Source organism: Pinus tabuliformis, chromosome 8, assembly GCF_031772625.1.
Source record: "Pinus tabuliformis cultivar Carrire ecotype Pingquan chromosome 8, CPIR1, whole genome shotgun sequence".
NCBI lineage: Eukaryota > Viridiplantae > Streptophyta > Pinopsida > Pinales > Pinaceae > Pinus > Pinus tabuliformis.
Window position 1 is genome coordinate 877,063,626 of NC_142294.1, and position 72,089 is coordinate 877,135,714.

The window sequence follows — 72,089 nt, forward strand, 5'->3', positions numbered from 1 at the left end:
GTCACAAATTGAAACTGGAGAAGAACCTAGTAATTTGGAGGAAGGGCTGCCAGATGCGCAACTCTTTGTGGTGCGCATAGTGGATGACCATTTTGTAGACATTATTGAGTTCTTAACTACGGGGATGGCGCTAGAAGGATACACAAGTCAACAAAGGAAGGAATTAGTAGTGTGTGTGACAGAATTTTCAGTCATTGCGGGGCATTTGTATAAAATGGGTGCCGATGAAATATTATGAAGATATGTGTCGGACTTTGAGCATGATAGCATTCTCACTAAAGCTCATGGGGGAGCTATGGGAGGCCATTATGCAGGCAAAGAAACTGCGTATAATATTTTGCGCACAGGTCTATGGTGGCCAACATTGCATAAGGATTCCAAGGCATACTGTAAGGTGTGTGATGCATGTCAAAGAATCGGCAGGCCATCGCAAAGAGATGAGAGACCACTACATCCTCAGGTATCTTTGTAGGCATTTGAGAAGTGGGTGATTGATTTTAGTGGGCCAATTCAACCCCCTGGAAGAAAATGGGTGCATGTTATATTATCACTGCGACATAATATCTAACTAGATGGGTGGAAGCACAGCACGTCAAGGATTGTACAGGGGCTGTGGCTACAAAATTCTTGTTTGAGTATGTCTTAACAAGGTTTGGATGCCAAAAAGTGTTGATGAGTGACAGGGGTATGCACTTTCTGAATGAAATGATAAGTGTGTTGACTGAGGAGTTCCAGGTCTACCATCAGAGGAGTACACCATATCACTCGAAGGAAAATGGAACTGTCGAATCTTTTAATAAGATTTTGGAGAACATGCTGACAAATGTCTGCAACACGTAGCACAATGACTGGGATGTACGTGTACTTGCAGTGCTATGGGATTATAGGACTACTTGTAAGAAGCTGATAGGATAAACATCATTCAGATTGGTATATGGAGTTGAAGCCGTAATGCCGATGGAATACATTGTGCCTAGTCTACACATAACAACTCTGACAGATATGGCAGATCGTGAAGCCTTGGAATAATGGCTCACATAGGTCATGGAGATCGAAGAAGACCGATTTTTGGTAGGATTACATCAACAAGTACAGAAGGAATGTGAAAAACCATGGCATGATCGCCATATCAAGCTTCACACATTCAAGGTAAACGATATTGTCCTGTTATATGATAGTACATTCACTAAATTTTCAGGTAAATTCTAAATGCATTGGTTAGGGCCATATATTATCAAAGAAATTACAAATGGCAATGTAGTTTAGCTCGCAAAGTTGAATGGGGAACCCTTCCCGGGAAGAGTGAATGGAAGCAGGTTGAAGTTGTATACAGGGGATCCTGCGTAATGACTATATGGAAGTAGGATAGTCTTAGGGCTCCAGGAAATTGCAAGGGAGTGCGAGACTATAAACTACACTTCCTGGATTGAAGGAAAAGGTAGCGAGCAGGTTGCGTGGAGAGTGACAAAGATACAACAAATGAAGTTGTGCTCAAGAGTCTCTGCCATGGGGAAAGATATCATGCAGCTCGACTAGAATATGACCGTTAGAGTTACTATTCATGATGGGATGACCCGAGAGCAGTTAGGAGGAGCAGGGTGGTGGAAATTAAGGCAAAAATATTTGAAGATCTGGTGCCAAAACAACATTTATTATCAGAAATCAGGGGGAACGGTCAGATTTGAATTCAAAACCCCTTACAAATTACGTGTGCCGGTCTAGCAGAGAACACTTTGCGCTCTACGACTTGTTGGTGAATTTTTCTGTGTGTCGCATATGAGCCGAGAGTTCTAGGAAGAATTTTTGTCACTAGAACGCTGTTCTCCCATAACTCGAGAGTTATTTATGGATAGAATGACTAACACTAAACCCGCCAAAGCTCTGAGTTTAGGAGAAGTTGTGCATGACGTGCCAGGTTCGGAAGTGTCTAGTGTAGAGGCTACGTCTACGGTGCCCACAACGCCGAGGTCACCTAGGAAAAAATAGACTATGGCTAAGGAAAAGTAACCAGCCACACAAGAAAAATCAAAGAAGCCGATGTCAGTGCGCGTCACCAAGGAAGCATATCGAAACACATGCAAAGCTGAAAAAGGATAAGTAGCCAGAAAAAGTAGTGGACTTGGAGGAGGAATAATTTCAAGGAATGGAGGATATTGATGCCAAAGAAGTGGAGCCTATGACGAGGCAACTTGAGTATATCCCTCCACGCAAGGGAAAAGATAAGGTCACAAAGGATCCTGATAAGGGAAAATTTTCAATGTCAACACCTTTGTTTCTTGAGCAAGTTGTGTTTGAGGGTCCTAGGCTGGCGCACATTCCATTGCTCAAAATGGAATATTGGGACCTTGCAAACCACACAAAGTTTTCATACTTGGCAACTCACAAGTACATGCAGAAAACCTACTTTGAAGTCACGGGGGTTACAACTTTGGAGCAGATGAAGTGGGTGCGTGGTGTTGAGGAGTCAAGGTTGCCGAATCTGCTATTGGTGCTGCATTATCACCGCACCCCCATTAATATAGTCTTTGTGTGCCAGCTCCTTGCGTTGGTGCATGATGGGTGCATATGTCTAGGAGAGCCTATCCCTCTCACCAACATGTTGATCCACAGGATCACTAAGTTACCTTACAAAGGTGCGAACCCTACCAAGCAATTTGGAGGAAAAAATGGAGATAAAGAGTTGGCAAATAAAATGAAGAAGGAGTTTGGTCTGATAAAAAAGTCGTGTGGGTACTCTATCACCTCCATATCAGACCCGACAATATAGTTGGTTGCCCAGACTGTAGTAGGAAAAATAATGAGAAAATGTCGCACGGATGAAGTTCTGGCGCCGGTCATTTCATTCGCCTTTTAGTGCATGAAGGGGGTTCAGTACAACTAGGTGAAGTATCTATGTCAGGAGTTCCTCGTGAACTGCCATGAAGCCCAAAATGAGAGTAGGCCATTTCATTACACCTGGTCATTGTTGTCAATTGTTTTGGTTAATTGGAAGCTACCAGAGGATAGCCAGTTTCCTCCGGACAAAGAAGACTTGCTCGAGGCAGTGAGGTTTGCCTCGTTATGGGCCTCAAAAGATCTAGAGTGCCTTAAGGAGACAAACATCTTTTGGGTTCTGATGGAGATAGATATGCATATGGAAGTTAACCAGTGGCTGAGGTTGTATCCCACCTTGTATGTGCAACTATTGGCTTATGTAGAATTCAAAGCCGATTTTCATAGGGTCTCGATCAAAGTGTGCAAAGACCCTGAGAAGAAATGGAACCTGTTTCCTTATATGGTGATGGATATAGATATCCAGGAAGTTGTGGGGCTTTGGCTGTAGGAATGGTGCATGCCTATAGAGTTAGATGCAGGAACAAGCATAGGCGTAGAAATCTCTTCTGTGTAGAAGTGGAAGGATGTCGCAAAGCAAGCTACATGCACATTGGATGTGCAAAAGAAGAAGGAGGATACTATGGAAGTTGCCGAGAAGGAACGCATGGAGAAGGAGCACACTAACAAAGCATAGGAAGAATGTGAACAAATGACACAGAGGACATCGAGAAGTTTGCTTCCCACAAAACCAATGAGCAAGAGCTATCAGGGCAAGGAGGAGGGGGCGGTGAGGAGAAAACCACTCCTTTCATCCTAAATAAGCACGTGCAAGAGCAGCAAGGTGGGAATTGAAAGAAAAAAAATTATGATAAGAAGATGTATGTTGATCCCATGATGCTGACAGAGGGGGACCTCGATGAGATCGACGACAAAATTTGGGACACAACAACATAGGTGCTGCAAAAATTCGAGCAACAATACATGAAGATGCTCAAGAGCATCCAGAAAGATCTGCACAAGCTATAAATCTAGGCAAACAGAATTCAGGTAGATGTCGGGAAGGCGAGTGGCACGCAAGCAAGCTTGACACAGGGAAAGAGTGCAGTCTCAGAGATTGACTGGACTCAGGACATCAAAGTCTTTCCTTTACCTGAAGGGTCAGTCTGCATGGATTCAGATGAGCATTGCGCGCTGCTTCACAAAGTGAAAGACATGGGACTGAACATTGTTGCGCTACCGCCCAAGTCCCTTCATGTGCTACATCAGGGGGTTGTTGATGAGCTACAAATAAGAGAACAACATGCACTCACTGCCATCAGTGAGTTCAAAGTCAACAATCAGTAACTGTTCATAGAAAAGACTCAAGCCCTGAAGGAGCATGAGGAGTCGTGCACAAAACGTGAGAACTTGGTCACAGTGATTGAGTAGGCCTACAAATCTGTACCTGAGTTGGGTATCCCTGATGATGCGAAACCTCAGCCAAGGTAAGGAAATTGGTTGTTGCAGTGCGTGCTTCAAAGGAGAAGGTTGACAAGGTGAATTTCAACCTCAGGATGTAGATAGTTGAGCTGCAATTAAAGTTGCAGCTGACCACACCACCAAAATTTCAGGGACAAAGGAATGCAACAATTAAAGAATCCATGGCTCGGCTAGATGTCATTGTTCAAGGGTACGATAAGATCTTCACTTAGGCATTAGGCCTTTGGGATACATTGCAAGAGGATCCAACACTCCAACAGTTAAGAACAGAGCTTAAGGAAGCACAACAATAATATGATGAAATCAACATGATAGTGTGGATGTTGGCACCATTCCAGTGTTTCGTGCTCTTACAGGAAGGTAAAGCAAAATTGTTTCACATTCAAGAATTGTAGAGGAAGAATTTTGTGCTCAGTGCATGACTTAATCCCTAGACATAGGAATCCAACTAGTTCTCATAGATCATTCTTGAGAAGATGAAGGCTATGTAATGGACACAGTGGACTACATAGCTAGTAGTAGAGGGACCAACCACAGAGAAACTATTCTAGGAGGGGCAGCAACCAGCGGAACAAAGTACAACAAAGCTACAAGCATTGGCCAAGGCCTTCAACGAACTCTGCCAGAAAGTAGAACAACCAGCTAAGTGACTCGAGGGTGAGTCATGATCTTTATGTTGGGGACCTTTTGGGATGGCATCCCTAGGGGAAGAATGGAATTAATTAGTCCTTTTTTGTATATGATTTTGTAAAAGATGTAAAGTCTCCGCGATTTGTGGAAGCAGAGTGTGTAGATGAATAAGAGTCAAAGGGGCTTAGCCCCTTGTTTTAAGTAAAGTTTGAGTCAGTTTTAAGATTCACCAATGGTCCGCAGACCATGACATTGTATGGAAAATTCTATAAATAGTTGAGTCTTTGCTAGAGGAAGAAGTAACTTAGATAGAGAATTGGGTTCATTGAAGAATCTTGGGTAGGAGCTAAGGTAGGAAGGCTCTGCTTCCTATGTTTAGGTAGAGAAAGGAAGGCTCTGTAGCTGATTGCGCAGAGGCCTAGGTAGAGTCCGCAGATGAGTGTGCGGATCCCTGCACCTATGTGGGCAAGGAAGTTTGAGTATGTAATCAGTGAATTGAAGACTAATAAATACAATTTTCCAAAGAATTACTGAGTTTTTTTGGTTATCTTTGTTAATGTTATATTCTACGGATAAATGACATGCTTTTATGAATTACTGATTAAATGCTACATGACTATATTGAATTTATATTAATAGTATATGAAATGAATGCTTAGCCACTTCTACAAATATTCTGGTGATTTCTCTTATGTTTTCTGATGAATTAAGTAGATCTGTGTGAACTCCAATTTAGGATTGCTTTCTGATGCACGTAATTAGGTGAATCGAATGTTAAAAGTTTGCAAGGACTAATCATGGGCCTTCGCAAAGGTATGAAAGCCACTTTTGACTGTGTTATAGTAACGTGCCCTAGGAGTTTATCAATTTGCGTGAGGGCAGATCCAAGGTGTTGAAATATATCACACTAGCCTTTGGATGCAGAAACTTGGTTCTTGCGTCTTGCCATACTGCTTCAGGTGAGACTGCAACCTATGCTACGTGGGTTGTTGCCAAAAGGGCTAGTATTGTAGGGCTTTGTTGGTTGGCGCAACTAACTCTGAACTTGGGTCAAGACCCCCTAAGCTAACAAAGCCTTAGGTTTCATCACTAACTGCTAAGACTATGTAATGCGCAGTTCCCTCTGCCAGTCTCACTCCCTTGATCATGAGAATTGCACAATCTCTCTCATGAGTCTTTGTGTTTTCTGCCTGATATTGCTTCGAAATTTGATTTGAAAAATCTAACATAATATTTCCATGAGTGCCTTTTCCTCTTGCAAGTATCACAGTTGTTGAGCACTTCTCTCTAGCAGTCACTGTTATCATGGAACCCAAGAGAGCTTCTTCAAAACATGCCACAAAAAGAAGTACCAGGGAAGTAATTAAGAGTACCCAAGTAAAATTTCCAGTGTATTCAAATGCTCAATTACTTTTGGAAAAGGGATCAAATCTTACATGGAAGAAATTGAACAAAGCCTTTTCAACAAAGAGCTTCAAATAAGATATAGAGGATCGGCAAATATACATTAATGTTTAGCGACCGGGATTACATGGGGTTTCATGTAGATATCCAACCTTCCCATGTGCAGATGTTATCATCTAGATTTTTCCACATATTGACGTGAAGATTATGACTTTGAGCAATGCCATCAGACATAAGCTTTCTACTTTTATGGTAGTAGATTATTTTCTCATGTACCATTTACTTGAGCTAGAAGTTCTCGTGGATTCATACTTTTATGCCACCAACAGCTATGTGAGCATGAAATACATTATTAAAGGCTGGGTGAAAGAGCCCTCAAAGGTTCGACAGACACCCACCAATACTTACAAGAGAAAGTCTCTCAAGAGGGCCTATCAACTCTTGGTTATCCTAGCTTGTAGAAGCTATGGTTAGTAGAGCACAAAGACCTTTCCAAAAGGGTGGGAATTATTATTGAAGAAGGTTGTGTGTGAGGGGAAGTCATTCAATTGGTTAGACTTATTAGCTCAATAGTTAACTATCCATGTAGCAAATGCCCAAAATCCTTCCAAGGGAAGGCAAGCAATATTCTACATGTTTGCATATCTACTGGATGTAATTTGTGCACATAATGCATTCCCTTGCATGGATTGGACTTAGACACCAAGGCACTCTGTTGTGTATATCTATTGCAGATTTCTCTCAAATTATAGCCACAAAGGAGTAATGGAGAAGCTAATCGAACACTTCCTCGTTCCTCTATACAAGATGATGTTTGAGGAAGAACCAACTTGCATGTCATGTGGGGAAATGGAAATAGTATCAAAGGTCACAAATTGGTTTACCTCACTAGATGACACCTTCCTTAGAGTTTTTAGTGGTCAGAAGTCATCACATCTTTTGCCAAGGTATGCCATCGATAAGATTGCCATGCAAGAAGTTGCATATCATCTCTCCACATGGTTGTCAACAACTTTACACAAGAAGAAGCAAGCACCTTGGCCAACTATTCCTATGTAAATTAGATTGTACGAGATCAAGAACTTGAAGGTCGCAGATACCGAAGGAAAGGTGATAGAGAAGTTTTCATTCATTACTCAGGACTTTAATCCATGATCCCTATGGTATTTTCAAAGACCATTATGTGAGAATTCACATCTAGTGGCTTATTAGGACACTTCACTGGCTAGAGGAGGATCCATGGAAGAATTGTCATAATGCCTCTAAGTCCCACGAGTCGATCAGTTTTGCAAGAACTTCATAGGTGGCTCCATAGAATGAATCTACTCAGGAAGAAGTGCTAGTAGAAGGGAGAAACCCTGTGTAGGATAAGGGAAAGAGAAAGGTTGCTTATAGTTCGAGGGGAGAATGAAGCCGCAAGATGAAATCAGATCTAGCTATTATGAAAGAAAATTTAGCAGCAGAGGAAAATAGGAAACAAAGGATGTAGAGAGAAGAACAAAGGAAGAGGGAAGAGCAGAGGAGATTGGAGAAAGAAAAGAAGAATAAAGGCAAAGAGAAATAGCATAATAAATAATGTAGAAACAAGTTAAAGAGAAAGAACAAAACTGATAACCAGAGGGGGAGAGAGAACAGATGCAGGACACAGATCTTTCTGAATAGGTTGAAGAGTTGATAGACATCGTAGACATGGAGGAGGAACCAGAGCAGCAGAATCAAGATGTCAACCTGATGCCAAGTACACAATAGGTCACAGTTCAATCTCCACCACCTCCAGTAGCAGAGTTAGCTCTGGGAAAGGAAGAGGAATTTGTTCCTCTTCATGATGATTCAGTCATGAACACGTACAATATTTTGTATGATGAACTTTAGAAGAAGATTGTACAAACGTGTAAGAAGCCTTTTCCAGACGACCTCACATCTCCTGCATTTATTAGAGAAAGGGTAATTGTAGCAGACACCAGGAAGAATCCCAATGCCATTGCTGCATCCAACTTGGCCTTCATAGGGGAAGCAAAGTCAAACACTGAGTATTTTATGGCTGAGAATAAAGAATTGGCATAGAACTTGCAGGTTGTTATGAAAGAGGTAAAACAACTCCGCATAGTAGCTCAGAATGAAAATTCTGCACAGGTCCATCTGGAGGAGTTGAAGGCAGTGATACTTGATGACGTTACGACACTTTGTGATACAATGTGGAATCTCTATGACAAGCTTGTTACCGTGCATAAGGAAGTTGTCCACTTGCACAACTTGCAACAAAAGTGCAAATATTTTTTCAAAACTCTCAAGGCTATACAAGAAACCATTGTTGTCATGCATGAATTTTCAATGCAATACAAGGGGGCAACATGGGAACTAGGAAAGAAATGAAAGAATGTGGAAGATCTGGAGAAAGAAAATGTTCAGATATTCATCAAGAACAACAAACAAGTCACCTTGTTCATTGCTAGAATTTAGGCCTCGTATGCACGATTGTATAATCGCATGTCTTAGTGAAAACCCACAAGATCCCATTAGTTGGCTCACTCACCAAATCCAAACGTAGGAACCAGGTTAGGCAGGAGATAGATGAATACTTTGAGTAGTGCAGGCATATCATTGCTAAAGAAGATCTTGAAGTAAATAGACTGAACATGCAGAAGTACATCAGTGGTCCTATCGGGATTAACATGATGTTTCTCATGTTGAAGTCAGAAGTATAGACCTATTCCAAGTTAGTATATCAGGATTCCATGTAGACTAGAGTCCGCTTCTATCCAAACATCATCACACAGTTTGAGGGACTCATTGCGCAATATATAGCTTGGCATCGTTACATGACCACATCAATTGGAAGTTGTGGAGGTAGAGTTGCCCCAACCTCAAGCATGATAGTGTTTTGTCTTATTAGGCTGTTTAGTGGGCTCTACCCAATTTTGGCTCATATGGGTATGAGTTATTGTAATATTATTTTGTAAATTATTTGTAAGTGAAGTTCCTTGTGTCAATTGTGGAATATGAAGAGTCATGATGTAATGTAATTGAATAGTCATTTGTAAATAATTTGAAGAGTCATGACGAGAGTCCAAAAGTCACAAAGGGGAATGTGAAGAGTCACCCATTTTGTTACAAATACATCCTCATAACTCATGTAAAGGGATTTTGTGGATTCAAGATTTTGGCTAGGCTTAGGTTTAGAATTAGGATCTTGGTAGTTTTGTGAGAGCCTTGGCTTCTTTGTAGCATAGAGGGAGTATCTCTCCTTGGAGGAGCAGGTGATGTTGACTTCACATTCCACTATTGGGGTTAGTTTTCTATTAATGGTATATGTATGATTGGAACTTTCAATTTAATAAAATCTTAGATCCAACACATTTTCATGCATATATTGTGAATATAGTAGGACTATTCTTGTTTTATTTGCAATGTATGTTATTTAACTTATGCTTATGCTTATGAACTATTTCATTTGCATTGGTACGAATCTTGTTGAATGCATGTTGTTGTATTATTTCATCATTGTTAACTTGTGAACTATTTTGCATATTATCTTATCATGTATTTATGCTCATGTGTCTCTTTTAAGTTGCGTACTATTACAACCTTCTAAGGGGCTCACTCATTTTCCCTTCGTGTGTTAGAACCTTCATTCATTGCACTTGAATTTTCACAGGGCCACATGCTCTGATCAAAGTCACCATACATAACTCTATGCATTATTGCATCCAAGGTACATCATTAAACCCATCTGCATCAACAACGAGGCAATACTCCAGATGGGACTCCTACACCAAACAGTGTGAGGTCTAATTGGGACTTCATATCGGGGAGACACCTTGACCACTGGTGGGTCTAACTTCGTCAACAACACCATATGCACAAGGCTGGATGTCCCCTTAAATAAGACTTGGATACGTAGGTATGTAGGTCCAAGGATGGTTAGTATTGTCAGCACATGGATAGGTCAGATAAGTTGTGGGCCAAATATAATGATGAAGGGGCACAAAACAACATGTTTAAGGACCCAATGGGATCATGACTAGGTTGACACAATAGTTCCATGAGGGCCATGAAGGGCCATGTGGAAGCTAATAGGAATCTTAACGTTGACATTGCCTAAATGTTTGTCTAAACTTCTAATGGGCATAAACTTAAAACTGAGAGTCAAATTGAGGTAAAAAATATCACTAGAAAGATCTTGACGAGATGAATGTGATGATAATTTTTGTTTTGAGATTTGAACATGATGGGTCACATTAAATCAACAAGTAACAAATCCCATAGCTGAAGACAATTAGGTGGGAGGGATAATTACATATGTTGTGACTTTGAGGTTTCTCTATCACCTCCTAATCAAAGTCACACCTTCATCTCCACATGTGGTTTAGTTTTTTCCATAGCGGTTTCACTAGTTCACTGGCACACACTTTTTGGTTTCTCATGCACACTCATATTCTAGACTACTGTTTGCTCACCTCACACACTCTTCCAACATGAGAATATAGAGTCCTATGAAGGCTATGTGGTCAATTTAAAGGGTTCCATATGGTATGTTTCCCATACCTCTAGAGTAGTTAGGTACCACTTATGATTCCTTCCCATAACTTCTAGTAGTTGGGTAGGTTAACTACTAAATAAAAATTATAGACATCTAATTTAGGTAAGATAGGAAACTTACCAAATCCATTTTATAGCTCCCCCTCAAGAATTGAGATAAATGTTGTTTTCTTTCTTCTTTAGTTGTAGCAATATATTAAATATTATATACAAATTTACATCAATTAATTCTTGAAAAAATATTTATGTTGGCCATTCCAAAATTATCAATCTTAATTGATAGATTACGAATTTAAGTATTAAAAGGAGTGTTAAAATCCCCCCCCCTTTAAAGGAATACATTAGTGTTATATTCTTCATACCAAGGATTATTTACAATAAAAATTTGGATATAGCTTTTCGATTGCATCTTCCAACCCCTAGGTTGGTTCATCCACTCCAATGTGCTTCCATTACTTCTTGACTTGAATGATGTCATAGTTCTAGGGCCGAGTTTTCTTCTTTTTTAGAATGCACAAAGGCTCCGACTCAATTTTTCCTTCTATTTCCACCTAAACCATAGCATAATCAATTACATGGTTAGCATCATGTACATATTTATTAAGAAATGAAACGTGGAAAACATCATGTGCTTTCACCGTAGGAGCTGAATCTACTTTGTAGAACACTTATCCCACTCTTTCTAGGATTCAAAGGTCTAATAGTATCTTGGATCCAACTTGGAACAAGCCCCCATTCTTAGTGAAATTCTTTTTTAATTTATTATATGTACACATACTCTCTCACCTATAACTCTTTTTAGGGTCCACATTTTCATGATGTGGTCTAATCCATGATTGTTTTAATATTTGTAGGGTCCACATTTTCAAGAGGTCTAATCCATGATTTTAAATATTTTTAGAGTCCACAATGACCCCTATTTCTAAAATCACACGCCACAAAAAATGTACTTGTTTATGAAAGAAGTAATACTTTCTGAATTTTTCATATAATTTTTGCTCCTTGAGAACTCGTAACATTATTCTAAGGTCATCCCCATACTCTTCATAGATATTGGAGCATAGTAGAATATTATTTATGAACACTAAGATAATTTTTTCCAAATAATTGTTTAAATCTTTATCATTAATCACATAAATGTGGCTAGTGCATTAGTAAGCCCAAATGACACCACCACAAATTAATAATGACCATATCAAGTTTTGAAGGCCACATTATGAATATCATAATCCCTTACTCATACATAATGGTAACCATACCTCAAGTCAATCTCTGAAATAACTACAACGCCTCCCAACTAATCAAAAAGACCTTTGGTTCTGGAATTTTCATTTGATGGTCATGTTATTTAGTTGCCTATAATCAATACATATCACGAGAGTATCATTTTTTTTAAATAATGTAGGTGCCCCCATGTAGATACACTAGGTCTAGTATATCCTTTGCCCAACATTTATTTCAATTGAATTTTTAATTCCACAAAATTATACATGATCATACTATAGGGTGCTCTAGACATAGGAATTGGCCTAGTCATAAGTTCTACCAAGAAATCTATATCTCATTTAGGAGGAAACCTCAATATTTCCTTGAGAAATACGTATTTGTACTCTAGCAACAATGGATGATCCTTAGTTTTTATTTTTATATCCTAACTAGAATTTATAATGTAAATAAAAATACTTGACATATTTTTCTATAATATTTCTTTAACTACAATTTCAAATTATACTTTACTGATACTGGGATTTTCTTTCCCTACAAGCTTCTTGGTTTACCCTCTCCATCTTCACATTCTAAAAGTTTTTTAAAATATTCTAGCCTCACATGTTATTATTTCATCCAATCCATTATTATTAGTAGGTCATATGACCCTAGTGGTAGCACATTTAATGTTACTTCAGTGTAGAGGCCACTCATCTAGAAGAGACATTCATCAATTACCCTAGATGCCTTTCGCTTTCTTTCTGTAGCTAGTTGCACTAACCAAACCTTGGCGTGATTATTTTTTTGCAACACACATGCATCAAGAACTTATGAATATATATAATAAAGGTTAGATATAAGGTTAATAAAAGTGGAAATATATTGTTTGGCTAAAATATCTTCCATCTCCACCATATAGGCTTGGTGGTCTACTTGTCGATTTTCAATAGTTACATAAATATTTTGCATGCTTTTGGTTACACCATCAATAGTAGTAGCCTCTTGAAAGTTGAAAATTTTCCTATCATTTTTCTATTTGTAAGTGCAATCATTAATCATGTGCTCCTCCCTACACCCCCAAAGATTCAGTGGCCTTTTCTTTGGCTCTTCTACTTACTTATTCACTAGTTTGATTGGTTTATTCTCACTTTGAGTGAGGTAATTCTATTGGTTATCACTTTTGGCTAGTACATTGAATTTAACACTCTTCCTAGAGTGCTTATCATGTAAGGATTTCTATCTGTTATTCTTGAAGTTGGATTTCACATTCATCATCCAATTTTCCTTGTATTGAACCTTATGTTTTGAATGGTAATAATAGTACTCAGCCTTTCTAATAGTGTGCTTGAGTGTTTTTTGCTCATCAAACATAATTATGTATTTATAGAACTATGGTAATCCACTTAGAAGAAATCACATTTTTACTTTCTCATATTTTTTGTAAGGAAATTATCCTAGAAATTTTATAAATATATTGGAATATGCATCCATGGTGAGATGCCCCAACTTGTGTTAATGAAATTATTTGAATTTTCCCTCACAATATTTTATGATAGGTATTTCTACCTAGAACGTTTTTCAAATTTACTCCAAGTCAATTTATTATCTCATATTCCCTTGAAATTTTTGATATATTCACACTAGATATTATCCTTTCCTCTTAGCTTAAATATGGAAATGCATTCCTTCATGTTCTTAAAATAATTTACATTTAAGTATTTCTTCAATCCTAATAGTAGTGTGTCAACTTCTTCATTGTTTCTAACTTCTTCATCGAATATGAGAGGTTTAAAATTCTTGAATTATTCAAGAAAAGAAATATTTGCAACATTTTTCTTATTCCTCTTATGCAACTCTGATCTACTTCTTGTAATGGAAAACTTGTTTGAATTTTTAGTTCTATCTTTAGATGTGTCTTCCAGGGTGTCTTCACTAGTTGTATCCTTCTTGGCACTCTTGTGCCTCTTCCTTTACCAACTTCTATAGTGCTCATTATTGGACCACATTTTTGAAATTTAGGTGGGCTAGAAACCCTTTTAGGCCTATCCCTGTCCACATTACTGGTAGTTGGTTCATGTTTAGTTTTAGTTTGTAAATATGGCATGCTTCACAACATTAGTACATTTACTTCCTCCTGGTTCTCTTGGGATTTAATAATCCTTTCAATTTCTTCCTTATATATATATCTATATATCTATCTATCTATCTATCTATCTATATATATATATATATATATATATATATATATATATATATATATATATATATATATATATATATATATATATATATATATATATCCTAATTCCAATGCTCAAACTTCTAAGTGTTTCTACCCAATGAGGAGGGGTATCCACTACTTTTATCTCATTTGAATAATCTTCTTTATTGTGTCAAGTCCTCTCTAAGTTGTAAATTGTATTTTACCATTTTGTTGAACATTCCCTTTCTTCTCTTATGTTGGTATGCATTCTTCTGTGATTAAAAAACACAAAATGATTAGTTTAAGAAAATAGTTAAATTTGAACACATTTAGTTTTTTTGTTTATGTAAGCATTGGCCTATGCTAACTTAAAGTCTACTTTCTATTTCTATGCACATCACACTTAGATATAGGTTAGATAAATCAAGTAAATTTTAATCCAACAAATTTACTACAATAAACCTTTAACATTAACAAGACCCAAATAACTCTCTCTTCTAATCCCATTTATTCTAATTGTTGAACCTTATCTCTAATACAATTTGTAATGACACTAGCCCCCCCTCATGGAATTTTTAAGAGGATGTAGTGTCCAGGATCAACCTCCAAGTTTAGTTTATGGATATTGGTTATCAATAATCGTATTCCTTAAACCACCTTAAAACATATTTCTAATATCACCATCATATTTCTCTCATTGAATGCTTTCCAAAAATATAAATTTCATCCAAATCCAAACTTTGGACCCAAATTTATTTCCATTGAAAATTTACTCTTTCAATTTCCACGTCAACATCCATGCTATTTCCATGTGTTAGACACATGACATTCCATTTGCCAATGTCTCATCAACATACACTGCTACATTATTAGTATGTGGTTAATATGTGACAATACTCTACTCACACATCCCCACTATGCCAAGCTACATCTTTACTAGACACATCAGTGATATTCCCTTTTGCATTAAGATTTAGGATTTTCCTCATGTATCATTATAAGAAATTATAGATTTCTGGATCTTTGAATGCATCCAAAGTTTTTGAAACATTTGAATCCATTTGAGTTAAGGATTTCATTTATTTTATATAGTAAAAAGTTGACTCTTTAGACATCTAGATCCATAAATCTATAAAGTATTTTTCAATGGATTTTTTCCAAAATTTTGGATCTTTTCTAGTTGGATCTTTTGCACTCCACAATGCTGACACCTAGCCTCCGCCTTAGTGTCACTATACCTCTAGTCTACATCACCTCATACTGAATCATAGCAATCAATGTACTTGAAATCCCCACATATTTGGATATCCATGTTTTATTTATTTTTTAATTCATTTAGATGCCTCTAAATTTGGAAAATCCTAAAATGGCCCATTTTGTAATTTTGAATATTTTTAGAATTTTGGATTCCACATAACCTACCATGGTATACTTTAGCACTCTGTAAATTCCCTAGGATGAGGAGAGAAATTGCAGAGGTAACGACAAACCACTTCTAGGTCAGAATCTATCCCTTTTGGCCTTGTAGAGGGCTCTCTCACTTAGATTACTTAATCTATCTGACATTAGGCTAGGTAATAAGCTCAAAAAATTTTGATTTTTTAAAGGTATGTTGATGAGAAAAGAGATAGATCCATTGGGAATGGAGTCATGTCAAATCAATTTTTTGTCTAGTGATATGATGGAAAAAGAGAGGGTTTCTCCATAGGGGCAAGGTAGGCAGCTTTGGTGGTGGAATTTAGGTCAAATTGTTATAGGGGATGAATGTAGAAGAGGTGAAAGACAACATATTAAAGAATAAAACCATGGATGAATTCTAAAATGTTTCCTTAAGCTGAAAACATTGATAACTTGGCAAAACTAAAAAATATCACCATTAAGATGAATTCTGAATCAAACATCCTGTTTTTTCCAAGAAATAGGATTCACATTTAAGGGATATAAACACACAATATAACTTACAAGATCAAAGGAGAAAAACCCACCAAAATTATGAAACAGGAATCCCTACAAATCACCTTCTATTTCATTCATTGACTGGGAAAGCTTTAAAAAACTACAGTGCACAAAAGTATTTCTTCTTTAATATCACCAAAAACCAACCCTTTCTACATTCAGATTCATGAATTATATATAATATTCTCTTCCTAAGTCTAAGGGGGTCTAAATCCACCTATTTACCTAATAGATAAAATGAGTACATGAAAATAGAAAACAAAACCACTTTCTTAGGTATTAGGAAACTACCTTTGACCTATTTATTATAACTTTCCTAATACATCATCAACTTGGAATATTTGAAAATAAACATTAACTACACCTACTAAGATAATAATCCACTTATATACACGATAAAAACCACTTCTAGAAGTCAACAATTTGAAATGAAAACTGCTGACTCTCGAGACTTGTAATGGATTAGCTAGTTTCGCAGCAAAATGAAGTAGCCCCCAAGTTTTTTTACAATTGCAGCCCCCTTCTGTCAAAATGAAGCAAATGGGTATGCTTCAAATGCCTATATGATGGTGTTGAACCTCTTAAGTAAGATTCAAAATGCCTCTAGACCTCCTTTTGACCTGTTCCCCACTTTCGCAGCAAGATTGTCTGCTTTCGCATCAAGAGTGATATTTCTTTAATATATCCTAAACAGTGAATGGTGTTGAGCTACAGTTGGAAAAAAAACTTAATATCATCATAATGCTTCTCCACACCAAATTTTAGCCAAATCAGACTCACGGATTTTGAGAAAATCCGACAATGGATGTAGGTGATAGTATCTTGTTTCTCGAAAACTGTGAAGCATTTTGGGCTGAAATTAATTGAGCTTATTCATATCACCCCCATACATATACTGTATAAATTTCAGGGAAAATGGGTACAGGGTCTAAGAGATATGGTGCAAATATGGTGACTGTGTGAAAACGTAGCGCAAAAGCGCAACTCTCCATGTTTGAGATACCTCCAATCATTCCATGAGTTGCTTGATGACTTCAAAAGGTGTGAAAATGTCTAAACAACATCAAATTCCTCCTTAGAAACTTTATTTTATCTCACAAATCCCCCAACTCTTTAAATTTCACTTTCATAAAAAATGCAGTGCTAGTGAGAAAGCACAGTGCCACCCGTCCTCTATAGGTTTTGATCAAAAGTGATGTCTTTGAATAATATGCACATCATTTTCATGATTCTAACATAACGCTAACCTTGGTGGAGACCCATTTTAAACCTTTCTTCATAAAAATACCAAACATTCATTTCCACACCCAAAAACACAACGAATATGATTTTTTTTCTCTTGCGGGATTTCTATGATTTTTTGTTGGTTCATACATGCAATTGAGGATTCATTTAGTATTAAGGGACATGGATAAACTTGGATTTTCACCTAATAAGGAGAATTAACCACCACTATGTAAGAATTGTAGCGCTGTGTGGATTCGCAGTGCCCCTGCCTCCCTTTCGTAGCGAATGAAATGGGCAACCCAAGCTTTTTGATGCAGATGATGAAGAGCTGAATGATATGGGATGAAGAGGAAAGTTCGAATGCTCACACGGAATGGCCTGGAGAAGAAATGAAGATGTTGATCATGACTTAGAAAGAAATTCATGAATGTGTAGTGCTTTTCTGAAAACAAAACACATTGGGAAAAGGAAGGACTATCGTTATGACCGTTATTCCCTATTGGGATCATGAGTTGTCCTTTTTAAATGACATTCAAACTGATACCAAAGATCCTCCAAGTCTCTACCAAGATCATTTCATGACTTATTTTTATGTAGACATAGCCTCTAGACTTAGCTGACCTACAAACAATGACTTAGAATGGTCACCAACTCACAACAACCAAGGACTTATAAAACATGTTTTTTGTACTTTTTCCAAGGTGACCAAAGGCTTCCTATGATTACCCTTTAATAAGGAAAACACATGACTCTAGACATTGGATTTGTATAAAAATAGACACCTTTACATGACACTTAATCTAAACACAGACCTCTTTAAACAATAATAGTCAGGTTATCGTGACTAATATTTATAAATTGACTTTAGATAAATAGAAATACTAACATGACCAAGATTCCTAGACATAGGACCCTAATAGAATGTGCCACATTTAATATTCCATACCAAGTTTTCAACATCACCACACCATGTTTGAATGTAATGTAATCATGTCACATCTTCTAAAATGAGTTTTCATGCCATGTCAACATGGCATATCAACACTTGCCTACTCATAGGGTTTGGAGTGCTCACGTGGAATCCATGTATCCTCCTCATGGCATGTTACATTGGCATTCAACATTTATGTTTTTCCAAAAGCATAGCTCTATAAATTTTATGGATACTTATATCCCCAAAAATATTGATGTCACAATTCATCCACATAAAGTTCCATATCTTGCATTTTTTCCATCCAACCTATCTAGTGTTAGTGTCAGTCTTTGCATCCTGTCACCAGTGATCAAATGGGCTCTTATCATGTCTTGTTAGGGTCCCACAATCAATTTTTTGTCATTCCATTAGGTCATCATGCAAAAATTTGGTCACTGGATGTAGTCTCAGGTTTGTCTCCAATACTTTTAAAGAATTTTTATTCCTTGCTGGCTCATATCACCTTTGTGCTGAGTGTACTTCAGTCATGAGTTGTCTTCATCATCATATTCATTTTTATCATGATTTCATTCAGCCAAGGTTCCCATTAGGTTTTAGGGTTCCCAAATCATCATTTCAGAAGATTTCATCATCAACTTCAGGTTGCATTACATCAAATCCAAGTAAGTGGCCTTGTGTTTACCATATTTGTCTCTTAGTTCTGCTTTGAAAGCTACTTTCCCTCTCCTAGGGTTTTGAGGGCATGTTTTTTGGTTTCATGACCTCCATGGTAAAAAAAATCAACAAAACTTGTATCCTGATGCTCATACACCTTTCCCTATCCTTAATATACCTTCCTAAACACTTCCAGTCACTCTTATCCCTCAAAATCACCATTTTCCCACAAACCCTAGTCTATTGCTACAATTTTACACTTTTCTAGGCCAGGGATGTGTTTTTCCCTATTGGACCCCTTTCCCTCACTCAATCCTTAAAATTATACTTTCCCCTACTTCCTAACATCCCTCCCTACCTCCAAAAATTTTCCTAAGAATTTAGAAGCCCCCTATCCCCTTTATCTCCCTTCATTCTTATAAATTTCCCAAATCCTTTGTTTTTTCTACACTAAACCCTAATTGTCTCTCCCATTGAGCTTGGGTTTGCTATGGAATCAGAGACATGTGAGTAGAGGACGCATAAGCGAGGTCATATCAGCAAGCATGAGGCCATTTCAGTTCATAAACATCATTTCCCCATCATTTTTCAAGAAGTCATTCTAAGGGACAAATCATTTTCCACACATAGGGCCAGTTTTTCTTCAAAGGATGGTTCTGCGAAAATGAATATGAATTTCACAAAAGTGAAAGCGGTTTTTGTCAATAATATACCAAGTGACAACAACATCCTTCAAGTTTTACACATGTATCATATGTTGGGAGTTGTAAAGATAAATAAATAAATAAATAAATAACAATAAAAATAAAAATAAAAATAAATAAATAAATAAAAATAAATAAATAAAATAAAATAAAATAAATTAAAATAAAATAAATAAATAAATAAAAAAAATAATAAAAATAAAAATAAAAAAATAAAGTTAATTTCCTGTTTTAGTTATGATTTTGTGCACGGATTCTGAGAAAATGAAATTTAATTTTCAGGCAATTAGAGAGGTTGTTATTAAAAACATCCATTTCTACAAAAACCTCTCTCATGTTTCCAAAACTCCTTATGGTTAGAGAGATATTGCTTCATCTTTGAGCCCTATGTTCGCGGAAAAACCTAGAATTTTGACCTAGCTATAAGCGCAGCGCCTTGGCGCTACGCTTTCATATCAGAGATCCAAATGCTAAAAAATTTATATCTCTAGATATATTTTACCGTAAGGATCTCAGGTAGCCAATTTTTGAAGCAGGTCAAAAAACTAGTGAGGAAAAAAATAAAAAAAGAGGTGAAAAAGTCACTTTCTGCCATTATTCTGGAGCAGGCACTACGCTTATAGAGTCACCTCAGGAGAATTGATTTTTGAAGGCCTTTCCATTGTCCATTTCCAAAAATTCAAGTTGATATGAAAACTAGACAGACAATTCTAGTTGACCGTGTTGTTACCTTTCCAATTTGACTTCCAGAAAGGTTCCACAATTGGCATGCAATGTGGTGCTACGCTTATAGATGAATGCGCCTGTAGCTGTCTTTTTCAATTCAATTTCACCAAATATTGGTTTTATGATGTAATTTGGATATTTTAAAGACTTGATGATGTAATTATTTAGTTAATTAGCATGATAGGTTGTTTTTGTACTTAACTAGGCCTAATAAAGGTAGAAAAACCCAAATCAAAGTTTAAAAGAGGAGTTTGTGTTTGACCTTCTTACTCTCTCTCTTCTTGGTTGACAGATTTTTGGTAACTGTTCCACCACTTAGGGATTTGACCCCTGAAGGTGGGGAAATGGTTGTTTTGAGTCTATATGTATGATTTCTCATTCAGTGAGAAGGGTTGGACTTTTGTGGAGAGACTTGTACCTTATGTTTTCTTACAGCTAATCAAGGAGAAATTGCAACTATTTTTTAGGAATACTTGTTGAGTGAGTCTACAGTGTTATTTTCCTTTCATATCAACTTATAATTGATGAAATAATCTCTACTTACATGCTTTGCCTTCTTCTTATGGTTTTCCTTATAGTCATATAGGCAAAATTCTTAGGTTTAAGCTCTGTTTATGTGGAAAATCATGCTTGTGTTTCTTTTCTTATAAGATTAATGAATTCATGCTTATACATGCTCATTATCATTTCTTAAACTCTCAAACCTATACTAGATTGAATAAATCTTAAGCTCACCACAATACATTTATTCTAGCTCCTCTTTATGCCTGTTACTACACACTTGATATCTAGACCTAATTGCCTGCTCTCATCCCTAGTCCAGCAAACCTAAAAAACCCAAAATTTTCAAATACTCAAACAAGACTTATACATCTAGCCTAAAATCCATGTATTTCCAAGTTATTCATTGAGAAATCCTTAGAGAGATCCCTCTCTGGTTCAGTAGGGCTAGCTACTGAACTGAAAGTGGTTCGAGGTTACCTCTTTCAATCTCCTCCTCAGCCTGGGACATTGTAGGGGATAACATTTTATGGCGTTGTTGTCGGGGATCAAAGTGATATATTTTCCATGGGAAAGAACAACAATTATTAGATCTGATTGTTAATGGTGAACAGTGATCAGACACAAGAAAGGTTGTGCATCTTTCACTTGGTGACTCCAGTGTCAAAGAATCCAATTTTTAGAATTTTCATGGAGACTCCATTGTTCAAAAACCAGTAGTTTCAAAATGGGTTCAGCTGCTCGAAGGTATGCTCCTATGAATCGTGCTCATATTCTAGGTTTTCCAAACCGCATGCCTTTTTTATATTGAAATACTAGTTGCCAAAGTTCAAAGATGAGAAAGGAGAGCATGTTGCTCTTCACTTGGTCAAATTTCACATGCATGTACATAGGCTGCAGATTCAGTTTCCTGAAGATTGTTCGATGAAGATGTCTATGGCTACCCTAGAAGGAAACGAAAGATCATGGTATGAAGGATTGAATCCAGGTAGCTTATATTCTCTTAAATATTTCCATAGAGTGTTCTCTGAGCATTATGGGAAGTCTATTTTACAAATTTGTTGTGATTATTGAGAAGGTTTTATTGCATATCTTAAAAGTATTGATGATATCGAATGTATGGATGATGAAGAGATCATTGGAGCCTTCTATGATTTTTCCTTCCAATAGAAATCTGAAGAAGTTAATCACTTTGATACATGAGATCATACTCAGCACACAGTAGCCTCCTCTTTGATTGATGAAGAAATAAATGATGAATATTGTTTAGATGCTCATAAATATTCCCCACAGGAAACAATTCTAGAAGCAACACAACACACTGATCAGCTAGAGGTTAAGGAAGAAATTCAGCAGCCTGAAATTGATCGAGAAGAGGAGAATAATGAAAAAGAACAAGTTATTTTAGATCCTGTGGGTGTACACCTTAGCACTGTTGTTGTCAGACAATGTCCTCTTTCCAATCATCAGGTAAAAGTAGTTGAGCATATCATTGAAGAATCATTTGTTGATTTGCAACAGTCTTATGATCCACAAGAATATCTCCAACATACAGTATTTTCTTCCATGATTAAAGATCAATCAGATTTGAATGATGAAAGACAAGTTTTATTTCATGATTCTAATGATGAGTTTCAACGACCTTGCCAATCTTCAAGCGATCAAGATATATATAAAGATGTTCTTTCCAGCTGCCCTTCATTCCTTTCCTCTTCTGATTGTTTAATTAAGGAAGAAATATGCACAAATTCGAATTTTGAGTTTTCTCGTATAGAAACTATAGAGAGTCATGATTTATCTATTGAGGTCAAAAACAGTGCGCAACAGGTTTGTTTTCTTGATTTTGATGAACATGTTTAGTAACCTTCAAATGATCAAGATATAGAATTTTTTCAAGTCCTGGACAATTATTTTTCTGATATACTTGAAAAGCCACTTGTAGAAATTTGTGTTGATGCTAATTTGGCTACATCAATTGAAGATCTACAAGAACATAAAAATCTTCTCTATGATCTGGATGGTCTGGAAGATCACATTGTTGCATTTCCATTTAAGAAGGATTGATCAAAAGGAGAAGAACAATCAATCATTATATTTGAAGGCATCTCCCTTCTTTTTTTTGATCAACAAGAGGTAATGTTTCATGATTTTCAAGACCCCATGGGTAGTCTTTTTCAAGCATTATAAAATGTGGAGTTTGTTTATTTCACCAAAAAAGGTTTTGGACTCAGGTATCATTTTGAGTTTCCATCTTCTTTCTTCATGCTTGGTGGAGCTGAATACAAGCATCAGTCAAGTAGTCACATACTTGATTTGTTACACTGGATCTTCGATTTCACTTTATCATATTGTTTATGGATCAGTTAGAGTAGGTAAGGTGTGATGAATAAGCTCAACATCCTGAGCATCTTTTTCAGTGTCAATTTCTAGTAGGGTTTGTAGTTGATGGTACAATTCAATTTTCAGTTTAATTTGAGTTAGTTTGAAGATTGTAGTTGCAGTGACTCCATTTCCCAATGGATAAGGCTACCTGGTCTACGGTGTTCTTAACACCTCCAAGGAGCTACCATCCCCATCTGGAGCCAATGTTAGTGTCAGTCTTTGCATAGTGTCACCAATGATCAAATGGGATCTTATCATGTCTTGTTAGGGTCCCACAGTCAATTTTTTGTCATTCCATTAAGTCATCATGCAAAAATTCAGTCACTGGATGTAGTCTCAGGTTTGTCTCCAATCCTTTTAAATAATTTTTATTCCTTTCCGGCTTATATCACCCTAATGCTGAGTGTACTTCAGTCATGAATTGTCTTCATCATCATATTCATTTTTATCATGATTTCATTCAGCCAAGGTTCCCATTAGGTTTTAGGGTTTCCAAGGTCTCCATTAGGTTTTAGGGTTCCCAAATCATCATTTCAGAAGCTTTCATCATCAACTTCAGGTTGCATTACATCAAATCCAAGTAAGTGGCCTTGTGTTTACCATATTTGTCTCTCAGTTTTGCTTGGAAAGCTCATTTCCCTCTCCTAGGGTTTTGAGGGCATTTTTCTTGGTTTCATGACCTCCATGGTAAAAATATCAACAAAAATTGTATCCTTATGCTCATACACCTTCCCCTATCCTTAATATACCTTCCTAAACACTTCTGATCACTCCTATCCCTCAAAATCACCATTTTCCCACAAACCCTAGCCTATTGCTACAATTTTACACTTTTCTAGGCTAGGCCTGTGTTTTTCCCTTTTGGACCCCTTCCCCTCACTCAATCCTTGAAATTCCACTTTCCCCTACTTCCTAACATCCCTCCCTACCTCCCAAAATTTTCCTAAGAATTTAGAAGCCCCATATCCCCTTTATTTCCCTTCATTCTTATAAATTGCCCAAATCCCTTGTTTTGCCTACACTAAACCCTAATTTTCTCTCCCATTGAGCTAGGGTTTGCTATGGAATCAGAGAAATCTAAGAAGAGGAGGAATAAGGGAGGTCATATTAGCAATTATGAGGCCATTTCAGTTCATAAAAATAATTTCTCCATCATTTTTCAATAAGTCATTCCAAGGGACAAATCATTTGCCACACATAGGGCCAGTTTTTCTTCAAAGGATGGTTCTGAGCAAATGGAGATGAATTTCACAAAAGTGAAAGAGATTTTTGTCAATAATATACCAAGGGACAAAAAACTCCTTCAGGTTTTACACATGTATCATATATTGGGAGATATGCAACTTTCTTGGAGACCTATGTCAGAAAATCAAAAAATTTCAAGTTAATTTCCTATTTTAGTCATGATTTTGTGCCACAGATTCCGAGCAAATGAAACTAAAATTTCAGAAAATGAGAGAGTATTTTCTTAAAAACATCCTTATATACAACAACCTCTCTAATTTTTCCAAAGCTCCTTATGATTAGAGATATATCACTTCATCTTTGAACTCTATTGTCGCAGAAAAACCCAGAATTTTGACCTAGCTATAAGCGCAATGCCTTGGCGCTACGCTTTCATCTTAGAGCTCCAAATGCTAAAAGAATTATATCCATGGACATACTTTTCCCTAAATATCTCCTATTTCCACCTTTTGAAGCAGGTCAACAAACTAGTGAGGAGAAAAAGTAAAAAAAGAGGTGAAAAAGTCACTTTCTACCACTATTCTAGCACAGGCATTGTGCTTATAGAGTTATCTCGGGAGAATTGATTTTTGAAGGCCTTCCCATGGTCCATTTCCAAAAATTCAAGCTGATTTGGAAACTAGACATAAGAATATAGCTGATCGTTCTCTTATGTTTCAAATTTGACTTCCATAAGGCTTCCAAAATGGGCCTGCAAGGTGGCACTACACTTATAGCTCAATGCACTACACTTATAGCCAAATGCGCTACACTTGTAGTTGTCTTTTTCACTTCAATTTCGCCAGATCTTGATTTTATGATGTAATTTAGATATTTTAAAGACTTTATGATGTAATTATTGAGTTAATTAGCATGATAGTTTGTTTTTGTACTTAATTAGGCCTAATAACGGTATAAAAACTCAAATCAAAGTCTAAAAGAGGAGTCTGTGTTTGACCTTTTTACTCTCTCTTGTTGGTTGAGAGATTTTTGGTAACTGTTCCACCACTTAGGGATTCGACCCTCGAAGGTGGGGAAATGGTTGTTTTGATTCTATATGTATGATTTCTCATTCAATGAGAAGGGTTGGACTTTTGCGGAGAGACTTGTACCTTATGTTTTCTTACAACTAATTAAGGAGCAGTTGCAGCTATTTTTCAGGAATACTTGTTCAATGAGTCTGTGGTGCTGTTTTCCTTTCATATCAGCTTCTAGTTGATGAAATAATCTCTCTTTACATTCTTTTCCTTATTCTTATGGTTTTCCTTGTAGTCATATAGGCAAAATTCTTAGATTTAAGCTCTATTTATGTGGAAAATCATGCTTGTGTTTCTTTTCTTCTAAGATTTATGAATTCATGCTTATACATGCTCATTATGATTTATTAAACTCTTAGAACTATACTACATTGACTAAATCTTAAGTTCACCACAACACATTGATTCTAGCTCCTATTTATGCCTGTTACTGCACACTTGATATCTAGACCTAATTGCTTGCTCTCATCCCTAGTCCATCGAAACCTAAAAAACCCTAAATTTTCAAATACTCAAACAATACTTATACATATAGCCTAAAATCCATGTCTTTTCAAGTTATTCATTGAGAAATCCTCAAAGGGATTCCTCTTTGGTTCAGTAGGGCTAGCTATTGAATTGAAAGTGGTTTCAGGTTACCTCTTTCGATCTCCTCCTCAGCTTGGGACATTGTAGAGGATAACATCTAGCATCTAGAATTTTGTTAAATTAAATTTACAAATTATTTAGGTTGCACAAATATCTAAATCTCAATGGAATTTGGATTCTTGGTCCGTTCACATGAAAATTCCTAGGCTTTCCATGTAAAAATATCAATAATATAAATATCAACAAGCTCTAGATCCCTAGTATTGTCAGTTGACAAATTCCAAACTATCTACCTCTTACTAGTAACAAAATTTGAATCTTGATAGAATCTAAATCCTTAGTCCCATCACTTGCTAGATCGTATACATTTTATCTTTGTTAACTGATGGTTCTATTAATTAGGCCACTAACCATTGGGTAAACTAAGGAACAATGATAAAAGCTTGATCTTGCTCCAGTTAATGGATTTTTACCAACATAAATGGAAAGGGGACGACAACTAACATTTCTAGTAAACAAGCCATTAACCACTAGGAGAACTTAAGAATTAAATCTAATGGTTTGATATTGGTATAATGAATGGAATCTACACATAGAACCCCTTATGGCTAATATCCTAGTCACAACACTTGTTAGGCCACATGATTACGATCTGGGCTAAAATCCCTTAATCCCAAAATTTCCTAAAATTTGCTATGAAACCATAAATTTTCAAGAAATTTTCTAAGATATATGGTTAGTTTAGGAGGACTAAAATTAACTCTAACAAGGAAAAATACTTTTTTCAAATACTTTTAAATGTTAAGAAACCTTCAACAATTGATGAAGGAACTTCAAGCAATAGCCAAACCTAGTTTCTTTTTGAATAGAAGTCAAGGAGATATCCCTTAAAAAATTCCAAACTTCACCTAATGGAGTGAGGCTCCGCTCAATTATTTTGGACTACAACCTCACATTGCAACTCTATTTTTTAGAACAGAGAGGGCGGTGTTCTAGCTTACTGATTTGGTGATCAAATTTTATGTGAAAAGTGAAAGTGCCCATAATGTTTTGAAGTCGGTGTCAAGTTGAATTGTTCATTGTTCTGAATCCAACAACACTCGTTTTAGGTCAATCCAATATCGTATGCTCAAGTTATCGAGTTCTGATCGTTTGGCCCAACAACTAAAAGATTAGCAGGTTTGCTGATTGGGCAGTTGACTTGGTAGGAATACTGCTGACATCATCATTTTGAGCAGGAAGGTATGTACCAATGAATATTTTCCAACTGGTAGGCTCTTATTGGGTGAGTTGGCTCATTGTGATTGGTTCGTTTTGTTGTGGTGGACCAATGAGGGTGTGCCATGTGGCCCAACCAAAGGTCAGCATGTGGCACCTAGTGGTTGGCCAAAATTTTAATGGTCAAATAGGCTGGACATGATTCGAACCCATGACCTCCATCGATCAAGATAAGTTCCTTGCCACTGTGCCATGCAGGTGGTTCTTACCCCTATATGGAACCATGGTATTTAAATTTTACATAGAGCATGTTTGGAAGGAGGGGTTAGGCAGTCAACCCCAATCCCCAGTCACTCGCCACCACATGATCCTAAGCACAAGGATTTTGGGGCTCGGGACCTTAGCCTGACCCTTGGTCGCGAGAATCCACATGACCACAAGCGAGGTGGAATGGAGTGCCTACAGAACAAAGGCTTGGGACCAGCCTAGCCCCTAGTCATATAGACCTGTGGAGGACCCCGCACTAAAGATTAAGTGCTAGGTAGAAGGGTATGTGATTTTATCCCTAGCCTTGGGCATATGGATTCTCACATGACCTCAAAAATGCGGGAGGGGGTTTGGGGTTGGCCCTAGCCTAAAGTCACTTGTCACCTGCATGGGACTATGTCATAACACTCGGCGGAGCGGAGCGGAGATAGCCTCAGGCACATGTCATATGGGTGCAATGAGACGCTGGCATGTGAAGAATGGGGGCTTCAGTGGTAAGGGTGGGTCATTGTCCCAGCCTTTAGGCCCATGGGCACTAACATGACTGCTGACTCGACAGTTAAGGACCCAGGCCAGCGGGGGCATGCGGTTAGGCCTAAATGTCAGCCTTATGGTGCCAACGTGACCAATTTTTTCCGCTCATGGGGTTATTGGGAAATTTAATTATCCAACAAATTACACCTTCGATGGGTTAAATTGTTGCCTCCAAAGTGGAAAATAGGGCAAAATTGTAGTGTTATTAGACTGTTTATCTAGTTTGTAGGATGGATAACAAAAGAACTTAGTACAAAGATTGCTAGAGCCATAACTTAGTGAGTTTTTTGCCTATTGGAGCTCAAGAAGAGTCTAGATAGGGGTTTTTGGAAATTCTGAATCTAATGGTCACCTCTATTTTTTGATTGGAGCACATCTGAAGAGACACTTTGCAGGTTCAAATCCATGGGTGTATGGATTAATCGTGTTTTGGAGCAGATCGTGAAGGTGTTTGAGCATGGAGAAGGCCTTGTAGGGGTCTTCTAACCTTCAAAAGTTTATTGTAGTAGCTGTGACTTGCAGGGTGCAACTCATTTTGTGTTTTCTCACTATTTCTTATTGAGGAAAGCTGCTCATGTATGCTCAATTTTAGATGGAGTACCGGGTCTTTGTAGGAGACACATTTGTTGCTAATGGTTTCATGACTAGATTTAGGTTGTCATGTTGTGACAATGTAAACTTTGAAATGGAAACTATAAACTCAAAACGGGAACTCTGGCAAAAAAAGCCTCTAAAAAACATCAAAAACAGTGTTAAAAACGAATAGTGTTGATGCTAGAATAACACTTTTTTTTTTTTTTTTTTTTTTTTTTTTAATTTCTTGGGTAAATTTTCAGCATGTTTTAAAAATGGCGGTGAAAACCAAATTTTTGCGCAAAAATTGTCCAAAAAACACCCTCAAAACAAAAAGTGTTAACGTTGGGAAAACACTTTTTTTTTTTTCAAAAGTAAAATTTCAACATTTCGAAATAATGGCGTAAAATATTTTATCATGACCCCAAAAAAAATAAAATTTAAAAGAAATAATGGAAGCATAACAAAATAAAAATAAAAAAATAAATAAAAATTAAAACAATGAAAAAACACAAAACAAAAAAAAGTTAAAAAAATAACAAAACATAAATTATAATATATAATCAAAAAAAAAAATCAATCATAAAAATATATAAAAAAAAAATTAATGATAAGAATTAAAAAACAAAAAAAAATAATTATAAACAAATAAATAGTAAAAAAAATATTTAAAAAAAATGGAAATATATATATCTTCTAAACCATAATTTTTTTTTGGCAAAATGAAAAAAAAAAACAAAAATATGGAAAAGAAAAAATAACATTTAAAATAAACTTAAAATTAAGTAGGTAAAAATAGAAAAATAAAAAAAATTAAGAAAAAAATTAAAAATTAAAAACAAACTAGATTTAAAAAAAAATAGAAAATTAACAAAAAAAAAATAAAATTAAAAACTACTAAAATTAAGACTAAAATGTTGATTACTTAAAAAAACAAATATAAATATATATATAAAAAAGACAAAATAAAAAATAAAAAAATGTAAAAAAAAAAAAAATTATCTCATAAACCATAAAAAATTTTGAAAAAAAAAAAAAAAAAAAAAAAAAAAAATATATATATATATATATATATATATATATATATATAAGTAAGTAAAAATAGAGAAATTAAAAAAAACATTCACAAAAGCTAGGAAAAAAAAAATAAAAACAAACTAGTTAATAATAATAATAATAATAATAATAATGATGACGAAAAAATAATTAAAAAACTAGTTTATATATATATATATATATGAAAATTATTTAAAAGAAAACCAAAAATATTTTTAAAATATATATATTTTTTTTTCAAACAATTTTTCTTTATTAAATTTTTTTTTATTATTATTAACTTTTATTTTAAAACAATTTTTTTTTCTTATTTAAAAAAGAAATCATTGAAAAAAATTTAATTTTAAATTTAAAAATTTTTAAAAATTATTTTAAAAAAAATTATACATTTTTTAAATATATATATATATATATATATATATATATATATATATATATATATATATATATATATATATATATATATATATATATATATATATTTCTAAAATAATTATTATATTATTTTTTTTAAACATTTTTATTTTTCTTATTTAAAAAGAATCATTAAAAATATTTTAAAATTTTTAATTTAAAAATTAAAAAGTTTATAACAATTATTTAAAAAAAAAAAAAAAATTGAATTTTTAATGCCCTTGGCCGCTCGTGGTGGTGTGGCCATGGGCAGAGGGTCCTACGTGCAGGTCGTCCCCCCACGGCCATGCCACCACGGGCGGCCACGCCACCACGAGCGGCCGCCCAAGGTGGCGCGACCGTGGGTGGAGTGTCCTGCGCGTAGGACCCTCCACCCACGGCCGCACCAGCACGAGCGGTCGACGGCATTAAAAAAACATTTTTTTTTTTTATATATATATATATATATATATATATATATATATATATATATATATATATATATATATAAACTTTTAATTTTTAAATTTAAAACTTTTAATTTTTTTTTAATGATTTATTTATTTATTTATTTTTTAAATAAGAAAAATAAAAATGTTTAAGAAAAAAAATAATATAATATTTATTTAAAAAAAAATTGTTTTTAAAAAAATCCATAAATTTTTTTTAAAATTTTAAAACTTTTGTTTTAAATAATTTTTAAAAAATTTTAAATTTAAAATTAAACATTTTAATTCGTTTAAAAAAAATTAAATTTTTTTTAATGATTTTTTTTTTTTTTAATTAAGTAAGAAAAAAAAAAAAAATTTGTTAGTGAGGCGACGGGAGTGAGCTCTGAGAAGCGATACTAGGGTTTTGGTACTCACCTGCAACGGCAGGTCTGCAGCACAGAGGACTCCAGTATCAGAACGCGACAGAGCGGATAACCAAAGGTCGAGGATCTTGACCGGCGGTTTCAATGAACCCCCATCCGGGGGGAGGAGGGGCGCCTCCCCTAATAAACGACAACCAGCAAGGAAATCCTGAGGGTTCAAACAAAGAACAAGAATATAACGATGGAGATACAGGCAAAAGTCAGCAGTGACAGACTGAAAAAGAACAGCAAGACAAACCGAAAGTCAGCTCATCCACATGCAAGCCAGTAGCTGCTCACAGACCAAAAGTGGAGCTGCCCAGTCATCGAATCAATGCCAGAATCCAATACATGAGAGATCATGCTCTCATAGGCAAATTTATTGGCATATGGCCAAACGAGAAAGCGCTGAGAGCTTGGATAAATGTCAAATGGCATCCAAAAGGACACATAACCCTGCATCTAGGGCCGAAGGGCTTCTTCACTGCAGTTTTTAACTGCTTGGAGGATAGGAACAGAGTTTTCGAAGGAGGGCCTTATTTCTTTAACTCTGCTGGGCTATTTCTCAGAGAATGGATTGAACGATTCAACCCGGATAAGGAGGATCTGAGCTGGGCGCCGGTGTGGATCAGGCTGTATTCTCTACCTTTGGAATACTGGGAAGAGGAGTCTCTCAAAGCAATCGGTTCGGTTCTGGGCGACTTTGTCAAAGTGGCAGAAGATACAAAGACACAGAGATATACCTCATATGCACGGATCTGTGTCTACATGGATCTGAAACAACCTCTGCCTGACACGGTAAGTCTCTTTCATGAAGATGTAGAATGTATCCAGTTAATCGATTATGAGCAGGTTCCCTTTAGGTGCAGGAAATGTCATGACCTAGGACACCTCTTCAGAGACTGCCCATTAAATAGCAAACCTACGACTCAAACTGAACAGGAAAACCCATCTGCAGATGGCTTCACTAAGGTGACAAATCGTAGGAGAGGAAATAAAAAACCAGTAGTTACTACAAAGATACCTCCAGGAGATCAATCCAAGCCTTCTACTAGTAATAGCTTTGCAGTATTAGACAATGAGGATTTGCAAGATCCAAACAGTTCATCCGCCAATAAAAAAGAATCTGCCAAGGAAAAGGAAAAAATGGAAGGATCCCAATTGAAAGAAAAGGAAAAGGAGATAGATCTAGAAAGTAATAAGCTCAAGACAACCTCAAAAACCTGGAATCTCCCTGATATGGATATAGATGGTACAAACCCCAGCATAGAAAATGAGAAGGAAGGCGATGGTAACTCTCAGGAACCACAAATCATGGAGGAGGATACAGAATCAATAGATATTGGTGAGCTAGATATATTGGGATTAGAACAAGCTTGTAAAACAGGGAATTTCGACAAAATACCTGAAAGACAAGTGGACAACCTAGTGGCAGTCCTCAATAAAGCCCAGAAAAAATATTCATTAGGGGTTCAAATCGGCAGCCAATGGGACGGGAAATTCATCACCAAAGACAGTAAAAAAAGGGGACGGAAAACTACCCTAGAGAGAACCATCAAGATTGGAGAAGTATTGGTAGAATCAGGCAGATATGCTAAGCTAACCAAGTATTTCAATATCAACCCCAAGCCTTCCCAATGAAGTTGATCTCATGGAATATCAGAGGGCTTAATTGCCCAAGGAAAGGAAAACTCTTAAAAAACATGTTAATGGAAGAAAAACCAGCAGTTCTTTTTCTACAGGAAACAAAATGCAACTCGACAGTCTTGGAAAAAATAGCAGCAAAAGCCTGGCCAGGAGGGACAGTAGTAGCTGTTGATGCTCAGGGAGCTTCCGGAGGACTTGCAGTGCTCTGGGATGCAAGAACGATTCAACTAGCCAATATACATGCAAATAAAAATTTCATCCAAGCTATATTTCATATAATTGGAACCAACATCTATGGTCACATTACTAATGTGTATTTTCCTCAAGAAACCCAGCACAAATCTGAAATTTTGGAGGCTTTAACGAACCTTAGCATAGAAAGGCAATACCCATTATGGATCTCTGGAGGAGATTATAACATGATCGCTTCGATGGAGGAAAAAAAGGGAGGCCGCTGCAGAACAAACAGGGAAGGATCTCTATTAAAAGACTTCATACAGAACAACTGGCTTATAGATATTCCTACTAATAATGGCCTCTACACTTGGAACAACAAAAGGGCAGCTCCAATGCAGATAGCATCGCGTCTGGATCGTTTCTTAATCTCTGACAATGCAGTTCATGTAGGTGGGGAATTCACAGCATCAATTCTCCCCTTCTCTGGTTCTGATCATTGGCCGATTGCCCTCCATTGGAATCGACCTGGCTGTCATATAAGACGTCCCTTTAGATTTGAGGCTTTTTGGTTGTCTCACCCGGACTTCAATGAATTTGTCAAAGCAACCTGGCCAAAATGCAATCCGACAGATGGTACAAAAATGTCCATATTTCAAAGGAAGCTGAAATACCTCAAAGGAGAAATTAAAAAATGGAATCACTCTGTCTTTGGTAACATCTTTAAAGCTAAGGAAACCCTCAATCAAGAAATGAAGGTGGTTCAGCAAAAAATGATTTCTGAAGGACGCTCGGAAGAACTCAGCAAGAAAGAGCAGTCCTTAGAAAATCAACTCCTCGAGCGAGAGTCACAGGAGGAAACTCTCTGGAGACAAAAATCGAGAGTTAGATGGCTGAAGGAGGGTGAGAAGAATACGAAATTCTTTCACAAATCTACAGTGCAAAGGAGAATGATAAATCAAATTTCTAGGGTCACCAATGAGCAAGGAGGCAAAATCGAAACTCATGAAGGAATAGAACAGGTATTCCTCAACTACTTCAAGAAGATGAATCAAGAGCCGGACATAAACAGAACAGAAGCTATTGGAAAAATCATCAGACATATACCCAAATTGATTACTGAAGAGCATAACACTCTCCTTCTCAAGCCCATAAGCCTTCAGGAAGTTGATGATGTTGTCCATCAACTCAAGGCAGGAAAAGCTCCGGGACCCGATGGCTTTACTTCAAATTTTTTCCATCACTTTTGGGATCTGGTCAAATGGGAAGTGTGGCAGGTGGTGGAAGAATCGCGTAAGCTAAGGTGGATGTATCCAGGACTGAATGCAACATTCATAGCTCTAATCCCTAAAGAAGAGGAATCCTACACTCCAGATAAGTATAGACCGATTGCGTTATGCAACATAATATATAAGATTGTTTCCAAGGTGATAGCTTCCAGATTGAAGCCCCTGCTTCCCCTCATCATCTCTCCAGAACAAACTGGTTATGTTGAAGGAAGGCAGATTACGGACGGGATAATTCTAACCCACGAAATAATCCACTCTCTCAAGCACACAAAAAAACCAGGTATGATGCTCAAAATCGATCTGTCTAAGGCTTTTGATAGTATTAGTTGGGAATATATGCAAAAAATCCTTCAAGCCTTTGGTTTTTCCCCCTCTTGGATTAGATGGATCAGCAGTTTAATTTCCTCCTCGTTCTTCTCTATTCTCATTAATGGAATCCCTTCACCCACTTTTCGACCCTCTAGGGGAATTCGCCAAGGGGACCCTATTTTGCCCTTCCTGTTTGTCATTCTAGCTGAAGGTCTAGGTCGCAGCATTAAAGAAGCTATTCGGTCTCATCTTCTTAAAGGTCTAGCCTTCCACCAAGCCCCTGCTTTTTCGCACCAGCAATTCGTCGATGATAACATGCTATTTGGTCATCCGTCTGTCCAAGAAGCTCGAGTCCTTAAATCCATTCTTGCAGACTTCTCGGAAGCGTCTGGAGCTCTCATTAACAAAGTTAAATCCCAGATCTTCTTCTTCAACACCCTGCCCTCCATCCAAAGATCCATTACCCGTATCCTTGGCTTCTCCATCGCTTCCCTTCCGTCCAAATATTTGGGTGCTCCTTTATTTGCCACGGCTCTTAAGCATGCTTCTTGGAATAATCTTTTAGAAAATCTGGAAGCCAGGTTGTCCCTGTGGACTCATCGAGCGCTAAATATGGCGAGCAGGTTGGTCCTAATCAAAGCAGTGCTTCAAACCATGCCTCTTTACCTTTTTTCCATATTAGCTGCACCCAAATGGGTTCTCAAAGCCATCAAACAGCTTCAGCGAAATTTCCTATGGGGGAAATCGGGGCCAAACCGAAAGTGGGCACTAGTAAAGTGGGAAAAAGCATGCCTACCCAAAAAAGCAGGAGGAATTGGATTGAGAGACCCAGAACATAGTAATATGGTCATGGGAGCCAAAATCTGGTGGAAATGGCTATCTAATCCCACTACACCTTGGGCTTCCCTTTGGACAGCGAAATACGCAAGCAACAAATCCTTGGAGGAGAGAATTAGAATGTCAGAAATCAGTAAAGGATCGGTGATCTGGAACTCGGCCATTCAACACAGGGATTTAATTCAAAAACACAGCTTTTGGGAGGTGAGGGATGGACACACAGCTAGGTTTTGGGAGGACTCATGGCAGCAGCTCCCTAACCTCAGAGATACAATTCCGGGAATTGCTGACCAAGACATACAACAATATGAGAAGGTGAGTCGTTTTTGGGACTCACAAAATGCACAAGAACACAGAAATTGGAAAGAGGCCAAGCATATAATACCTCACAGTCCGGAGCAAACTCAACTCTCCCTCTCCTTTGAACTCCAAAAAAGGAAAATTCTCACCTTGGCAGGCTTGGACACCCTCAGGTGGGGATATGAGGAGAAAGGCACTTTTACAACCAGGGAAGCTTATAAAATAATTATCAAAGATAGGATAATTAAGGACCAATTATGGGATAGGATATGGAACCCATCCATATGGCCGAAAGTCTCAACTTTTCTATGGCTTATCTCTCACAACAGAATTCTCACATGGGACAATCTCAGAAAAAGGAATTTTGCTGGACCATCCATTTGTCCCAATTGCAGGCAGGAAGAGGAATCAGCTTTACATCTTATGCAATCCTGTCCAATGGGAAGGAGACTGTGGGAAAAAATTACTTTCCGCTGTCAGAAGGATGGAAGAGTGATTGGAGACATCAAAGGGACTCTACGCACCTGGCCTCAAGAGCCGTTTAAGAGCAAACTCTTAAACACATTATGGCAACTCATACCAGGATTACTAATGTGGAACATTTGGAAGGAGAGGAATAGAAGGATATTTAAAGATCAAGCACAGACAATTGAGCAGGTCTGGAATGGATTGCACCAGAACATTAAGGAAACTCTGTCTATTAAAGGATGGTCTAAAGAGGACTTCCCATCTCTCCCTCAGGAACAAGCCATATGGGAAAATTGGCAAATTCAATTACAACATCCGGTATCATCAAAGGATAATTCTTCAAAGCATCCAGAATCTTCATCAAGTTGGACACCACCACCAATCAATGCATATCAGCTTAACTTCGATGGCGCCTCGAAAGGGAATCCCGGAAAAACAGGATTTGGAGGAAGCATAAGAGACCACCAGGGAACCCCCCTAACAACCTTTGTTGGCTCAATTGGATGGAATACCAATAATGCGGCGGAATTGGAAGGTCTATGGAGAGGTCTAAATCTGGCACAGGAACGGAGATTCTTTCCTCTTATAGTGGAAGGGGACTCTCAAATTATTATCAACATGGCCTCAAAGCTTATGCAGGGATCGCCGGTACATAAGGTTAGTAGCAGTTGGAGACTAGCCAACAGACTAGAGCTTCTTAAACAATGGCTTACCAATCACCAAGCAATCTCCTTTAAACATATCAGAAGGGAAGGGAATAAACTCGCTGACTTTCTTGCAAACTTAGGAGTGGAGTGTGGAAAGGATTTCTTTGAAGGCCCAATTTCCGGTATAGTCTCAGAGAATCAACTCTCCACCTTCAGGACCATAGTAACCACAGACATGCAACCGAAGGAGGTTTCGCACCCGGATGCGGGTGATTTTATGAGGTATTAATGCTCATGCGAGCGAAGCTGGCAGCTGGCATCACTGCGGAGCAAGTGGACGATTTTATGGCAGTTCATTTATTTCCATTAATGAAGCGTTGGGCTCACGGCATGCGGGGTAAGTTCTTCAAGATGGTTAGCATAAGCAGCGACGCATTTGTTCGGCCCTCGACATTCTCTCTGGTTCATTCAGGCAGAAATTCTCCCGGTCGGATTGGTTCTCGGAATTCAAATACAGGGCTGCGCACTTGGGAGCCACCATGGCTCCATAGGTGCAATCACCTGGCCAGCTTTATACTTTTGATCTTGGCTCATCTGGCTCGCATCTGGTATGGTCAGTCTGTTTTCTTTTGGGTTATTTTTGGAATAGGTCTCGTCATAGTTTCTGTGGAAGTTATCTGGGCAGAGTATGGGTTAAAGGCTGTCAGTAATGGGATTTATTTAGCGGTTCTGATTTCTATCTGTGTGAAGTTTTCCCTGGGCATCTTTTACTCCGGGTTCTGCTATTTCCTGCTTCTCTTAGATTGGGGCGGGTGGGCTTTCTTTCTCCTTCAACCCTTTCGCCCTCTCAGTCTATTAATCCCCTCTGCAATGGCCCCCCGACGTCGTGGAATTTCCCGGAGGGGCAGTAATTCAGGAGTTCGTGGTGGTGTTAGGGGCAGGGGAGGACCTGTTCCTCGTTGCATTTCCCCGCTAGCTTCTGTCTCGCCGGCCTCTCCATCTTCCGACCACTCTGGCCCGTCCCTGCACAATTCTTTCCACTCTTCACGTTTCAAGTTTAAAAGCAAGCTAAACAAGCCCACTATCTCTGCTATCATTACAGTCATCTTCTCAGAGGAAGAAGAGGATTCCTCAGGCTCTGATGAACAATCTAAGGACAGGTCTCTCTCTCATAATTCTAGTGACTCTCAGGGAAGCATGGCGCGTGACATCCTCAATGTCCCAGAGGCGCAGCAGGCTGAAGGACAGCGAGAGGATTTGCAACATCAGCAAACCTCTTCTCATGAAGAAATCATTCCTTGTGCTCCGGCGCATTTCTCAGGCAATACACTGCACCTTGTGCTTCCTCCGGGCCGCACCAATATGGACGTAGAGGACAATGTGATGGTCGAATGGGTCAGCTCTCCTTGCAAAGACAACGAAGCAGATGCAAATTTGCCACCTCAGGCATAAACCTCTCCGCCTCAGCAAGAATACTCAGGACTGCGGTTTTTGTTTTTGAACCTGTTTCTCAGTGGGTATATCCTCCGGAATTTTTTAGTATGGTCTTCTATAGTCTCCCAATTTATGAGTCTGGTTTTCTAGCTTTTGTAACAGCTGCATAGCAATAGGGTGGCGGGAATCAAAGTATAGATCCTATCTGGCTTTACTGTGTTTTGGGCTCTTAGTTTTCATTTATGTAAACAGACGGTTAAAAGCTGAATGCAGCAGTCTTTTTGACAGAGGGCGGGCTACAACCCCCTCAGAGGTTCATACCTCTCTGTAAATATTTTTCCTCTTTTTTATATATAATAGAATAGTCTTTACTCAGAAAAAAAAAAAAAAAAAAATTTGTTTTAAAATAAAAGTTATATATTATATATATATATATATATATATATATATATATATATATATATATATTAATAAAGAAAAATTGCTTTAAAAAAAAACTAATTTTAATTTTTTTTTGTTTTTTTAATGTTTTAATGTTTTTTTGGTTTTTTTAAATAATCTTCATATCTATATATATATATATATATATATATATATATATATATATATATATATATATATATATATATATATATATATTAATTTTACTAGTTTTTTAATTTTTTTTCGTTATTTATTTATTTATTTTTTTAAACTAGTTTGTTTTTATTTTCTTTTATTTTTTTCCTAGTTTTTGCTAATGTTTTTTTTATAGTTTCTCTATTTTTACTTATATATATATAATGTTTTTTTCTCCAAATTCTTTTATGGTTTATGAGATAAAAAATTTTAACATTTTTTTTTTCTCTTATATATATATATATATATATAGAGAGAGAGAGAGAGAGAGAGAGAGAGAGAGAGAGAGAGAGAGAGGGAATTATTTCATGTGGATTGAAAATTTAATTAACGATGTATAAATATGTAGAATATCAAAAATGCAAAATATCGACCTTCTTCTTTAAATATGTAAAACAATAAAAACCTCACTACAAAAAAAAAATAAAAAAAAAAATAAAAACAAGAAAATATGAAGAAGAAGACCACTTCCAAAGTTATTAAATTTACAAAATAATATTTACATTTCATACATTATAAAATTAAAAGTTCAAAAAAGCGCCTTTCAAAAAAATGGCATGGCGTAGAATTACCACTTTTTTAAATCAACATCAAAATCACTACCATCCTAAAACGCAATGTACATAAAAAAATTTATAGTGCCAAAAACTATGCTCTAAAAAAAACATGTGTGTTCTGCATCACCCCTTTTCAAAATTAGGTCCCTTTTTTGCTATCTCTACAAAACGGGTAACAATATCAGCTCCCATTTCAAAGTTTACATTGTTTTGTTTATAGTGAGATTTATTTTCAAAAGAACGTTTCCTTGAAGGGAAAAGCAGGCACTTGTTTTATCGGCAAATTTTATATACTCTTTTCCACTGAATATTTGGAGTGGTCTAGCTATGTTGGCAAGCCTGGAGATGTAGCTCAGGAGGGGTGAACTTCGTCACCAAATTCTTTGTTTTTTCTCTTCATGAATTCCTAGATGAGTTAAAAGATGAGATGTTTCTTATGTTTTTAGTTTACATGAAAAATTAACTCATAGTGCTTGAAGAGACCTTTGAAAACCTGTTTTGTCATAAGACCCATTTTTCCTTGCAAAGCATCAAGAGAACAATCACTTTTTAGGAACGGGAAGTTCTCCTCCAATCCTAGATCAAATTGGTATTAGTTCAAGGTTTGACCAAGTTGCAAGAATGGGAAAGAATATTTTCCAAGAGCTCGAGCAGATGAATTTATCTCTTCGAATAGAGAAGATTGAATTGAGGAGAATGCTTGAAATTGTTGAAGAGGAGAAGAGGCACATGCACCCTTGGTTGCATCATGTTCTTGAGGAACAAGTTGATGAAAGTTCCACTCCATTGATAGAAAAGGAAACCTCCAAAGTGGAACCAATATGTGGGCATGGTTGAAACAGAGGTTATGGTCCTTATGAGGAAAATGATGCATGTGAATTTTGTAAGCATTGTATAGATTCTCATCATATGCCGGTTCATAAGAGTTGATGGCTAGAGTCATCTACAAAGTCGTCGTCATCATCTAAAGTGGAAAATGTGGATGTCAAGTTCAAGGAGGTAATAAGCATCACAAGTTCAAATCCTTCTATTTATGTTCATAACAACTCTTTTGTGTCATTTGGACAACATACTAAAGACATTGGTATGAAGTTGTTATCTAAAATGGGTTATGAATGAGGAGGCCTTGAAATCAATGTCCAAGGGATCACCAATCCAATCATGGTACAAGAGAGACCAAGATATCAAGGATTGAGATATGGGAAAAGAGAGTTTGGAGAATTCTCTAAATGGTTTGAGGCAAATTAGTCATCAGAGGATGATATGTCAACCCAAGATGGTGGTGAAAATGTTCATTTATCTCCTAAGAGAGATGAATTCTTTAAAGGATCTTGCATGTCATCATCCAATCCACATTGTCAAAGCTGCAGCCCAATGGAAATGTATAAATCTCATGGGTGTTTTCCAAATGTTGGTAATTTTGATTATTTGTGGAAAATGTATCCTTGCACTTTTTGTGATGCATTTGACCATTTTGTGGTTGTTTGTGAGCAACGCATGGTAATGGTCAAAAGAATGGATAATATTCTTGGCGTCAAGCATGATGAACCTCCTTCACATTTGAGGACTTCCTTATCGGCAAGAAAATGAAAGTACTTTTGTACCCATTACAAGATGCATGGGCATGGGAATGACCAATGTTGGAAACTACATCTAGAGCTTCATTTCAAGATGGATAAGGAGGTTATGAAAAGCAATGTAAAGGAAGCAATAGGTGGAAAAGAGGACTCGCAACATTCCTAAGGAAACCTTCAAAGAAAATTCGATGCAAAAATAGAACCCACAAGCCTAGGAGAGGTAGAGATTGGGTAGACTGTTTGTATAGTAATTTGTTGCTTTGTGAATTGTAAAATCTTGTTCTTGTTATTACATGTTTTGGGTACTTTTGTAAAGTGAACAATAATAATCACTATGTGCAACAAGTATGTTTTCATTGACATGTTATGTTATTGTCTTGTTTATGAGTCCAATGTTTAAGGACTTTTGGGATGTACAATGTTTGTCTTCCAAGTTTGTCTATAGTTTGTCATGTACTCATCGATGAAAGTGTTCAAGATAAAATTTGTTGTGAATATAATATTTGTTTAAGATTGTACAATATGACTATGTTTTTGTAGGCAAAGCTAATGGTGCCATTTAAATTTCATAGCAATGTACTTTTGTGTACAAGCTTAGTTTGAGGACAATAATGCAAGTTTGAATCAGTGCATGATAGGCATTGTATTGCTTCTAAATTCCAAGATGGAAAGTCAATTTTGTCTTCAAAAAAGGAACTTCAAAATGAATTTGTTTGAGCCATGAAATATGGTTTTAAAGAGAATGTTCAGATTCCACTCATCAACTTTTTTGTTCCTCTATCAACGATAAGAATTTTTGGCTTGATTCTTGGTGGGCTCCAGTATTGCAGCAATAATGCTGCAACTCCTCGGACTCCCTTCTTTACTCTTATCAACCCGGTAGTTCGTAACAAACTTGGAAGTGACGGTGCTGTATGCATAAGTACTAGCTCTTGCCGCAGTTGTCACTTGGTCAGCTGGCACAAGTCCACTAGGAGCTTAAGCCAACTTCTATGAGCTCTGAGAAGAAGCTTTTTAACTAATGGACGAAAGCTAACTCAAAGAAGGCTAATCTACTTGCAGAAAGAAACTGGAAAGCTGAAAGGAAACGTAAACCTAGCAAACCCTAATTTTACAAGCTAGCCCTACTGATGCAAGAAAGAGGATGCAAGCTACTGAAAGAGATGCCATTGACTTCTAGGAAGGTAAAATGCATGTGTCTAAGCTACTTCTACAGTAACATCTGAAAAAAACATCTTTTTGTGTTTTTGAATAAGTTGTCAGAATTATCATGCATGTGCTTTGACTGTTTTGATTGTGCAGAGGTGGATTGGCGAGAGGAAATACTTGCAAGAGGTTGGGAAGGTTAGAATGGGGCCTAAGGGGTCCCTAGCACCCTTCTAGAGAGTTTCACCGAGTTTGGCTATCAAGAAACCGTGTCTGTGAGCTTCTACGGGAAGTCTGTAGGGGTTCTACATGATGTTCTGTATTTTCTACAGGATGTTCAGAAATGGTATTTTGGAGGGTGGATGGAGAGAGAAAGGTGGAGAAGTGAGTATGGATGTAGGATAAGGGTCTGAGGAGGTCCAAGACTTGGTGGATGGAGCTGAGAAGAGATGAGGATGGCTGGATTTGTTCAAGGAGGAGTGGAGCAATGTTGCACAAAAATATGGAAACTAGGTCAAGGTGTAGCAAATATGAGGCAAGAATCAGAGGGAGGGGATGGAGCAGATGGGATTGATGGAGTATGGGTAGATGGAGAGGTGTTACAGGTGCTCTGCGAGTTGCTTCTCTAACTAAACAAACAATGACTTGGAAAAACCGATGACCTAGCTACTTTATTCTAATTTGGCCTAGGTAACAACAAAGGTAATGAACAAAAGTTTATTTGCAATGAAATCACGTGAAATAGTTATGCAAACTGAGCAATCATGAATTTGAACACTTAACCACAACTGGTATCAACTTCTGCAAATGAGAATCTAACACTAATGATTGCATGGTGAGGCAGTGACAATGTTTTTGTTGGCAGCAAGGTCTCCTTTGTCCCAGCTCATGATCCCACTGAGGGAGAGGTGAGATCAGAGGTCCTTGATGGCATTTTTTTGGATATCTTCCCTGTTAATAACCTATCAACTCAATCTGAACATAAAAATCCTTTCTAATCATCAACAATGACCTAGATAATCAGCAAGATTTTAATCTACTTAACAGAAATTATTTTGCAAAGACATAAAAAGCAAATAACAGTACATAAAGGAAGCCTTAGCACTTGGGTTGGGCCCAACCCCAAGAGCTATAGGCTCTTAAAGAAAACTCAGAGCTGATGTCAAGTAAAGATGCTCTTCATTCCTAAAAAATAATCATGTCACAAGAAAGTTATACAGCAGTAGCTATAAAAATGAGCTAAGATAATGATAGCACTATAGTGAAAAACCCAACAGTTCCAAAAGTAAACTACGAAGTCTGAAGCCTTCCTATTTATGCCCTAAGAGGGTCCTAGCAGCCCTCCTTAACTCAAGGGGCTCGGCTGTTCAAACTAGCAGTAAACAGTCACTCTTCACAAAGCTGCTCGACTGCCTTTAGGATTTGTTTTGGTGGCCTGCTGAGCTCCGAGTTGAGGGTGGAGATTTCGAGGAAGGGCCATTTAATGCAAGAGACAACCTTTCTACGAATCCTCACCCTTGCTTCCTCATGCTTGGCTGTCACCTAGCTCATAATTGCTTGGCTTTGTTCCAAAATTTGTCCAAAAAACCTAAAATAACAACGTATTAGCCTCCTTGGTAAAGTGACCACCCTTATTCATTCAAATGACATAAACATACTCAAAAAACATGCATAATCTATTGAAAATGGTGGATTGATGAAGAACAGTAGGCAAAATGAGCCCAATAAGTTACCCATTTTTGGGGCTCATCATCACCCCCCTGCTAAATGGGTTGCTCATCCTCTAAGCAACTAATCTAGCTCATCATATTTTATAGCTTTGACCGCCTCCGTCATGTCCCAGGCCTCCGCGGTGATATCTTCTTCTCGGTCGTGAAATCTTGATTTCCTTTCCACTTCCTCCCACTGTCTGTTTTCCTCCTCTTCATTAACTCCTTCTAGCAATCCCAAAAGCAAGGAAGGACCGAATTCCAGGCTGATCCAATTGGCCTGCAGATTTTGCATCAACTGTTTGTAGAGAGGTACCCTTGCCAAGGCCTCCCTCATCCTGGTGGGAGAGTGGTATTCTCTTATCTTCAAGCTGTGAGGCAGTGTGTTCCACCGCCTTGTGCAGGCATGAAGGCAGTTATCCCCCAATAGTCTCTCCATGCCCTCAAAGTGGGCAATAGCTTGAGCCTGTTGCTCAATGTATTCTGGTAAATCTTGAGGGTTGTTGGCCAAGTGCTGGTGGGCGCTTATCACTGCTGAGGGGTCGTCCGGCTCTGCTCTAATCATTAGTGGCTCACTGAGTTCCCTACTCATAATATTGCGGACCTATGCTGCTCTCTTTTCCTCATGATTCATCCAAGAGGCCATGGACATAAGTTGGACATCTCCTACCACAGTGTTGGGATCCCATGAATTCATGTTCGGAAGGGCTAAGTTGTGCAAATAAAACTCTGCTAATTTAGCCTTGTCCTTTGAGGAGCTACTGTCACATAAAGCTACAAATTGATGATAATTTTGAAATGGAGTGATGCCCCTTTGGGCCAAGGTGTTAATCTGAAACTTCAACCACTGATCCTTAAGGTATAGGGCGTATGATTTGGCAGGCTACCTACACTGTAGAGCTTCCATCGCCCAGCTAGCCATGCAGGCCAGTTGGGCCTCCTTTTCTTGTACCTGTTGTTTTAGAGACTATATCTCCTGGCCTGTTTGCAAGTCCTTCTCTTGTAGCTGTCTAGTTAGTGTCTCAATTTCAGCCTGCAACCCATCTCTTCTTTGCTATTCATTAGGGGTTTCCTTATCTGTTGTGGGCTTCTCCTGTTGCTGTTGTCCTCCCAAGATGTGAGGCCTGTCTTCCTTATGCTGTCCCTATAGCTGTAGCTGCTGTTTGAGCAACTCATTTTCTTCTTGTAGCTTGGCCCGCTGGCTGCTTTCCACATGCCGTACCATAGCCAATTCCTTTCTTGCCTCTTTGAGTTGTTCCTCTAGGGGACCTACATCTGCGACACCCTTGGACTTAGCGATCTTCATCCAAGTGTGGGTCCTCACCCTCTCTTCTTCTAGTGCAAGGAAAAGTGGCACTACGAATTTTTGGGGAATGATCTTTCCAGCCTCTAACAAGTTATAGTATGAGCCCAAGCTGGGCTGGGGGCTAGGTTCCACAATGTTCTCCACCTTTTCTTCCTCTTGTGGTGATTTAGCTGCCTCTCCTTCCATTTCTTCGGTCTCCTTTAGCCTAGCCAGTGTTTCCTATAGAACAGTCTTAGCATCCTGTATAGAGGTCTTTATGTCCAGCATTTTCATCCTTTCTCTTTAGGTGGATGTTTTCAGGCTTCCCCGTTCATAAGTGATGGATGCCTTTGAAGGCGACCTTTCCTTTTTTTTAGCTGGGGTGTCCACAATCGTAATTGGCTCCTTTGACTGTGGCTGGGGTCTGCCAGTTTTTATTCGCATACTCCTTCTGGCCTTAAAATACATGGAAGGCTCCCTTTTTTGCTTCCCTTTTTGCTTTGGAGATGTGCTTAGGGCAGCTAGCACTGCTGCCGCCTCCCTGGCCAAAATCTCAGGCGATTTCTCCCTTTGCTGCTCCATTTCCAGACTTCCTATAGAAAGTCTTGTGTCAACTGTTTTCATGCTTCCTGTAGAAACTGTTGCAACTGTTTCAGTCTGCTTGGATGGATGTGTCTTTCCTTTTAATTTCTGTGTGGTTTCCTTGGTTGTGCCCTCCTTTGTTTGGACTTTTTCAGTCCTCTCTGCTCTACTCTGCAATTGTTTCTCCCTTGGTGTTTGTGCCTTTGTTCCACCCACAGTTTTGGCCTCAGCAACTTGGCCTTTTTCCCTCGTTTCTCTTCTTGTTCTTTCTGTGGTGGTCTTTCTTGTGTTTCTTTACCATTGGCTTTCTCTTCTGCCTCAGTGTGTTCCCGCTGGATGAAGTGATTTCCTCAGCCAGAATTCTAATATCATCATCCTTGGACATGTTGCAAAAAATCTCCCAGGAGAGAGGGATAATGTAGGTATGGAGGGCATCTTCCACTAGAAGCTTGATAAGCCCATGATGGGCTAGTTGATCCGGTGTCCCTTCCTTCAATTTTGTGCCACACTCAATTAATGATTGTAGGAGAAAATAGGGGAGGTAAATCCATCCCATGTCTGAGTTTTCTCAGCAACCGGAAGTGATAGCTGTAGACAATACTTAACTGCCCCTCACAGGTAATGTATTTCATGATCTGAAAGTTGACTTTGCTCCAAAAAGGATGTAGACTGGCTCTCCAGACCCCATTCTTGTCTTATGCAAACTGTTCTCTGGTAGAAAGAATTCTTTCTTGGCTTTTTGGCCCAATGCCCTCTCCTCTTTGCTCCAGGGTATCCCCAATGGCAGATCAGTAACTTGGCTAATGAGTTGTGGGGTAAGCTTTAGGTTCAACCCTCTGAAATTCACAATGGCCAGTGTCTTTGATTTAGGCTGTAGGGACATTAAGAACTCCTCCGTTAATTCATCTTCATGACCTTGAATTCTGTCACAAAAGGTCATCCAATTGGCACGGGTGAAGAGGTTCACCACCTCGGGATGTTCACGCAATTTTCTGGAATCCGAGGGTTCCTTCCTGATAAACCCCCCTGGCATGGTGAAAGTTCTCTGTTTTGTGCTCTAAGCAGAGAGGACTTGTTGTTTTATGGTTTCATCCTTCGAGCTTGAAGACAATATCTCTCAGGTGTTTATGTTTTAACCTTGCACCAATTCCCTGGTTTTAAAAACTCGACTGTCCGTGTATCAAAGGAAGACTTGGGTTTCCCCAGACAGAGTACAGAGCTCACTTTCCACCCCTAGCATACATATAACCACGTAAAATTCACATTTTTGCTACACATGTTAGCCCTAGCAGTGCTTTATATTTTCTATAGGAAGAATTTTCTTAACAGGAACTGCGGAGGAAAACTTGGACGCAAAACCAACGAAGAAATTTCATGCAACCACAAGTAAACTGCTATTTTTGACTCACAGGTAGACTTGTCTCTAACCCTCCAATTCAAGACAGCTCAATTCACCATGTTTTCGACATATACCATGCATTGGAAGGGTGTTTTCGAGCCTACCTCTCTTCAAAACTCCAATTTTGACAAAAAAAGTCTAGACTTCTCCGCTTCGGGAGGCTACGCTATGTTTCTTTTAGAGCCTCTTCCTGTAGAATGTGTTGCCAACTTCTGTAGGATGTCACGGCGCTTCTGAACAAGCATGGGACGTAGGAGAATTTTGAAACAGGCTGAAAAGCTCGGGCTAACAAACTGTGGAGGAGGAGGACGCGTACTTCGCTGAGAACGGTTGCAAGTGTAAATGAACAACGGTTAACATGAGTTCTTCGGCTGAGCATTTTTGAATTACGACGCAATTCATGGCGAGGGGGTGAGGTGGCCAGGCTGATCCATTAGCCAACGTCACAACCATCATTCCTCTGCGTGTCTTTGACTGCCATTACCTTTCCTCTGCCATTAGCCTCCGCCACCACTGCCAATCCCGCCAATTCTCCCCGACTGGACACTTCCCACGTGTCGATTGCACGTCTTGTTGGCGAATTTGAATGTAACCAAGCTTGTTCGGATCCCACAAAGCCATTAGACTGACTGTGGGTGGCCAGTTGAATGGCCACCGAATTCATTCAATCCGAACCATTTCACAGACATGCAGTGTTCGAAATATAGTCTATGCAATTTGACGAATAAGGTTAGACACTTACCTATGTGGCCATGGACGTGTTCTGCAGGCTTCGGGACTTGGAACGACTGCTTCGCTCGCTGCTGCTTCGTGCACAGGTGCTAGAACTCCTTCTTTCATTGGTTGATGCTGTATGCACGGTTTTGGAACCCGATCCTTGGTTGGCTGCACAGGTGGTGTTTGGTTTCAGCCGTCAAGGATGTTTTCACATCCAAGAGGAGCCTTCTTACATGTTTCTTTTTGTTGGTTTCAGCTGCCCCTGCCTCTAGAGTATGTCTTCCAGAGGGATCAGCTGCTACAGGACTCCTGTAGGATGTCCTGTAGCTGCTTCTCCTCCTGGGATGTAGGCTAAACGAGCAGGGCTGACTTTGCTGATGAAGAGTCCAAATGGAGCTTGAATAGGTAGAGTGTGCGGGCCTTCACTGCTTGATTTTTCACTGGAAAATTTTCTGTCCATCTGAAGAAAATAGGATTTCTTGTATGACTGCAGGAACACATAACCAGGTGGTTGCAATGGCGGTGGAAAGAGATGAAACAGGTGAGGGATGTAAGAGAGGGGTGGCTGCAGGCCTAACGAATAGACTCCAAGCTTCAAATCCCCTTCCAAAATCAAATTTGGCCTGCCCGAAGGCTCTACAGGATGTTTCCTGTAGAAATGCAAAACTTCCTGTAGAAAGCCCAAAACTTCCTGTAGAAAGCCCAGAACTTCCTGTAGGAGGTGTAATCTTGACTCGAATGTGATCAAATCCTGGGAAAAGTGAGTGGCTATGGAGGGAGTGTCTGTAAGGATGTCCTGTAGCCTGGTATGGACCCATGTCCTCGTTTTTCACGACCTTCTTTATTTGAAATGTATTCCCTACAACCTGCAATAATTTGACAGAGATTAGACCTGTTTCTTTCTCTTTTTTCTTTTTTTTTCTCTTTTTTCTTCTTTTTTCTTGAGAGACAGCTAGGGAACCTCCATGAGGTTTTCACCCCCACTATCTACCATGGGCGCCTCAGAGAGGTTTTCACCCAAGGATCTTTTTTTTTTTATTCCATTTCTTTATTTTATGAGAGACAGCTGGGGCGCCTCCATGAGGTTTTCACCCTCACTGTCTGCCCTGGTGCCTCAGAGAGGTTTTCACCCAATGATCTTTTTATCCCCCCCCCTTTTTTTTTTGATGATCAAGGTGTGGGTGGAATAGAGGCAGAGCCTTGCTCTACTACCAGCACTGATTTTTCCAAAGTTTCAATGAACTCCTACCTCGAAAGTGGTTTCTTGTAGATTTTCAATCGATTCCCATTGACAAGCATGGGGATGGCTTCTTCATCAATGGTCCTGATAAGGACTAAACCATTGTCATTGCATTTTTCCACTGTATATGGTCCTAACCATCTTGTCCTAAGCTTCCCTTTGAAATCCTTGTGTCTTGAATCATACAACAGCACCCAATCTCCCAGTTGGAATTGCTTTTCACTAAGGTGCCAGTCATGCCATATCTTCCTCTAGAGTTGAACTACTTCTGAGTGGAGGAGTGCCTGCATTCTGTGTTCATCTAATCCATTAAGCTACAATAATATTTCACATTGAGCATGGCTGAGATCTAAGTCCAACTGAGTTGCCACCCTCAATGTGTTGTACTCGAACTCTATGGACAGCAAAGCTTTCTTCCCGTAGACCAGCTCATAAGGTGTGAAACCTGTTGTAGTCTTCCAAGTGGTGTTGTAGGCCCAAGTGGCCTCAACCAGGCGATCTGCCCAATCCTTTCTACTGCTACTCACAACCTTAGTCAAAATCCCTTCCAATGCTCTATTAGTGACTTCCACCTACCCATTTTCTTGTGGATGATATGGGTTGGAAGTCCTGTGCTTGATCTTGTGATGAGCGAGCAAGTCTTCAATCAGGTTAGAGGTGAACTGGCTTCATCGGTGACTAACTCTCTTGGGTAGCCAAACTTGTAGAAGATATTTTCCCTTAAAAACTGAGCCACCTTTCCCTCTATCGCTGCTTTGATTTCCTTTGTTTCTACCCACTTTGTCAGATAGTCGGTGCACACAATGATGTAAGACCTTTGCTTTGAAGGAGGGTTGACAATACCCACAAAATCCATGCCCTACTTCTCAAATGGCTCGAAGGTCACTTGAGGTTGGAGAGGCATTTCATCCCTTGGAGTCGGTTTCCCCATCCTCTGACATCCGTCACACTGGCTGATGTATCTTTTGAGGGGGGCACTTGGGTAGGGGGAATTCGCTTTCTGCTAGTACCGCCTTCTCCAAGCATGAGTTTGCTAATTAGATGGAAGACCTCAAAAGTGAGGTGAGATAGACCATTTCCATGCAACTTGATACTTTCTGAATCCAACAAAAGAAAGAGGAAGATGAGAGGGCTTTGGCCATTTTCTGTCCTAGATGTATGAGGAAGCACCCTAAGAATGAGTGTCCATTGCACTCAGTAGAGGTATGTTTCATTTTTGAGGAAGACCACCCCACAAACCAATGCCCAACCTTACTCGAATTTAAAGCCATGTACCAAGGGACTGAGGCAACCACTGAACCTCTCTATCTCCTCAACCAAAAGAGGCCGCATGGGCCAAGACCTTACCAACAGGGGATGAAAGGGACATCCCAAGCTTATTATAGCCCCAACCAATCTACTCCATCCCCTACCTCTGATTCTTGCCTCATATTCGCTACACCTTGACCTAGTTTCCATATTTTTGTGCAACATTGCTCCACTCCTCCTTGAACAAATCCAGCCATCCTCATCTCTCCTCAGCTCCATCCACCAAGTCCTGGACCTCCTCACACCCTTATCCTACCTCCATACTCACTTCTCCACCTTTCTCTCTCCATCCACCCTCCAAAATCCCATTTCTAAACATCCTGTAGAAAACACAGAACATCATGTGGAACCCCTACAGACTTCATGTAGAAGCTCACGAACACGGTTTCTTGATAGCCAAATTTGGTGAAACTCTCTGGAAGGGTGCCAGGGACCCCTTAGGCCCCCTTCTAACCTTCCCAACTTCTTGCAAGCATTTCCTCTCACCAATCCACCTCTGCACAATCAAAACAGTCAAAGCACATGCATGATAATTCTGACAACGTATTCAAAAACACAAAAAGATGTTTTTTTTCAGATGTTACTGTAGAAGTAGCTTAGACACATGCATTTTACCTTCCTAGAAGTCAATGGCATCTCTTTCAGTAGCTTGCATCCTCTTTCTTGCATCAGTAGGGCTAGCTAGTAAAATTAGGGTTTACTAGGGTTTACGTTTCCTTTCAGCTTTCTAGTTTCTTTTTGCAAGTAGATTAGCCTTCTTTGAGTTAGCTTTCGTCCATCAATTAAAAATATTCTTCTCAGAGCTCATAGAAGTTGGCTTAAGCTCCTAGTGGACTTGTGCCAGCTAACCAAGTGACAGCTGCGGCAAGAGCTAGTACTTGTGCATACAACACTGTCGCTTCCAAGTTTGTTACGAACTACCAGGTTGATAAGAGTAAAGAAGGGAGTCCCAGGAGTTGCAGCATTATTGCTGCAATACTAGAGCCCACCATCTTTTTGGCACCATTTTTTTTCTTTTTCTTTTTCTTTCCCGTGAATGACTACACACGTGCACTGGTGATCCCTGGATGAGTGCAATCGAACTGGCTAGCTTTCTGGCTAAATCCCACCATTTCATTCGTTCATGCAGTTTTTAAATTAGATTCATGCAACAGAGGAACGAGGTTAGTCACGTACCTGGAAGTCGAGCGTGGTTGCTGTGAGGTGCTGTGGCCTTTCATTTACTGCATGCATTGGTTTCCGTGGTTGCATGATGGCTTGGTTGCTGATTCATGGCTATTTTCCTTGTGCAGGTGTCCTCTGGCCAGATCTAAGCTGCAGGAGTTTGTTTCCACGTTCAGACTTGCACCCTCAAGCTGCTGATGTTGAATTTTTACAAGGCATCGACTTATTTTCTCCATTGCTCCTGAACGATAGCCTAGATTGATCTGAAACTTTCTGATCATGTTCCTATCATCATTATGCAACTCCCATAGCAAAATTGCGATCAATGGATGCACAAATTTCGAGAAAAACGGAAAATGGCTGAAGATTAAAGAGATCAATTTCTCAGAAACCGTGCCTCGGAATCAGCTGAAACTGCTTGGGTAGGTTACTATCACCCATATTCATCTCCCCATGAAACAGGTTTTGAAATGGATGCATGGATATGGAGAAAATACAAAAATAGCTGAAGGTGATAGGCGATGATTTCTTGGAAACCGTGCACCGAAATTGGCTGAAATTGCTCAGGCATGTTGCCATCATCCCTATACAACTCCCCATGAAACAATTTTACAAATGGATGCACGATTTTCAAGCTAGGGAAAAAAAAACACATTTCAGCACTATGTATTTTTGCTTCCAAGCATTTTGCAGTTTTTTTGCATGGTAAGAAAAATGAGGTTGGGCTATAATGCAGACTCTGCATCAATGAATTCCAAGTCTCAATGAACTCCTGCATCGAAAGGGGTTTCTTGTAGATTTTCAATCAATGCCCATTGACAAGCATGGGGATGGCTTCGTCATCAATGGTCCTGATAAGGACTGAACCATTGTCATTGCATTTTTCCACTGTATATGGTCCTAACCATCTTGTCCTCAGCTTCCCTTTGAAATCCTTGTATCTTGAATCATACAACAATGCCCAATCTCCCAGCTAGAATTGCTTTTCACTAAGGTGCTGGTCATGCCATATCTTCCTCTGGAGTTGAACTACTTCTGAGTGGAGGAGGGCTTGCATTCTGTGTTCATCTAATCCATTCAGCTACAGTAATCTTTCACGTTGAGCATGGCTGAGATCTAAGTCCAACTGAGCTTCCACCCTCAATGTGTTGTACTCGAACTCTATGGATAGCAAAGCTTTCTTCCCGTAGACCAGCTCATAAGGTGTGAAACCTGTTGTAGTTTTCCAAGTGGTGTTGTAGGCCTAGGTGGCCTCAACCAGGCGATCTGCCCAATCCTTTCTGCTGCTGCTCACCACCTTAGTCAAAATCCCTTCCAATGCTCTATTAGTGACTTCCACCTGCCCATTTTCTTGTGGATGATATGGGGTGGAAGTCCTGTGCTTGATCTTGTGATGAGCGAGCAAGTCTTCAATCAGATTAGAGGTGAACTGGCTTCCTTGATCAGTGACTAACTCTCTTCGGTAGCCAAACTTGTAGAAGATATTTTCCCTTAAAAACTCAACCACCTTTTCTTCTGTCGCTGCTTTGATTGCCTTTGTTTCTGCCCACTTTGTCAAATAATCGATGCACACAATGATGTAAGACCTTTGCTTTGAAGGAGGGTTGATAGGACCCACAAAATCCATGCCCCACTTCTCAAATGGCTCGAAGGTCACTTGAGGTTGGAGAGGCATTTCATCCCTTGGAGTCGATTTCCCCATCCTCTGGCATTGGTCACACTGGCTGATGTATCTTTTGACATCTTGGTGAAGAGTAGGCCAATAGTAGCCTGCCTGTAGAATTTTGAAGGCAGTCCTTTTTGCTGCAAAGTGGCCTCCACAGGGCCCATCGTGACAGGTTAGGAGGATGTCAAAGACTTCCTCCTCCCTAACACAACGCCTCAAGATCTGATCTGGGCCAAGTTTGAACAGGTTGCCCCCGATCCAAGTGAATGGGGCACTTGTCCTCACAATTCTGCTCTTCTCCTTTGAGGATAGATCCAAAGGGAACTATGCTGAGACCAAGTAATTTTCTATATCAGCAAACCATGGAGAGAGTACTGAGATAGCAAACAGATGTTCATCTAGCATCTGGTCATCCACTGTCCCTTCTTCACCTGCAGGAAAATCCAATTTGGACAAGAAGTCAGCAACAACATTTTTCTTACCTGGCTTGTCGACAATAGTCAAATCAAATTGATGCAACAAAAGTAACCATCTAATGATACGAGCATTTACAGCAGGCTTATTCATTAAATATCTAATCACAGCATGATCAGTGTGTACAAATGTTTGATAACCAGTCATGTAGTGTCTGAACTTGTTTAGGGAATGGACTATAGCTAGGAATTCTTTCTCGGTTACAGTATATTTTATTTCTACCTTGGACAGGTTTTTACTGACAAAGTATATGGTGTATGGTAGTTTCTCCTCAACTTGTCTTAACGCTGCCCCTATGGCTTTGTTTGAGGCATCAGTGTGGATGTGGAAAGGTAGGGCCCAGTTTGGACCTCTTAATATCGGGGCGGACACCGGCTTATCTTTCAACTCTTCCAGAGCCCCCTGACAGTCGTCAGTCCACTTGAACTCAAAATCTTTTCCTAAGAGGCCAAGCAATGGTGAGGCTAGCTTACTGAAATCTTTAATGAATCATCTATAATATCCTACTAAGCCTAGGAAACTCCGAACATCTCTCACCTTTTGAGGAGGTGGGACCTTCTGGATGATAGCAATATTGTTAGGATCCACCTGTAATCCTTGATGGGAAATTGTATGGCCTAGCGCAGTCCCTTTGATCATCAGAAATTCGAATTTTTTAGGACTGAGGGACAGGTTCATCTCAATACACTTGGTTAAGACTTTTCCCAAGTTAGTTAATGCTTCTCGGAAGTTGGACCCATAAGGAGTAAAGTCATCCATATAGATTTCTACCGAGTCGTGGACCAACTCCGAAAATATGCTCAATACTGCTCTCTGGAAAGTAGCAGGAGCATTGCATAGCCCAAAGGGAAGGACTCGGTAGGCAAAGGTACCCCATGGACAAGTGAAGGTGGTTTTATCTTGGTCCTTCGGGCTGATTTGGATCTGATTATACCTGCTGAACCCATCTAGGAAAGAGAAGAACTTCTTCCCTGCCAGTCCATCCAACACTTGATCTATGAAAGGCAAAGGGAAATGGTCTTTCTTTGTGGCTTTGTTAAGTTCTTGGTAATCTACACAGATTCTCCACTTCCCGTTCTTCTTGGGCACAAGCACTAGAGGTGAGACCCACTCACTATCGGAGATGGGGTAGATGAATCCTGCATCCAACAATTTTTACAATTCTTCTTTGACAATGTCTTTAGGGGCTGGATTCATTCTCCTCTAAGGCTGCCTGACTAGTTTACAATCTTCTTTAATGTAAATGTGATGGGTACAGACCGAAGGATGGACTCCTTTCATCTCCTTATAGCTCCAAGCGAAAGCATCCAGATGATTGTTCAGTAAGCTACACAGCTCCTTCTCCTGGGAGGGAGATAGGGAGGAGCCGATCTTTAAGGTTCTTTCGGGGCCAAATTCCACATTCATAACTCCGGGAGAGGTCAAATCAGTCACACATAGGTCCACTAAAGTGCTGGCTTGGGTATCTTCCATCAACTCCTCTAAGGACAGTGCACTGGGGGGTGGATTTTGAATCAAATTCTCAATCAAGTCATCCTCGGTTTGAGGGCCTCCCTTGGTGGTTTATATTATGAAATATGGTGTAGAGTAGACCACATCCTCATCTCCCTCTTCCAACCAGAGTGGTAAGTCATGTTCTAGTAGAGGTTGTGCAGGAGGGTATAGGGCTAGCTGCTTGGACATAGGCCCATTCTTGATGGTCATGCTTCCAGCTCGACAACTGATGTAAGCATCCGCAGTGGCTAACCAAGGCCGTCCCAAAATGAGGGGGTATCCAGTGAGCTTTGCCTTTGGCTAAAGGACCAAGAAGTCCGCAAGGTACTCCCAAGAGTCAACAGAGACCAAGACATCTTCCACAATCCCTTCAGGAGTCACGGTGGAGCGATCTGCTAACTACAGGACTGTTGAGGTCTTCCTTAAGGAACTCTAAAGGTTGGGTTTGAGCATGGTGTCCCTGGTCATCACATTAATGGCAGCCCCTAAATCAATCAAGGTATGGGGGATTATGGTGCCATTGATGTGGACATCAACTACAGGACTCCCAGGGTCCAAATACTTTGGACAGATTACTTGCCCAAACATTAGATCAGACAGTTGTCCTATGAAATTGATAGTCGAGGCATCTCTCTTTCGCCTGCCTGGGTGCCTGAAACACTTCTCCTTAATCAATTTGTTGTATATTGGTACATCTTTTATGGCCTGGAGAAGTGGTATTTTCACACACAACTGTTTAAGTTCTCCCAGAAGTTCAATCTCCTCTGGGTTTGGTTGCGTGGTTATAGTTAGTCGCTTAGGAAAGGGTGGAATGGCTTTGGGTTCACTTTCCTATTTATCTTCCTCGTCCTCCGGGGGAGGAAGTTAGCGATCTGGAAGGACCTTCCTAGATCATAGGTTGATCTCCTGGATCTCCACAGCATAGGTAGGGCATGTTGTCTCCCCAATGTATACCTGTTGGGCCTGTCTATTGTTGGGGTTCGGGTTCGGTTGAGCAGGTATCTGGAGTTGTCTTGTAGGAGCAGGAGGTAATGGTTGTGGCTGAGCCAATGGTGGAGGTAGAATGGCGAGAGGAGAGTTGTATTGGAGCCTCCACCCCGGTTGAGGTGCATTCCACTGAGGTTGCGGCTGGACATGTGAGTGAAACGAATGAGCAGCGGGTTGAGTATGGTATTGAGATGGATAAGACCACGGAGGAGGTGCAGACCAGGAAGGATGAGCAAGGGGACCCCAAGAAGGTATGTGAGAAGATTGGTTGGGGCTATAATAAGCTTGGGATGTCCCTTTCATCCCCTGTTGGTAAGGTCTTGGCCCATGCGGCCTCCTTTGGTTGAGGAGATAGAGAGGTTCAGTGGTTGCCTCAGTCCCTTGGTACATTGCTTTAAATCCGGGTAAGATTGGGCATTGGTTTGTGGGGTGGTATTCCTCACAAACGAAACATACCTCTACTGATTTCAATGGACACTCATTCTTAGGGTGCTTCCTCGTACATCTGGGACAAAAAATGGCCAAAGCCCTCTCAGCTTCCTCTTTCTTTTGTTGGATTCAGAAAGTATCAAGTTGCATGGCAATGGTCTGTCTCACCTCACTTTTGAGGTCTTCCATCTGATTAGCAAACTCATGCTTGGAGAAGGTGGTACTAGCTGAAAATGGATTCCCCCTACCTCTTTTTCGGGCTGCCCTAGAATGGTTTCTAAACATAGTCTTTATGTTTTTATAAGGTAGTTGGTAGATGTCCCCTCCAGCTAGTAAATGGAGAGTATCTAGAAGGTCTTCAGGGACTCCTCGGAGCAGAACCAACTTTAGAGATTCAGGGTCAAGTGTGCACCTGGCCCATTTGTAGCTAAGTTGGAACCTTTCCTCATAGTCTTCTAAGGACTCATCATTTCCCATGGTCATCTGGAAGATTTCTCCCTTTGTTTCCTTGGACCTACAGTAGTCCCAGTATTTGTTGTTAAAGGCTTGCTGCATCTGAGCCCAAGTGGTGATACTGTTTCCAGGTAACCCCATGAACCAGCGTAATGCTGCATCCTTGAGGGTAGAGGGAAAGAGTTTCAACTTTTGCTCGTCTTCTGCATAGTCATAAGTTCGACAAAGGACAACAAACTCAAACAGGAAGGTATCAGGGTCTTTAGTGGTCAATCCATGGAAATGAGGTAAGGCCGAGGGACTTATATTTTTCATCTTCATGTCCCCGTTGGTCTCTCGGATGGGGAAGGTACCTTCTATTCTCTCATCATCTTCTCTACCATTTATGTTTTCAGCCATGGTCTCAAAAGGAATGTTTTCTTGCTCTTCTTCTATTATAGGATCTTCGTATATCTCAGGAGGTTCACCTATAGGTTCTTCTGGGTCACTCCCACCAAAGAAGAGAGAAGGGTGACTCAGTGAAGTGGTGGGGGTGTTGGGTAGGAATTTTCTGGTATTATCTCTGTTCCTACGAGGCATGAAAAGATTTTTGGTTGCTTTTTCTTTTTTCTGCTTGTACCTGCAAAACTAAAATAGATGGAATTGCAACTAAAAATATATCTTGTGGAAATGAAAATGCAGAATTGAAATGAAAGCAGGAAAGGACTAATCTATTTTGCTGAAATCAAATTGCAGGAATGAAATGCTAGACTACGCTTATGGAATTGAAATGCTATTCTACGATTGCAAAATTGAAATGCTATTCTACGCTTGCAGAATTGAAATGCTATTCTACGCTTGCAGAATTGAAATTGCGGAATTGAGGCTAATCTATGAAAGTAGGAAATGTCTAATTTACTTTTACAGAAATAAAATTGCAGAATGGAACTAAAATAAACTACTGAGCAGAAAGTTGGAGTAGAAAAATAGAAGAAAAGCAGCAATCACAAATACTCTGACGCTTCCCCAGCAACGGTGCCAAAAAGATGGTGGGCTCCAGTATTGCAGCAATAATGCTGCAACTCCTGGGACTCCCTTCTTTACTCTTATCAACCTGGTAGTTCGTAACAAACTTGGAAGCGATGGTGCTGTATGCACAAGTACTAGCTCTTGCCGCAGCTGTCACTTGGTCAGCTGGCACAAGTCCGCTAGGAGCTTAAGCCAACTTCTATGAGCTTTGAGAAGAAGCTTTTTAACTGATGGATGAAAGCTAACTCAAAGAAGGCTAATCTACTTGCAGAAAGAAACTGGAAAGCTGAAAGGAAACGTAAACCCTAGCAAACCCTAATTTTACCAGCTAGCCCTACTGATGCAAGAAAGAGGATGCAAGCTACTGAAAGAGATGCCATTGAATTCTTGGAAGGTAAAATGCATGTGTCTAAGCTACTTCTATAGTAACACCTGAAAAAAACATCTTTTTGTGTTTTTGAATAAGTTGTCAGAATTATCATGCATGTGATTTGACTGTTTTGACTGTGTAGAGGTGGATTGGTGAGAGGAAATGCTTGCAAGAGGTTGGGAAGGTTAGAAGGGGGCTTAAGGGGTCCCTAGCACCCTTCCAGAGAGTTTCACCGAGTTTGGCTATCAAGAAACAACATCCGTGAGCTTCTACAGGAAGTCTGCAGGGGTTTTACAGGATGTTTTGTATTTTCTACAGGATGTTCAGAAATGGGATTTGGGAGGGTGGATGGAGAGAGAAAGGTGGAGAAGTGAGTACATTGGTAGGATAAGGGTGTGAGGAGGTCTAGGACTTGGTGGATGGAGCTGAGGAGAGATGAGGATAGCTGGATTTGTTTAAGGAGGAGTGGAGCAATGTTGCACAAAGATATGGAAACTAGGTCAAGGTGTAGAAAATATGAGGCAAGAATCAGAGGTAGGGGATGGAGCAGATGGGATTGATGGAGTATGAGTAGATGGAGAGGTGTTACAGGTGCTCTATGAGTTTCTTCTCTAACTGAACAAACAATGACTTGGAAAAACCGATGACCTAGCTACTTTATTCTAATCTGGCCTAAGTAACAGCAAAGGTAATGAACAAAAGTTTATTTGCAATGAAATCACGTGAAATAGTTATGCAAACTGAGCAATCATGAATCTAAATGCTTAACCACAACTGGTATCAACTTCTGCAAATGAGAATCTAACACTAATGATTGCATGGTGAGGCAATGACAGTGTTTTTGTTGGCAGCAAGGTCTCCTTTGTCCCAGCTCATGATCCCACTGAGGGAGAGGTGAGATCAGAGGTCCTTGATGGCCTTTTTCTGGATATCTTCCCTGTTAATAACCTATCAACTCAATCTAAACATAAAAAGCCTTTCTAATCATCAACAATGACCTAGATAATCAGCAAGATTTTAATCTACTTAACAGAAATTATTTTGCAAAGACATAAAAAGCAAATAACAATACATAAAGGAAGCCTTGGCACTTGGGTTGGGTCTAACCCCAAGAGCTATAGGCTCCTAAAGAAAACTTAGAACTGATGCCAAGTAAAGCTACTCTTCATTCCTCAAAAATAAACATGTCACAAGAAAGTTATACAGCAGTAGCTACAAAAATGAGCTGAGATAATGATAGCACTATAGTGTAAAACCCAACAGTTCCAAAAGTAAACTATGAAGGCTGAAGCCTTCCTATTTATGCCCTACGAGGGTCCTAGCAGCCCTCCTTAACTCAAGGGGCTCAGCTATTCAAACTGCCAGTAAAAAGTCACTCTTCACAAAGCTGCTCGTCTGCCTTTAGGATTCGTTTTGGTGGCCTGCTGAGCTCCGAGTTGAGGGTGGAGATTTCAAGGAAGGGCCATATAATGCAAGAGACAACCTTTCTACGAATCCTCACCCTTGCTTCCTCATGCTTGGCTATCACCTGGCTCATAATTGCTTGGCTTTGTTCCAAAATTTGTCCAAAAAACCTGAAATAACCACGTGTTAGCCTCCTTGGTAAAGTGACCACCCTTATTTGTTCAAATAACATAAACATACTCAAAAAACATGCATAATCTATGGAAAATGGTGGATTAATGAAGAACAGTAGGAAAAATGAGCCCAATAAGTTACCCATTTTTGGGGCTCATCAATTCTTGGCAGGATGGTAGGTTTTCACAAAGAAGATAGGAGAAGTACCTTGATTAGAGTTTGAAGGGAACCAATTGAAAACATAGCATTATGGATTGAGTTTTGGGTAATTTTTGAGTTTCAACCTCATTTTATTTACTAGGAGAAGTAAACTTTTGGAGTCCAAAAGTTCCTAGATGGGAGGTAAGATTTGGTGATTAAATTTTAGCTCAGAAATGAAAGTGCCTAGAATGTTTTGAAACTATCATCACGTCGAAGTTTTCATCATTATGAATCTGATGACACATGTTTCACCTCAATCCGATATCGTATGCTCAATTTATCGTGTTCTGATCGTTTGTCCCAATAACTAAAAAAAGGGAGGTTTGTTGACTAGGCAGTCATATTGTTGACATCATCAGTTTGATTGGGAAGGTACAAACCAATGAGGATCTACCAAGTGACAACTTCATATTGTGTAATTTGTTTCATTATGATTGGTTTGTTTTGTTGTGGTGGATCAATGAGGTTGTGCCACATGACCTAACCAGAGGTTGCCATGTGGCACCCCATGGTTGGCCAAAACTTGGTTAATGGTCAGACATGATGAGAAGGATTTGAACACAGGACCTCCATCGGCCAAGACAAGCACCTTTCCACTATGCCATACGGGTGGTTCTTACTGCTATATGGAACCACGTCTATTTAAATTTTACATAGTGCACGTTTGGGAGGAGGGGTTGGGTGGTTAGCCTCGACCCCTGATCACCTGCCACTAAATGACCCTAGATGCAAGAAGTTTAGGGATTTGGACCTTATCCTAAACCTTGGTCATTCGAATCCACATGACCACAAGTGAGGTAGAACAAAGCTTCGACGGAACGAGGACTTGGGACTAGCCTAGCCCCTGGTCATATAAACTTGCACAAGACCACACGTTGAAGATTGAGCATTAGGTTGAAGGGTGCGGGAGTCTAGTCCTAGACCTCGGCGTATGGGCTCTCACAGAACATCAACAAAGAAGGTGGGGGATTAGTGTTGGCCCTAGCCCACGGTCACTTGTCACCTACAGGGAACCATGGCACAACACTCTACGGAGCAGAGCGAAGATATCCCCAAGCACATGGCATATGGGTGCAATGAGACCCTCGCACGTGAAGAACAAGGGATTCGGTCATAAGGGCAGGCCATTGGCCCAACCCTCAGCCCCATGGGTGTAAACATGACCATCAGCTTGATGATTAAGGGCCTAGGGCAGCGGGGGCGAGCGGTTAGGCCCAGCCCTTAGCCTTATGGTGTAGATGTGACGATATTTTTCACTCATGGGGTTATTGGGAAATTTAATTATCCAACAAATTACACCTCCAGTGGGATAAATTGTCACATTTGCAACGAAAACAGGGCGAAATTGTAGCATTGTTAGATTGTTTCCTTGTTTGTAGGACGGATAACAAAAAAACTTAGTACAAAGCTTGCTAGAGCCATAACTTGGTGAGTTTTTGGCCTTTTGGAGCTCAAGAAGAGTCCAGATAGGAGTTTTTGGAAATTCTGGATCCAATGGTGACTTATATTTGCCGATTGGAGCACATATAAAGAGACTTCTGTAGGTTCAACTTCATGGGTTTATGGATCAATTAGTGTTTTGGAGCAGTTCTTGAAGGTGTTTGAGCATGGAGAAGGGCTTTTAGGGGTTTTCTAACCTTCAGAAGTTTACTGCAACAAATCTAACTTGTAGGGTGCATCTCAATTTATTTTTTCTCATTATGTCTTGTTGAGAAAAGTGTTGGGCACAACCTACTTGGCCTAAATTTTGGCAAAGAATCCACATCTTGTGGAGCAAAGTGGGCAATGGAGAATGTAGTGGAGGGTGAAGTGGACCGTGCAATAGAATAGTGGAACATAAGTTGGACCACACAACAAATATACTGTGCTTTATGGGGGATTTGCGGTGGGTCGAAGCCCCTCTTTTTTTGTAAAATAACAAATATGGCATACCCTGATATAATGAAGGAAAGAATGGTGCAATTGCTTGGTTTAGAAGAGGACAAATTTATAGAAGGATTTCATCAATAGGTACAAAAAGCAAGAGAAAAGTCCTAACATGACAGATATATTAAGCATAATAAGTTCCAAGTAGGATACCTTGTTCTCCTCTATGATAGTAAGTTTGTAAAATTTGTAGGTAAGTTCAAGATGCATTGTTTGGGCCCATACATTATCAAGCATATAACTGATGGAGGCATAGTTCAATTAGAAAAGTTGAATGGAGAATTGATTCAGGGAAGAGTAAATGGCATCATATTGAAGCTGTACAGGGAAAATCCTGCCCCTATAGCTTTGCTCTGAAGAAGAAAGGAGAAAATTCTTAGTGCCACATGTAGTTGAAAGTGGGCACTGGTCTATAAACTACGCTGCAAAGGGATTTGACATAAGAGGTTACTTTTCTACAGCCTAGATTATGTAGAAGTTCATAGTAGCCTCGACGTAAAAGGGTTGTTCACTATAATGTGGGATGTGTTGAAGTTCACCAGAAAAATATCACTATTAAAATGGAAAGTTAATGTTTAAACATGCGGAAATTTTCATTTATGAGATGGATTGACAAGATCTAAGGTTAATGATGGGGTTAGAAATTTAGAATTGCTATAAAAAATCACCTCCCGCCTAGATTTGGCACTTTGCTGATTGAGAATTCGAGTGTTGCTATTGCAGAGAATTTCCAGAATTGTTCGTATATTTCGTGAGAAGGGCTTACCTAAAATCATGGAAGCATCATCACCCATAGAAACATCACCCGTAGTAGCATCATTACCCATGCATTAGAGATCTCCATGAAAGAAACTGGCTAAAGAGCAGAGAACGAAGAAGAAACAAGACAAGAAACCTATTAAGCCTCAACAAGAAGTTGAACAAGTCAGAGACAATGAGGAAGAAGCAGAGCAAGTGGAAATGGAAATGGATGGCGCAGCATTTCCATCACCTCTACCACCATATATCCCACCTAGAAAACTGAATGCAAAACCAGTAAAAGAATTGAAGGATGCAAAGTATGGCACTTTCACACCCCTATTGCCAGAATGAGTACCATTTACTGGAGAAATCCTTGGGAAAATTCTGCAACTGAAGTTTGCGGACTACGATTTCAACGACAAGAAGAAATATCCATAGTTCGCACCAGATAGATACTTAAAAAAAGTGCACTACCCTAAAAGTGGTGTGATGAGGTTAGAGCTGCAATAGTGGGCGACTGGGTTGGTACAGTCGGGGTTATTGAACATGTTGAATGTGTCACACTTCGGTAGAAGTCTAGGGAGCACAACCTATGTGAGATAGATGCTCGTGCTGGTGCACGATGGATGCCTATGGATGGGGAAGAGGATCCCTATAGACCAAATGTTGATCTAGAGAATAATGAGACTACTGTATCAAGGGTGGAACCCTGTGGAATAATTTGTTGGAAAATATCAAGATTGCGCCATAGTCGAAAGCATGAAGAAGAAATTTGGATTGAAAAAGGGAAGCGAGGGTATGACATAAACTCAATCAGTGACCAAGGATTTTGCTTCACAACACACATTTTGGCTAGGAATATCATGAGGAAGTGTCGGGCTAACAAATTCCTTACAGCAGTAGTTTCATTAGCTACGCAGTGCGCCAATGGGGTTCAGTACAACTGGGTTGAATACCTTTGCAAAAAAAAATTTGGATTACTACCCCAAGGTTCAAGAAAAAGGTACCACATTTCATTATGCATGATTCATTTTTATAATTTCAATGCTGGTATGGAGAGAGTCATAGGATTCATGGTTCCCTCTAGTAGCTTCAAATGTTTGTGAGGTCACGCGATCTGCCTTATTGTGGTATACCACTAAACCATTACGATCACAAGAAAACATGATGTTTTTCATGTTATATCACATGAATTTAAATATGTTGGTCAACCAGCATCCTCGCCTCTCACCGAGCCTATACGAGCAGTATATATATGTTGCAAAGTTCAAATATGATTTCCACAAATTCTGTATATAAGCCCGCAAGGATACGAAGAAGAAATGACAGGCCCTGCCATACTTAGTGACAGAAGATGATCTCTTAGCATAGGTACAAAAATGGCCCATAGAATGGATGAATACACTAGAAACATAGGCAGGAGATAGTGCGATAGAGAAGCACACATCTCAACATGGAGAAGAGAGTGGGAAAGATAAAGATAACGATGAACATGAGTTAGAGCTAGAGGAGAAACATGACAAGGATCACCAGGATCCTCCTGAAGATGATGAACAAAATAAAGAGTCTGAAAAGACAGAAACACAACAAGTTGTCACAGAAAAGAGGAAGGCACAGGATGAAGCTAACTTGAAGAGCCAGAAGAAGCAGAAGGAAGATAAGACAAATGATATCATGTGAATGGTCCTTACTAATGGGGGCCTGGATCAGATTGGGGATAGGATTCAGGAGGTGACAACAGAATCATGGAATAAGTTGGAAGATCACTGCGACAAACTTCTAATGGGTGTGCAGGAGCACATCATGGAACTCAAAATATTGGTGCAGATAATTAGACAGCTAGTATAGGTAGTGGAGAATATTGGAGAAGAAAGGAAAATAGAGCCTACACTTTCAGTGTGGTTAGCATCGATACCTGTCGGAGCCCTACAGTTTGACTCCACTTAGGTTCAACAATAGGCTAAAGAATGGAGGAATTTCAACATAAACATCACGACAATACCATTGTATAGATTACACAACCTGCACCTGGAGATAATAGAGGAACTGAAGTTGTGCAAAAAACACACTTAGTAGTTGAATATTCAGGTAGAAAGAGAGAGAACTTCTCTACAGAAGAAGCTCGAGTAGATGGTACAGGAGAGGGATCAAGCAGTTCAATAGAAGCAGAAGGTCAAGGAGGTGGTTGAAGAAACATGCAGAGAGATTCTAGACCTTGATGTTCGAGAAGAAGATATCAGTGGAGGAAAAGGTCACAAAGCTTTGCCTTGTAGTAAAAGGATACAAGCAGAAGATTGCAGATGTGAAATTTAAATATGAAATGCATATCAGTGAGTTGAAAATGAAGTTGCAACCAACCACGCCACAGGAAGTGCAAGAGCAGAGGGAGACTGACTTGAAGGATACAATAGCCAACATCTCCGCAACAATGGAAGACACTACGAAACTTTTGGATGAGACTTTATAGATTTGGACTTAGTTACATGAAGATCCAGATGTGAAGCAAATGTAGGAAGACATTCAGCAGAAGCAGCATCAACTAGAATAGATTTGGGCAACTCTGAAGACCTTACCAATCTTTGAGAAGCTTGCAAAAATCAATGACAAAAATGCCCTCCAGAAAAAGATTGAGGAGCTGAGGAAGGAAGATCAGGTTTTGACAGAGAGAACTCATTGATGGGAGGATGAGGCTCTCCAATTGTCATAAGCAGTGGCTGAAAATCTTCAAGGGCTTCAACAAAGAGAGACAATGATGGTATACAAGGCTACAAATCATGTGATAGAAGCACTTCTAGAAGAAGTGTGAAACGAAGAGAAGAAATTCACAGAGATTTTGAAGTAGTTCAATAATGCCTACAACAACATTGCATCAAATATCAAAGGAAAAACTACTAAGTGACTCGGGATGAGTCACATGTGAGCACTGTTAGGGGCCAATTGGGCACAACCCAACTTGGCCTAAATTTTGGCAAAGACTCCGCATTTTGTGGAGCGGAGTGCATAGTGGAGAATGCAACAGAGCGCGAGGTGGACCATGCAGAAAATATATCGTGTAGTATGGGGGCTTCGAGGTAGGTCGAAGCCCCTCCATTTTTGTAAAAAAACACAATTATGTAAGAGATGAATGGTTTTCAAACCATAGTAGCTTGCGTTAGGGAGTCCATGGTATTTGATGATGTAACCCTCGATGTAATAATATATATAGGGTAAAGTAATAAATAAGAGAGTTATATTTATGATCCAGATTAGTGTTTATGGTTGTATTATTGTGATCTGTATCATTTTGGCAAAGAAAAGGCTTTTCAGCTGAGTGCGCAGAGGCCTGAGTTTGTAGCTGAGTGCACAGATAACATGCAACTTAGTGCGCAGGCCAAGAACTATTTGTTGTACAAGATTTATTATTATAAGCAACAGTTCTTGTGGACATAGCCCCACATTAGGCTGAACCATAGTAAAATTGGTGTCTTCATGCGTATATTTGATTACTATCTATTGTAGGGTAGCATTTTATTTTGGTTTCACTTTATTTAAGCACAATAATGATTTATTGCTTTATAGGATATGCTTAAGTGATTAATGTAATTTGGAGAAATGATTTATGAATGATAAGAGTAAGAAAACATAATAATACCACATCTCCACATCCTTCAAGGCTGCAGAAACCTAATTCTGCATCCTCCCATAGTCACTTCAGGTGAGATTCCAATCTGCTTGTAGGTCGTTGATGAAAGGACCAGTGATTGAGGGTTTTGTTGGTGCACAACATAGATTAAATTGGGTCATCCAAAATCAAAGCCAACAAGAATATTTCTTTTTGTACCTAAATGTGGAATTCAAGTACTTATATGCTCATGTATGCTCATTTTCAAATGGAGTACTTGGTCTTTGTAGGAGACACCTTTTATTGTTGATGGTTTCATGACTGACTATAGGTTGTCATGTTGTTTATAGTGAGATTTGTTTGCAAGAGAACGTTTCCTTGAAGGGGAAAGTAGCCACTTGTTTTATCAACAAATTTCATCTACTCTTTTCCACTTAATATATGGATCAGTCTAGCTATGTTGGTAGGCCCAAAGATGTAGCCCAAGAGGGGTGAACTTCGTCACCAAATTCGTTTTTGTTGCCCTTCATGAATGACTGGATGATTTAAATGATGAGATGTTGCTTATGTTTTAAGTTTACATGAAAAACTAACTCATAGTCCTTGAAGAGACCTTTGAAAACCTGTTTTGTCATCAGACCCATTTTTCTTGCAAAGAGTCAAGAAAATGATCACTTTTCAGGAATGATAATTTCTCCTCTAATTTCAGATCACTTACCTCTAGAGAAAACAAAATCTCCTCAATAAATAAGAATCTTCAATTCTTCTTGTCACCAAATATGGATATAGCCACAACTATTACACCCAAAACATAGCTTGGTAAGGGCCATTCACATAACTAAATACTTTTAAGAATCTTGAATCTCATTTCAACTTATACATTCTACTTCACATCATTACACCTCTCACATTCATCTTAGGAAACATATTTCAAGGAATAGCTCTATAAATAGATTTCATGCATAAAGAAAAAAATATATAGAAACCAAACATAGTTCCCTATATATTCTTCTCATCATTACAAACATACTCAATGAATAGTGTAGAAATAACCATGAAACACTTAACAACAATATCATTTATTGATAGGGATATTTATATACTTATCTGATTCACAAAAGCTAATTGGAAATTAAATAAGGGACAGCCACTCTCTACCTAACCATAGGTGTGGTACACCTACATTGCATATTCCTTGCAACTGGCCACCCCCAATTTGGATCTTATGCCTTAAGAGAAAGTTTATGGTTTTGTTTTAGCAGCAAATACAACCCCTTCATTTTTAATAAGTTCATCAATTTCTAGAGAAAATTTAGGGTTGCACCTACTGTATAGTTTCATCATTTGCCCGACTAGGCTTGATTGACCCTTCCCTCAACTAAATTCGTAGTTCCATTGGATTTAACATAAATCAAGAGCAAATTTGAGCAAGTTTTTGAGAAGTTTCTCAACCCAATTATACAAGGGATAAAACTTGTTCAATCTAGTGGCATAGGGTTGAGATGTTAACCAATCTAGTGATACAATGCTAGTAACTAGGTTATCCTAGTGGTACATACTCCAACAATTTCTCAATTTAGCAAGATGACACTCAGTGAAAAGGTTTTTAACTCAATTTTTGTCTTGCAAACTTTCCTTTTCTAGCGAAATATTGCCCTAATGTTGACTAGCCTAGGAAACTGATGTTTCCATATTCACCTAACTAGTGATACAACACTCAAGTGTTGACTTATTCATTATTTTCTTTCTCAAACTTGCCTTCTTAAGCACTACATCACCCTGATTATGAGTAATCCAACAATATAGTTGTTCGTTATTGACATGGCTAGAAATGTAGCTCTCCAAAAGTTATGTAACCTTACATTTTGGTTTCTTCAACTTCCTTCTTCTGGTGATGTATCACTCCAAAGATGATCACCTCACTGTTATATCTCCTCGAGGAGGATTATATCAATTCTATATCACTTTGACAAGGATTATTTAAGCACTATATATTGGGTTGTTAGTTACCCTAACAATACAACACTCATAAATGACTTAATTTAGTAAGATTTCATTGAAAAACTTCTTCCTCAACATTATAACACTCTATTAGTGGTCATATTAGCACTATATTAGTGGGATCATGGTTATTCCAGTGATACACTACTTGTCTTTTGTCACTCTCACACATATAACATTGGGTCTTATCTTCTATAGGTTTATCATTGACTTAAGTGATAATGGAATAGAACATTAAGAGGCATTTATTACTTAGATTTTCATTCCAAAAGTCAAGAGAAAAAATTCATAAAGACCCTATGTGACTCTTATTCCTCATAGTGATTAGTTATTTCTTCCTCTTATGAGATTGAAAGCATAGTTTAGGAAAAACAATTCCTCACTCCTTGCTAGCACCAAGTGTTAACCAACTCAACTAAGGGAAATTCTGTATGTTTTGTGGAAAATTGAGTGTGAATCCCCCATGGTTGAGACCCCAGATGAAGAGCCAACCATTAAGTCACTCAGTGTCAAGTTCATGGATACTCCATGATTCATTGATAGGTATACAACATATGCATGGACATAGGCTTACTAACTCTTCCAGAGTGACAACTTGGTTCTACATGACCCAAACTCATAAGCATATAGGGTTATTAGAAATTCTTGGTTGCACAATGTGTCTTCTCATCCCCCTATATTTTTATGTGTAGAGGTAGTTGAGTGGATTGTGAAACATGTTGATCCTAAAGAATCCATGCTCAAGGAAAATCATGACATGCATATTCCTTCATTCAGTGCCTCATACATTGAGATATATTACAAGCTCCCTAAGGAAGGAATAAACTTGGGTGAGGACTAGCTACCATATTTCGAGATCCTCCCCAAAGATCTACTCAAGACATTGTGGACCAACAAATAAAACTTTTGGTCCAAAACAATCAAGGAGTATCTTGCCAATTTATTGAGGACTCTCTTCTAGTTGGTCATTTCCATGTTATGCAAGCTATATGGTTAATATAATATAGAGAATTTCTATGAAGGGTAGGTTCCATTGATGTAGTATGTAGTAGTTGAAGGAAGCATTTTTAATTGGGTCAATATCCTCTCTCTCCTTGAAAGTAAACATTAGGCAAGCTCATAATCTAAAGGAAGTCAAACTACCTTAGTTCTGCATGGCCTCCTACCTCTTGGATATCATATATGTAAAGCATGTATTATCATAAAGGGGTTGGAAATGAATAATTAAAGAGGAGCTAATTCATATATACTACAAATCCTAAGGGAGTCTCACTATATCTAATTATACACCAAAAAAATCTAGGATTTCTTGGTTCCACTCTATGAATTTTTTTTTTAATGCACTGGATCTTTGTATGTATAAAAGAGCCAAGTAGGTGATATGTATGTTCTTTTTCTAGTTTTTTTATTATGATGTCACATATCTAAGGGTATTTAGATCGGCCAAGTCTCACTACCCAATTTTGTAACTAACTAGGTAATATTGTTGGATATCACGTATCAAGTATACACAAGGTTAAGTAGAGCACTCTCATAGGACAAGAAGGATCCTTGGCCACACACATCACTACACTTGGTATCGTATTATTTGAAATACATGAAATAAGCCAAAGAATAGTTTGATGTGATGACACTCTTATGTTTTAGGGATATGATGTAACACAAATATGATCCCAACTCTATATTAGAAGTCATTAAAAGGCATGCATGTATAGGTGGGACTATCAATCAAAGATATGGGATGAGGAAGAAAAAGATAAATAATGCTTTAAAATTATGAAGGTTCATTTTTTGGATATGTTACAACTCTTTTCAAGAGAAAAAAGAGAAATCTCAAGTTGAGAGAGAATCCCCTAACTAGAAGAAGGTTTCCTAGTAGGAAGGAGCTTAAATTGCATAGGAGAAGAAGCTAAAAAGGGACAAATAAGTATCCAGGATAGCTCAAGAACTTGAACTCAAGGAAAATAAGGAGGAAAAGGTGAAGAGGGAGAAATAGAAAAGGAGAAAAGTAGAGGAAGAAAGGAGAAAATATAGCAACAAGAAGTAAAGGCTAGATCTAAAGATGAAACTATCAAAGGATTAAAAATAAGAATAGGAATGAGGTTCCCACCAGAGCATAGTTTCAATGGACACTGAATTAGTTCAATCAACAACCCCTATCATCATAGGCAATCATTTTCCATTACAAATATTGGAATCACAACAATGAAGAAGAAGAAATTTGTTAACCTAGGTTGATTTAGATATGATCACACTATGAATAAGATAATAGAGCACAAGGAGAAGACATTATCAATTCCACATATGCCTCTAGTGTTAGTCACCACAAAAAGGCCCATTGTGTTAGACATAATAAAAGATACAATTGATATGGCCTTAGAAGGAGAAACATTTTCTTGATCCACTAAGACGAATGTGAAATACCTCTTTGAACAACTAAAGCACCAAGATTACCACATAGTAGAACTAGAGTAGTAGGTCAAACTATTTAACAATGAAAACATAATGCTAAATAAGGAGAGAGCTAAGTTGGAGGATTGCAAGTCTTGTGCTTCTGAAGTGTATGAGTTACAAGGCCATGGTAAAACAAGTTTGTGCATGTATCTAAAAACTCCAAAAAATCTCCACCAAGCTACTACCACTTTCAGAATTGGCTAAGGATAGAGGTAACAAACTCCAAAAGGTATGGAAAGCTATGAATCATCTAGATAAATGGCCCAAGGAATATCCCCACACCCTATAGGAGGTTCTTGGGATTAGTGAAGATGGATTAAAATATGATTGCATTTCCATCAACGTGGCCCTGGATATTTAAGAAAAACTAGAAAAGGACATCTCTAGGTTTATGGCTAAATACCAACAAAAATATTCCTTTATTGAAAGTAAAATAAATATGAAATACGTTCTAGGTATTGGGGCCCAAGGAGAATAAATAAAAGCTAAATGAATATGTGGATAGCGAGTTATAAGAGATTCTAAATGTTGGAGAATTTTCTTTTAGTGTCTTCACCAAATTTTTCATCAAGGACACTCTCAAGAAACACATTATAGAACCTTGTAAGTGGAAAAAATTTCTAAATTCCCTCATGGTCTCATTGAAGAAGGTATTGTTGTTGCGACAACACCCTCCAAAACTTCACTACATTCAAGTTTTGGAGCTTATTGAACTGTCACATCAAGTGTCACTTTGGTCGTCAGTAGTCATTTCAAGTCATTCCATAGGTTTCAAGTGTTCTTGATCATTGTTAAGTGTCATCATATTGTTTATAATATCTCTAGTGCACTTCATGGTTACAATACCTTTGGTTGTTGAAAAACAACACTTTTGGTCACTTTCACACATAGTTTGCTTATTGTACTTGGGAAGTGTTTGTAAATTGGTGTTTTGATGTGTATTCCTCATTATTCAAGTTTGTATAAGTCTTATTGATTATTTAGTATGTTCCACTCTTGATCTCATGTATAAACTCATTGTGTTCACCCCTTGTTATATCTTCCAGACTTAGGAAAGTTTGGTTTCACAATTTAACTCATTAAGACTAGGAGCACATTGGTGCACTCTTAAACATTGATTGATACTCCTTCATTGTTTGGAAGTGTGCCTTGTGCCTTCCAAGAGCATATAAGGCCATTCCCCTTCCCTATTCTGAA

At 38.8% G+C, this 72,089-nt stretch overlaps 1 protein-coding gene across 1 annotated transcript; it reads left to right on the forward strand.

Annotated features, from left to right (window-relative positions):
• The first annotated feature begins 2,143 nt into the window (after positions 1 to 2,143).
• Positions 2,144 to 37,062, forward strand: LOC149238351 (uncharacterized). Its single transcript, XM_089369536.1, has 5 exons — positions 2,144 to 2,488; positions 2,993 to 3,048; positions 31,672 to 31,900; positions 32,845 to 33,559; positions 33,863 to 37,062. Exons 1-5 carry the CDS (start codon positions 2,144 to 2,146, stop codon positions 37,060 to 37,062), a joined length of 4,545 nt encoding a protein of 1,514 aa, XP_089225662.1.
• Positions 37,063 to 72,089: the final 35,027 nt, after the last annotated feature.

Bases quoted from the DNA above. Each gene is read 5' to 3' on its own strand.
- LOC149238351 (XM_089369536.1), top strand. From the start codon at position 2,144: ATGGAGGATATTGATGCCAAAGAAGTGGAGCCTATGACGAGGCAACTT. The intron at 2,489-2,992 runs GTGCTGCATTAT...GTTAATTGGAAG, and splicing joins GGTTGCCGAATCTGCTATTG to CTACCAGAGGATAGCCAGTT. The intron at 3,049-31,671 runs GTTTGCCTCGTT...GCTATTTCTCAG, and splicing joins GACTTGCTCGAGGCAGTGAG to AGAATGGATTGAACGATTCA.